The sequence below is a fragment of the Apium graveolens genome, chromosome 4, assembly GCF_009905375.1.
Source record: "Apium graveolens cultivar Ventura chromosome 4, ASM990537v1, whole genome shotgun sequence".
NCBI lineage: Eukaryota > Viridiplantae > Streptophyta > Magnoliopsida > Apiales > Apiaceae > Apium > Apium graveolens.
In genome coordinates this window covers 205,074,507-205,146,595 of record NC_133650.1, presented here as the reverse complement: position 1 = coordinate 205,146,595, position 72,089 = coordinate 205,074,507, and the positions used below count along the sequence as shown (strand labels likewise).

The 72,089-nt window shown below is 31.7% G+C and overlaps 1 protein-coding gene, 2 long non-coding RNA genes and 1 other non-coding gene across 4 annotated transcripts; 1 reads left to right on the top strand and 3 right to left on the bottom strand.

The window, feature by feature from the left end:
• Positions 1–10,526: 10,526 nt before the first annotated feature.
• On the bottom strand, positions 10,527–10,930 carry LOC141721327 (uncharacterized). The gene is made up of 3 exons (XR_012574703.1): positions 10,865–10,930; positions 10,680–10,778; positions 10,527–10,581 (listed from the first exon to the last, which is right to left on the bottom strand). It is a non-coding gene; the product is annotated as an uncharacterized LOC141721327 (long non-coding RNA).
• Positions 10,931–13,856: 2,926 nt separating this feature from the next.
• On the bottom strand, positions 13,857–14,692 carry LOC141717761 (uncharacterized). The gene is made up of 4 exons (XR_012573749.1): positions 14,545–14,692; positions 14,350–14,438; positions 14,054–14,146; positions 13,857–13,955 (listed from the first exon to the last, which is right to left on the bottom strand). It is a non-coding gene; the product is annotated as an uncharacterized LOC141717761 (long non-coding RNA).
• A 4,917-nt stretch (positions 14,693–19,609) lies between these two features.
• On the top strand, positions 19,610–21,496 carry LOC141719298 (uncharacterized). The gene has a single exon (XM_074521673.1). It carries the CDS (start codon positions 19,610–19,612, stop codon positions 21,494–21,496), a length of 1,887 nt encoding a protein of 628 aa, XP_074377774.1.
• A 24,628-nt stretch (positions 21,497–46,124) lies between these two features.
• Positions 46,125–46,231, bottom strand: LOC141722661 (small nucleolar RNA R71). Its single transcript, XR_012575668.1, has one exon. It is a non-coding gene; the product is annotated as a small nucleolar RNA R71 (small nucleolar RNA).
• Positions 46,232–72,089: the final 25,858 nt, after the last annotated feature.

The following is a 72,089-nucleotide window of genomic DNA, read 5'->3' as shown; positions in this document are numbered from 1 at the left end:
TTTCTTATGCTTTCTTATAATTTCTAGAAAATTAAAATTGTAATTAATTAACTTGTTTCTTACAAATATTATAATATTAAAAATATAATAAATTATATTAACAACTTGTTATTTTAATAAAAAATTTAAAATCATGAAGTTGGTCAATTTGAGCATAAATTCCACGAAAAAGATTGTGTGGTGAAATATTTAGTTAAGTTAATGATACCTTATTTGTTAAAATAATCGAGGTCTAATGATTAAAAATTGTTAAAATTTGCATATAACATTTTGTTGTAACCATTTTAACATCCATGTGGTTGGATGGTCTAATATTATTCTAAATAGTAGGAACACTCTATGGTAAGAATCTCAACCCCTAAATTCGAATTTGTAAAATAATTCGAATAATCACATCCGTAATAGATTACTCAAAATAAATGAGATATAAATTAAAAACTAAAACCCTAATTGATACCCTAAAATTTAAATTTATAACCCCATGTAATCATATTACCTACTCTAATGTAGAGATTCGAAAACAAGTTAATTATTAGCTCACTAATATTTTGTCAAAAATTATAGTGAATGTAGTCAGTCGACTTGGAACGCGATAATTCTTTCATAATTTTTTAAACTTTTTTTTATAAATATATATTTAAATTTCACAGAAGTATCATAAAATTTTAATAAAAGTTCTTTCATCACATATATTTTTATACCATATAAACTTGTAGTTGGGATGAATGTTATTATTGTGTGTATACATATTTTTTAAAATATTCACTAATATTTAAATAGTTTAAATAAATTATTAAAAATTTTGAATATACTAAATACAATTGAATGTGGCCAAATTAGATACATACAAACGGATTTGTGTAGAAATATAAATTTCAAAATAGAGGGGAATTTTCACCAACTTTTGCCCCAAAAGTTTTAAAAGTTATAGGAAATTTCATGCCATTTCCAAATAATAAATTTGACCAAAATCGATTGAATTTAGGAGAGCCAAAAAATTCAATGCCGAAAATTTCATCCAATTTTTTTAAAGAATCTCTCCTTGCTAACTAAAGGTAGTACATATGAAGATTATAAATGTATGTTGTTTTAAAACAAGCTAAGATACACTTTAATTTGCTTTTTTATGAAAATAGAATAGTCTTCGAGTTCATAATTTTGCATTTCTATATGTGATTAAATCATGTACTTATTCAATTACATATTAACTTAGGTGCGAATATTCTTGTAAATTCCATGTAGACCTAGCCGCATAAATATGACAATCTTCTAAGTTTTGTATTCATAGAAAATGATCAAATTATTTCATTGCAGTTGCAAGTTTTATGTATATATTTTGTGTGAGTAAGTTGTATGGAATTACTTAAAAAAACTCTTTCCCGTAATCTCAACCAATTTATTATTCATTTATATTCTTAGAAAGTGGTATTATAGATTTTGTGATTTAGAGATGACTTTCACAAAAATATGTTGCGATCAAAATTTTCTGGTATGACGGGAAATAATTGTAATCAATTGAGTATTCAAACAAAGGTAGGGTCTTTCTAGTGTGTGTCAATGTAACAAATACATTTACATGATCAGATAATTTTTATGAACGAGAGCCATTATTATTAATGAGATTAGAGCTAATAAAAAATTTAAGTTGCTAATGTGCGTCGGCATGGAGACAAACAAGAAAATCGATTTCGGTATTGTAAGAATCTCAAGATTTTTGAAAGATTATGGAATATGGATACAAAGAATCATACATGTTATCTTACCGTAATAACTAAGACTTTGAAGGGAAATCCACTAACAGTTAAGAAGACCCTCTTTTTTATTAATCAAGTGGTGAATGGAGTAATTTTCTAAAGGATTTCTATGATATATCAACATTAAAGCTAACATGAGAAACTGTAAGTAAGTCCTAGAAAGCTCAAGAAAACCAATAATGAGAATATACTAGTTTTGTGTTCGTTTAATCATAAATATGAATATCTGATTAATATTTTATTAATGTGTAATATTAAAGTAGGTTAGTAAAATAGGAAATAAGTATATAAGTACATCTAAGTAAACATGTAAATATATAGAAAGTACAACTAATTTATACAAAATTTAAATATGTTAATAATTAAATAAGAAATAAGTATACAAATGCGTATAAATAAACATGCAATGCTTAGAAGTACAACAATGACCCGCCATTTAATTGAACCAACACACTACTTTCCTATTCATTATTAAATAATTAAGTATCTGTCATGAGTTGCATAGATGATAAAAAGGGTGTATATAGTAAATATGATGTCGTTATTTTCCTAGAATGAAAACTAATACGAACACATTATATTTTCCCTTATTGCATGAAACTCTAAACCATTTTACAAAAGTTCAATAATTACTATATAAGTATTCTTTAAATAATCATTTACTTTTGGGTAAATAAATTAGAAAAATTATTTAGGTTAGATTTGAAAAAATATTGTCCTAAAACTGTAAATTTATTAGTTGGATTACATTTAATCAACAACTAATTTGAAAGAGATAAGACAACATATAGACTATATATAACATTAATGCGTTATCCTAATTACCTATATTTGCTAACTTATTTAATTTATTTTGTGTGTTCTTTATATGTATATCTTTTGTAATTTATTTTGTGTGTTCTTTATATGTATATCTTTTGTTCCTCTTTATACATATATATGCATTTTTATTTATATATATATATTTATAGGTATGAGTGTGATATATAGAGAGAATGAATGTGGCTGTCTTAATTTGTTTCAATTGTGTTGTTCATATGATTTTTTTATGTGTACGGTGTATTCATGTTTATACATATATATGTATAAGTATGATGGAGAAGAAGAGAATAAACGTGGCTCTCTATAGTAAACTAATAACCGAATGTGTTTTTCATCTATATTTTATAAATTTTTTATGAACTTGGTAAGAGTTAAATCTCACTGTTATATGTTCTTCAAAGACTTTAGTTTTTTGAGCTTCATTAGTTGTTATTGTTCATTTAATATGATTTAATATGAATAAAATATGTAAATTATACAATTAGTAAGTTGTATTGTTATTTTGTGTCATGTACATCAAGTTTCGATTATGTATACCTATGTTTGCGTAAGAGCTAGAGGGGGGTTTATTTGCGTCTTTATTTGATATGGGTTTAATGTTGTTAGTTCTCTATGAGTTGTATTTACGAATACGAATTAAGATTTCTAAGTTTAATCGTATGATATGAAATGATAGTATGTAGAATTTTATCAATGCTTTCGATCTTGTTTTATTAGTTTTTCATTATTTTGACGATTTATCTGACTTGGAAATTATGTTTTTTTTTGTTATATTTAGTATCTTGCATGAATGATATCTAATTACTTGGAAATATTTTCTAATTACTTTGTAGTATGCAGGGAAAATGCTAATCAGAGACATGGGACGTGGTCGTGGACTTAGTCGAAGAACTTGTGCTATTTTACGAACACCTAGTCTACCTTCTCCACGCAATCAGAACACCCGTAAGATTACCAAAAACACTTGTAAGACCAATATAGAGACCCGGGTATGGAAATGACCTAGATCACATTCCGATCGCAAGTTTAGGGAAAAGAACCCAAGAACACCATGCCGCATCAAATTCCAAGTGGGACAGTAATTATTTATATATGTTTATCGTATAAATCTCATTCAACTTCAAAATGTATGTGAAAAATATGAATAAGATTAGCTCATAGATTATGAAGCTTTTGTATTTATGACTGACTACATTAAAATTAATTTTAAAGTATACACAATGATACAACAGTGAAGATATTGAATGCGACTATTCGTTCAAAATGGGCAGTTGGGCATACACGTGTATTGCCATTCTTGCACAAAATTCGAAATGGGCTGAAGAAGTTACCAAGAAGTTTGTTGTATGTTATTTTTATTTTTATAATTATGTACATTACACACACCTAAGTTCTTTCTATTAATTAAGGCATTTGAAGATGCAAAAACCCGGAAAGGCTAAAGAGTGTTTAGAATTATATATCAAAAAGAGTATTAAAAAATTGGTCAATCAGTTCTCCCTCTCTCTCGATGAGAGTCGGCCGCCCCATCTTCCTTTAACCCTAATCATCACACCTCCTTCTTCACCCTTCTACCCATCTTCATCTCTATTTTCATCCTCTCTCTGCATCCATGCAATATTTTTATCATTTGTTTTTAACTTCCTTTCAATAAATATTGGATTCTGTTCAAAAATTCGCTTCTTTTTCGTTTTGTTTAATTGAGTTATTATTTATAGATGGTGTCCGGCAGATAGATAGTTGGGGTGCTTTTGATACGGTAGTGAAAAACGCATGTGCTCACCTCTCACAAAATATTTTTGTTCATAACACGAGGGCCCTCTCAGTTTTTGCAATTGAGTCCTCTGAACATTGTACGATCCATGGAATTAATGTGAGGGCAATTGTGAAACTACTGTTTTCGGTGGAGATGCAGGCTGGATCGCTCGAGAAACCATTATCTTTATTTTTAATTTTCAGAATATTTGTATTCAGTCAGTTAAGCAATCCGGAAACAAAGAGGCTAATTATTTAGTTCGTCTATTTGTTTTTCAACCTGGTTGCATGATGAATTGGGGGTTTGTACCGATTGAATTTTTTTCATGTTATTAATGAAATCTGCTATAAATTTGGAAAAAAATAAATAAATAAATTGGTCAATCAAGAAAAGGGGTGGTTCGAAGAAAGTGTAGAGTTTTCCAAGAATGCTATAGACATAGGCATTTTCATCATTATTTCACAATGACATAGAAGAATTATAAGCTAATTAATGATTATATGATTTTTATACTCTCGTGTGAAAGGATTTTCGCATGGCCTACAACCTTAATTACCTATTATATTATAATTGAAAATGTGATCAAGAGATTCTCAAATTCATTTATATTTTTTTATCCCTATATAATATTAATAATTTTATTTTTCTAATCTTTTTTTACATAATTAGATGTTATTGGTGCACTACTTATCATTTTTTTTCTCATTTTCTTTTCATTAAAAGCATTTCTTTGTGATTACATATTGTTTTTGTTTACATTTGAATTTAATTGTGGATTAGAAATTTATTTTATATATTAAATTTTGGGTTCTTTGGAGTTTATTTTTGTTTTGGATGATTGTTGGCCAACTAAATTTATTTTAAATTTATCTCCACACGTGCTAGGCTTTTAAACACATACAAAACAATACTTATAAGTAAAGTAAAATTAGTTTGAAATTATTATACAATTGATATATTACATATTATATAGACTTTGCTTGATAGGAATGTTGGATAGATATTATTTAAAACTTTTGTCTATATAAAGTAATTGTTACTTATTTCAATTTTAAAAATTTAATTTATAGTTAATAATCAATAAAAAGATGTTATGGCTATATAATTTATATAAAAGTAAATGAAATAAACTCTTCTTTGTTGTAGTTTTGAGTAATGTATACAAGAGATAACTTATATTATCAATTTAAGATATCTGCATATAGATCCTCACAAATTTAACAATATTTGATTAATAATAATTAACATGATACTAATTTATCTATTATTTCCAAACCGGTTACTACGATTACATTGCTTGAATTTAAAAGATAATAGATAATAAAAAAATTAGTACAACAAGGACAGTGACAAAGAGGATGACTACGACCTCCTTGGACAATCAGATGACACCCTCATTCGAATCAGATGACCTAATACCAGACATGGTTTATGGGAAGAAGGGGCAAAACAGACGGATGTATTGTGCTGCTATAGTGGGGTCAACTGTGATGGCTGCCGCACTTTTTCGAGTTTTGGGGCAAGATTATGCACAACTCCCTTTAGCCGCAACTGTGATAGGGTGACCTTTCCTATCACCTCATGTGCAAAACATTACACTATTTTAATAAAAATAAATAAAAATCAATATAAAAGAATCAAAAAGGGAATTAGTATGTATACCTCCCCAGATCTTTGAAGTATAATGAACAATCCCTCATAAAGCTACACATATGAAAAAATTTAAGGATTAAAAGTGCCAACCTATAATACAAAGCAAATCAAAATCTTATTTATTAGAAATTAGTTGTACCTTTAGCACAAAGACCCTGATGTCTTCCCCTGATCGGCTCTCCTCACCATCTTTGCAGCTCAATTGGTTGGTCATATACTAAATTTTGAAGTTCTGGAATATGGTAAGATTGGGGCGGCCGTCAAGGAATTAGGGATTATGGAGTATGTGCAACACCCTTAAGTTTATATAGGGGCTGGTATATAAAACATTAGAAATTTGTAGGAAATTTCTTAGAAATTTCTTTACTAATATTCTTCAATCAAGTAATTTTTCTATTTGTCTATTATTTTTTTTTAGTTCATATTCTTTGTAAGGTTTAAAAACAAAAAATTACTTTTTTGTTTGTTTTTTATAGTTGTATGATAAATATCAAAATAAAATATTTATTAAATTTATTATTTTATTTAGTAATGCAAAAACACAATTACAAATGATAAATTATTGAATTTTGTAATCCGTGCATATTTCCCACTCTCTCAGTCTCAATTCTATACATTTTCAAAGTGACTCACAATTGTAAAATTTTGTTATATAGAAATTAACTACTCACTAGTTATATATATATATACAAATAATCAAATAGAAACTAAAATTAAAATAAAAACTAGAAACTAATATCAGTCCTTAGATCAATCTAATCCAAGGGCCCCCTAGATGTAGTTTTTCCCTCCGTTTTTTATTTAATTTTTCCCGTTAATCGGTGAACTTTTTTTAAAATCCGACTTCACTGTATTTTTCTCCATATGTGCCATGTTTTGACGTGATTTAACAAAAAAATTATTTTAGTTTTTAGTTTTCATTATAAGGAGGTTTGTATTAGAGTAGCCCCGTATATATATATATATATATATATATATATATATATAATATTGATGAGTACCATCACTTTACTCAATTTTCTTACTTTTTTTCTTCAAAATTACACAATTTCTTAATACCAAGCCATTTGTATATATTTCAAAGGGACCGAGAGAGTAATATTTAAAAGTTCTACATGAATCATTCAAATTTGAACTTTTTAAACTAATTTACTTATTTTTTATGAAATATGTATTTCTAAATTAATTAAGTTAAACAATTTATAGGAGTAAAGAATTGGTACTAAATACAACAATTATTTTTCAACCACATTATATAATTTATAAAAAAACATCTTAGTGCAAATATATTATATTATATAATTTCAAATAATATATTAGTGTTTTTCCAAAAAATAAAATGGTGTAATACAAAAATGATCAAAATAGACTATTTATGACCATTTTCAACAATATTTCTTATGAAGTTGGTCGGTTATATTGTGATCGGATATAATTGATGAAAATATTTCTTTGTTTGTCTATAAACATGAAAAAGACCAACAAACCAAAGTTGACACGGACCACCGTGACATCGTAGTCAACCGTGACATGTGGCACATACATGCCAAGTAGGAAAAACCGGGACCAAGCAAAGGTGAATTGTAGATTTAAAAGTAACCAAAAACTTGGTCGGTTATCAAACTTTATTAAACATTCACGTTGCTGCCATGTAAATGGGTGGGACCAATACTCAAGAAAATAAAAAAGTTATTTATTACCTTTTTGATCCGTAATGACCATTATCATAGATCGAAAAGTCATTTCCGACTCAGACTCATCCAATGTGACATATTTGGTCGTAAGTTAATATAGGTGAAATTAATAGAAACACGTATTTAGAAAGTACACAAGTGAGATATAGACATCATAAGTTATATTCTAATTAATGATTATATGATTTCTAATTTCTCCTCTAAAATGATTTTTCCATGGCCTCCAACCTTAATTACCTATTATATTATAATCACAAAATATGCTCAAAAGATTATAAAATCCATTTATATTGTTTTTGGCCCTTTTTTATTAAAAGCATTTATTTATGACCTATTGTTTCTCTTTTTCTTTTAATTACAAGTATTATTAGTGACTACATATTGTTATATCACTAATATATATATCTATTGACATCCATAAGGTTGGATCGTTGAAAAATATTTTTAAAATAATCGAAACACTAATTCAAGATTCAACACTAGTTAGCTGTACAAGTCAAACTGATGCTTGACTGTTAAAATGTCAAACCAAATAAAATTATTTTGATATCAAATTTTGGGTACATCACTAATATATATATCTATTGACATCCATACGGTTGGATTATTGAAAAATATTTTTAAAATAATCGTAACACTAATTCAGGATTCAACACTAGTTAGCTGTACTAGTCGAACTGATGCTTGACTGTTAAAATGGCAAACCAAATAAAATTATTTTGATATAAAATTTTGGTTATATCACTAATATATTTATCTATTGACATATATACGGTTGGATTATTGAAAAATATTTTTAAAATAATCGTAACACTAATTCAGGATTCAACACTAGTTAGTTGTACTAGTCAAACTAATGCTTGACTGCTAAAATGTCAAACCAAATAAAATTATTTTGATATGAAATTTTGGGTACATCACTAATATATATATCTATTGACATCCATACGGTTGGATTATTGAAAAATATTTTTAAAATAATCGTAACACTAATTCAGGATTCAACACTAGTTAGTTGTACTAGTCGAACTGATGCTTGACTGTTAAAATGGCAAACCAAATAAAATTATTTTGATATAAAATTTTGGTTATATCACTAATATATTTATATATTGACATCCATATGGTTGGATTATTCAAAAATATTTTTAAAATAATCGTAACACTAATTGAGGATTCAACACTAGTTAGTTGTACTAGTCGAACTGATACTTGACTGTTAAAATGTCAAACCAAATAAAATTATTTTGATATGCAATTTTGGTTATATCACTAATATATTTATCTATTGACATCCATACCGTTGGATCGTTGAAAAATATTTTTAAAATAATCGAAACCTTAATTCAAGATTCAACACTAGTTAGCTGTACTAGTCAAACTGATGTTTGACTGTTAAAAGGTCAAACCAAATAAAATTATTTTGATATGAAATTTTGGTTATATCACTAATATATATATATATATATATTGACATCCATATGGTTGGATCGTTGAAAAATATTTTTAAAATAAATGTAACACAAATTCAAAAGTAAACACTAATTAGATGTATTAGTCAAAATCATGTTTGACTGTTAAAATGTCAAACCAAATAAAATTATTTTGATATGAAATTTTGGTTATATCACTAATATATATATCTATTGACATCCATACGGTTGGATTGTTGAGAAATATTTTTAAAATAATCGAAACACAAATTCAGAAGTAAACAGTAGTTAGTTGTACTAGTCAAACTCGAGTTTGACTGTTAAAATGACAAGCCAAATTAAAGCCAAATATATTTATTTATATTTAAAATAATTATCAATACACTACAACATTTTTGCAATCATACAACTGTTTTTTTTCGTTGTCTGAAAGGTAGTTTTTCCGTTGTCTATCCAACACTCGTGTGATCGAAGGTTGGACAACGGTTGTTAATACAGTTGTAATAAGGGAGATTCAACAACAGTGTTTAACACTGGTTACAATCTGGATGACACAACGGTTGTTTTAGAAAAACAATTGTTGGAACATTTTTAACATGACAGTTTTCTTAGTAATAAACAACGGTTTATTTACGTCAAGAGAAAGTTCTAAATTTTCTTTCCAATTTTAAATATCTTTTCCAAACAACAGTTATTTTATCCATCTATTATTTATATAATAGAACAACAACAGTTATTTTCAGAGGTAGTAATATAAGTATCTTTTAGACAACAGTTTTAGGGTGGTGTTATAATGCAAAAGAGATAACGAATTACTTTTCGGGAACCATTAAAAAAATATTTGTAACACAACAGTTTACTAGGTAATAGACAACAGTTTAAAAAACCATTATCTTATTAGGTATATGCATTTTGCATATCAATTTCATATTTAATTAAAACCAGCTCCATAAAAAACCACAAAAATTAGTCCCCTGCCAAAATAAAAATACCATAATCCATACCATAATCCAAAACAAAATCATACCATAATCTAGGCCCCCGCCAAAACAAAACCAATTCACTACCATACCATAATCCATACCATACCATAATTCATCCGTTCAACAATCCAAAACAACCAGATCTACCTACCAAACTACCAGCAATCCACCGAACACAAAATACATTATCGCAAGTCTACTTATCACCAACTACATATATAAAACATCCACTTTACGATAAGTTCAAATGAGTCTACTTGTCAACATACGATAAGTTCAAACGAGTCTACTTGTCAAAATACGATAAGTTCAAACGAGTCTACTTGTCACCAACTACATACATAAAACATCCAGTTTACGATAAGTTCAAAAGAAAAGAAAGGCGAGGACCTAGCTTGCACAATGTTTCATAAAATATTTTGCAAACTTAACCCTGATCTCGTTGATGTCATCCTCAGTGTAAACCAGGTTTGATCTACGCAGCCACTGAAATATGATCCAAAATTTTGTATAAGTAACATGTTCTGCCCTTATAAGAGTAAATACAAAGTGGATGAAAAGGCCCATAGATAGTCAATTATCACCTTATTAGCAAAGTCCAGCTCCTTATCATGAATGATTTCCATCATGTATCGCATCACAAACAGGCCACAATCCTTGTTCCCGGTTTGCACTGGAACTCCCTAAAATATCAAACAAAAAATCATTTAAAATATCCAGTCTCCTTTAATAACATAATTAATATATGATCACAAAAATAAATAAATACCGCCATGTTCTCCCACAATACTTTCTTCTTCGGAACCTTTTTCAAATCCTCCTTGTACATTTTAATGGCACTGCAACCAAAACGAGATATATCAAAACACAAAATAACCACTACAAAATATGGTCGGACAAGATTTATAAGTTAAGACTTAATAATCAAATTTTATAACGTGAACTCTTACTTGTCGACAACATCCACCCATTCTCCATTTGCAATTCGGCGTTTAAGAGGGTCCATATAGTAGACTACCTCTGCGTCTGGATTGACAACTGTCAGGGTCCAGTGGTTGCTACAAAAAATAAACAGAGGTGCTTGTTAAATAGTAAAGCCTAAATTTGATGCTTTTTTGTCACTCAAACAACTTAAATATCATAAAAAAAATTACATTTCTATTAAATTAAAATCAACCTAAAAATTATTTAAACTCACTATTTGTGAAAAATAATCTAAAATGTGATACTAGTAGAGTGTAATTTACTGTAATAAACATGATCAGGTATAACATCAAAAATTGAAGGCTCATACTGATAAAATTTAAATTCCAGTAAATAAATCAACTTTAAAACTGAACCTATAAAATTATCATCAAATTTGAACTTGAAATATTATGAGGTTGAACTATACAATTTCCCCTGTCTGAGAAACAAACCTAACATCTAATAACAAAATCAATTAAATACTGTAAGCCATTTGATTACTTTTATATTAACTTCAAAACTGTCAAGGCATTTGATTACGTTTATACTGAACCAATGCAATTAATATAAATTTCAACAAATATTATCGAGTTTAACTATACAATTGAACCCATTCCTTACAAAATTAAAGCTAAATTCTTGAAAAAATTAATAAAAAACTGGCAAGGCTTAACAGCTTAATAGCTTGGGATAGTAAAAATACTTACACATCATTGTACGGCAGGAGAAAATGTTGCCCTTTCCTAGAATCTTTAAATCTTGTACACAATTCACGCGACCTCTGCACTGCACTGCCACATCCAATGGCACCGATTGTGCCTGGATCTACAAAGCTAATCATGTTGACCATCTTATGCTTCTTCACATATTCATTCAAGAAGCTACAAATTAAATTAAGCAGTCCTTAGTAAAGATTGTCATATTTATTCCAAGGCTATATACTCCGAAAAAAAACTTTGAATGAAAAGCTTACTGAATAAAAAGGCAAATGACAGAGCCGGCCATTTCACCGCCAGAGCACACTGCATGTATATCAGATAAGAACATGATTTGCTTCTTTGTAAAGCCAAATGCTTCTTTGCTTAGCTCAAAAGAAATTGTTCGGCCACCACTCAAGGCTTCCTTTGCCCATGTCCACAAACGTTTCATTGCAGAAGGATAATTCGGACCAATTTGAACAACAAGCCTCTGGTTCAAATTCTTCAATTACTTTATACGTCTTCTTCATTTTCTTAGCACGGGCTTTCTTGGTTTTCTAAAACAATTGCAAATAAAAATAATTAAAAAAACAGACTAAACAAACACATAGTACATATATTAACCATACTAAAAAAGCATTCTGACCTTGGCGGCCAAAACATGAGAAGTACTGCTATTGTTTCCTGCAATTATCATGTTTCTCGGCCATGCAATAAAAGTTCCCATGGCTTCTTGAACAGTCAAAATTTCATCCCCGATAGGGAAGGGAATCTTAGCATCTCCTTGAATGACTTTAGTGATAGACACCCTTGCGTTCTTTTCTCCAAGACTTACTCCATGGATAGTCTTCTCATGTCCTTCGGAAACGCGTACTTCATCAATTGTTGCACAAGCAACAATGTTGCTCAACGATCCAACAGCCAATCGGCATACAGAACCACCTGAAGAATCCACTTTCATTTCCTCAACAGCCCTTCCATTATCATCCTCACCTGCCACCTTTTTATTATCCTCAAGCTCCACCGCTAAATCCACAAACAAATTATCTATCAATGTCACATTTTTATGATCACCTACAGCCACATCCACATCTACATCAACCCCACCCTTAGAGTGACAGCTTGCCTGCTGGGAATTTGGTTTCGGACTACCATCATATTGTACACCATTTTTCGATGAATGTGCATTGTATTTTTCAAATTCAGCAGCCCAAAATGCATCTCTCTCTTTAATAATTTTTGGAGTCTCCTCTGCCATGTACTTTTGAATTGCCTCACGTACCCTTTCTTCCACTGTCCTCGCTTTTTTTTTCCCTCGGAAGATCAAAATAAACCGACTGCTTCACATGAATTCCCTGACCACGTACTCTGCCTCCGTGCTCAGGCTTACCGAGCGCCATTGTTAACACATCATTAGTACCTTCAACTTTAAGCTTTCCTTCCTTAACCTCCTCCTTCATCTTTTTCTACAAAAAATTCAGTAACATTTTTCACCATAAGCACATACATCCTTTAAGCACATTCATCCTTTAATTAAAATATTACACAACTAACACCAATTTGTTTTTACTAGTTATAAGTACATTCATCCTTTAATATATTTAATTTAATAGATTCAATTGCAAGCACAAGAGACGACTTAGTTTACTTGGTGGTACATGGGACCTAGTAAGTACATTCATTGACAAACTAATCCAAGGATAAAAAAATATTAAAATAAAATATTAACCAACACAGAATACAAAATCTAGACATTTAATATTATGAACCAATTTTCAATATAAACATGTGTATTTGACTCTCTTAGTGAACATGGGATTATTAAAATATATAATTAACTACTAATATTAAATATGATACAATCAACATGCTACTAGCACTAAAGGCATACAAACAAATCCTAAGTTAAACTAGAGACCACTAATTCGAATTATACATTGTAATAGAAAAAGATAAACTATAGAAAGGCTTCATGTGTATATAATTTATTAAAATTTAACTTTTGAAACTTCAGTTCCTTATTAAAAAATACACAAATATGTGCATCAAATAGAATGGACAATTATATTAATAACTTACAATTTCCTTAGCTTTTTCTGCAACTTCATCATTTAAAAAATTACCATCTTCGTCCATCCTTGCTAGGATCCAAGTGTCCGACCGATCTACTTCCTCTGCATCTGGATGAGATTCAGTCTACATTTACATGTAAAGGATCACCTTAGTAATAACATAAACATGCTTGTAAAATTAATATGAAGAAAAAAATGTGCTTGTTATTTCATTTCACTAACCCATTCATTCTCGAGATTAGCATAACCTTTTCGAGACATTCGATGTGGATATTTACTCAGCTTCCTTCTTTCTTGTTGTTCTTTATGAATTTTCTTCATAAAAAGCAGCAATAAGGTTAGAAGATCATAACTAAGTAAATATTAAAATGAATAAAGCTAAGTAGAAATATACCAGAAACTCAGGCGACGTGCGGTCAGCAACAAATATGTCCCAGTGTGATTTTTCTATAAAAGTAAAATCTGCAGGAGGATGTGCAAAAAATTGAGGTTGATCCAGATAAGGAAGAATGTAGTACTTGGTCAGCCGACATTTAAATTCCCTCCATTTTGCCCCGGCCGATCTGAATACCAACTTTTTTGCAGACTCAGGTACAACATAAGCCATCTACGGACATATACCAACAAATTTAAAGTTAAAAGGTGCTAGTTAATGAAGAACAAATAATAAAAATAAAAGTTAAAATGATGGAAGTTATTTATATTCATTTTACCTGCACACACTCCCAAATTTTTGTCTTTGTCTCTTTAGGAACACATTTCCAAGAATCATGCCAGATCGGGGTTTTGGTTCTTGCCAAAACTCCAATATATGATTGCATCTCTTTACCTTCTTCACCATATGGCTCTCCTTTTGCATTAAAAGACACAGTAAGTTTGATCCCTCGGATCTTGCGTTTCACAATTCGGTGCATCGTTACACAGCCTCGCTTCAATAGTTTTAGTCCTTGAGTATTGTCCGGTTTGGTAACAACTTTTTCTCGTTTTCTTTTCTTTGATATTTTCTTTTGTAAGTTTTCAGAAATGGCCTTCTTCACAGTTTTTGGGGGAGAACTCAATGGAGTGGAGGTCTCGCTATTCGTGGACTTTGTCTTTCTTAAAGCCCTTAGCACACTCATTGTCCTTGGATGGGGTGAAGATCGTGTCTTTTTGAACCCATTCCGGTGAGACGCTTTCTTTTTCAAATTTCCCTTATCTGCCTTGGTCTTCTTCTTAGGAGTACCCATAACCTATGAAGTACACAAACAAGGAATAAGTACAACATTAACATGACAGTAAACTCAATAAAACTCAAAGACATTACAGGTAAAAGAACCTAAAAACAACAAAAGAATAACCATCTGAGATATCTTAACTTTCCCACTTAAAAGCGTATTATAAATTTTACTTAAAATGACACACTTTGAGTGCCTAAACTAACCAGAGATGTACACAAACAAACATTCAACCACCAATAAAATCTAGCTTATAATCGTACAACTTACGGCATGTGAATAAAGATAAATTATCCATTTATTATAGGACAGTAGCACAGGGCACATTCAACTAACTAATCGACTGCAGAGTTATAACAAACAAACCAGTAATTTCATCTCAAAAATCAATAGAAACATGAAACAAAAAACAAGAAATTAGCACAGTTACAAGATTTCAAACAGAAATTAGCACCCTGTTAATATCCATTTGGAACAAAAAACAAGAGAATAGCAAGAACCGGGGGTTTCATCATTAGATAATTACAGTTTAAAACCAGGGGTTTCATCATCAACACTCAACACTCCACAATTGCATGCAAAATTTACATAATAAAACAAACCAAAGACACTCCACAATACCATCAAACATTGCATGCAACATTCCGCAAAGCAAAGACACTCCACAATACCATCAAACAGAGCATGCAACATTTAAATCTCATAAAATATTGAGTTAAAAATAAAAAACCCCAACATAAATTGAAGAGGGTTTTATAGTTTTAAAATAAATCAAAAAACCCCAAATAAATTGAATAGCATTTTAGAAACTTATTAAAAACATGTAAAAATCAAAAACCCCCAAATATAGATGAGGGCTTTATGGTCTCTAATTGAATTAGAAACATACCAGTATAATCGAATGGAAGAAGAGGAAGAAGATTGTGTGAAGAAGAGGAAGAAGATTGGGTGAAGAAGAGGAAGAAGATTGTGTGAAGAAAATCACTGTGAAGAAGAGTAACTGATGATGGGGAAGAAGGGGGTTGGGGAGTTATGACGAGGAGTAACTGATGGGGAAGAAGGAGGTTGGGGAGTAAAGTTTTTGGGGGGATATTTCGGGGGGATACTAAAAAATAAAGGGGGGAGATTAAATTTAAAAGAGAGGGAAAATGAAAAATATTCACTTCAAACCAACGGCCTAGATACAGATCTGGTTTAATCCAATGATCAACAAAATCTGTTATTATTTAATTTTTTTAAAACCTAAAAATCAAAAATTAAAATATATATAAATTATCCATATATTTGGAGATATAGTAACTGTTGTAAGATCAACTATCACATAACGGTTCTTACAGGATACCGTTATCGTATGCTATATTATTTAAATAGTAGTTGTGTAACGGTTTCTTACACACACCGTTGTCTCATATATTTTCCAACAAGAGTTTTTTGTCCTAAACCGTTGTCTATAATCTAAAACAAAAATAAGAATAATCTATTGTAAAACTCTTAATTTTTAAATATTCGATGTTTGCGAGTGCACATATGTTGATAAAACATTTGACGTAATCCATAAAAGTTAAATTTTTGGTACCTTAAAAGTTCGATAATCTGATTCGAAGACTTCGATTATATCACTATAAACAAATAATAATAATAATTAAGAATATTACTATAAACAAACGTAGATTACGCTGACAGAGACGTTTGTGAATAAAAATTTATTAAACAACTATTAATTAAGGATATTAAGTTTCTCTTTGTAAAATTTTAAAATAATTAAAGATGGAGTTGTAACTAGGGTGGAGCACGGTTTGGTTTGGGACATTTTTTGGCCAAAACTGAAACTAAGACCGTATGTCCTTAATTTTAATATTTAATAAATATAAGTTGAATTTACGACTTATAAGTTGATAAGTAAGTTATGTTTCAAGATGTCAATCTAATCAAAATTCATTAATTTTAATTAGATGTTGAATTGTTGCATTATGATTTTAGTGAAAATAAATATAAAGCTATTTTATTGAAAGCTGAAAAAGACTTTCATTCATAAGAAAAAAGAATTACTATCGTTGGGATCTGATTCTGCAGTAGAATCAGATCCCAACGATAGTAATTCTTTTTTCTTATGAATGAAAGTCTTTTTCAACTTTCAATAAAATAGTTTTACATTTATTTTCACTAAAATTATAATTCAACAATTCAACATCTAATTAAAATTAATGAATTTTGATTAGATTGACATCTTGAAACATAACTTTATAAAATAAAGTTGATGAAGAAGAAAAAATCAAAATATATTCAGAACAAAGTACGTCGTTACTAACATTCAACTTATCAGCTTATAAGTCGTAAATTCAACTTATAAGTAGGGTCGACTGATAAGGTGACTTATAAGGGGTTACGGTTACGATATAAGGATCACTAGGGGAGGAGAATTTATGATTATGCCTCCTGAGTTAGAGTCTGTCCCTAAATGCGGTTTAGCTTGGTTCACGTGGTTTGCAGGCTATTGCGTGAACCCGTAGGGTTTACCCAGTGCGCACCTGAAGGGTAGCGGCTGCGGGTTACCTACAATAAAAAAAATTATTCGGGGTTAAGATAGGGTTTAAAGTATAATGTTTAGAATAATTGATGAATATGCTTAATAAGAAAGATTCAATTAATATAAAAACACATCGGAACATCTTTTTCTAGAAAAGGTATCAATATTGTATATGATAATCATATTCATATTCGAAGCACATCCATATGTTTGGATCATTGAAAGGGTGATTTAAACATCCGTATAATTGGATCGTCGAAAATATTTACAAATTTAGAAAATATCGATAAACATGGGATATCAACTCCAAAAAGTCGAACTTATCGCTAGTGAGTTATATGTAACAGTTTACAAACAACTATTTAATCTAGTGTTGGGCAATAGTTTTTCAAAAACACTATTATGTAAAACAATATATAGTTCGGAACTCCCAATTGTCGATACGATCAAGTTGTAAAAACAAATAACAAACTAAAGATAATTAGATGATTTATTTACCGATCGTTTAACACTAATAATATAAAAAATATTGAAATTGAAAATGATAATAAAGACATTCTAAACGATTCAAACTACACTAATATCTATTAAAGAACATCTTCACAATTTTTCGTGTAATATAAATTCGATATTCTTATTACCGACATACTATTTCGTTAAAATAATTTGTGATTATTTAGTTTTTAATAAATTATATAATTTATTCCTCTATATTAATTTATTCAAATACATAAAATCCAAATTATTGTGGTCCTAGAGAATAAATGAATTAATATTATTCAAAATATTTTAATTTATGAGCCATGTATTTTTTATATAATAATTTAGTTGAGACTTAAACATATTATTAATTACTTTTTATTTCAGACATATATTTGTTCGGACATATGTATCTGTCAGAACAAGAACGCATTTATTTACTTGGTAGTTAGGCCGTTCATCCATGTCCATGTGCTCTCAAATCCATAATACTCTCAAATCTATGCTCAAATTCGTGCTAATACTCTCAAATCTATGCTCAAAATCGTGCTCATACCCTCAAGTCCTCAAATCTAGATATCAAATCCATGTCACATCAAGATTCCAAGACATCAAGATCTCGGGTTTTAAATTTATTTTCACACTTGAACAGGTAAGTACAGTCTTTTATGAAGTCGGGTTTATATGTACTCTCTTTTGAATTCATTTTGATGAATTCATTCTTTTGTGATTCTGAACTAGGGTTCATATTGATTTGGGGGAAATATAAAGACTTCACAATTCATTTTTAAGAAGCTATAAAGACAGGTAAGTACTTTAATTTATGCATTTGGGTTATATAAGTCCTCTGTTTTGAATTCATTTTGATGCCTTTTTTACTTCAATTAGGGTTCAGTTATAAAGATTTTGGGGAAATTTAAAGATTTCATAATTTAGTCTGAATTTGAGGTTCTATTCAGACTTTTAAAAGATGGATAGGTCATGGTTAAAAGCGGATAGAAGAACGAAAGAGTTCAAAAAAGGAGTGGAAGATTTGTTAATATTTGCATTTGAGAATGGTTATAATGCAGAAAAAATCAGTTGTCCATGTGTAAACTGCGCACATAGTAAATCATGGAGAGCGCAGATAGTTAAAAACCATCTTTTTCAAAATGGTATTGATCAAACTTATACACGTTGGATATGGCACGGGGAGAATAATTCTGTAGAAAGTTCTAATGAAACCGACACTTCGGAATCTATCAATCAAGGCACCTCAAGAATGGGTGAACGTGACGAGGACGACGACGATGATATGTCTTCTGATGAAAGTTCTGACAAAACCGACACTTCTGATTTCATTAACCATGTTAAAGGTGAACATCAACCTCTTTATCCTGGATGTGGGAGGTACACTAAGATGAAAGCTCTGGTCTAGTTATACAACTTGAAAGTGAAGCATGGTATGTCTGATTCATGCTTCAGTGATATTCTGTTATTACTTGGCTCTTTACTTCCAGAAGGCAACAACATCCCTTCTTCCTTCAATGAAGCAAAAAAACCTTATGTGCATTAGGAATGGGGTATGAAAAGATACACGCATGTCCGAATAATTGTCTCTTATACCGTGGCGATTTAGATGAAGAACAAACTACTTGTCGCGTATGTAAGGCCTCTAGATGGAAATTGAACAAAAAAGGAGATGAACTTGAAGGGGTCCCTGCTAAAGTTCTATGGTATTTCCCGCTGATACCAAGATTACAAAATTTATTCAATACACCTCACATTGCAAAGGACATGACGTGGCATGACACCGAGCGACAAAAGGATGGTAAAATGAGGCATCCGGCTGATTCAATAACATGGAAGGATGTCGACCAAAAATGGCCTGATTTTGCATCAGAGACTAGGAACCTTCGATTAGCTTTATCTTCCGATGGTTTCAATCCTTTTCATGGAAACCATACTGATTACTCAAGCTGGCCTGTTTTGCTATCAATTTATAACCTTCCTCCATGGCTTTGTATGAAGAGAAGGTATATTATGCTCTGCTTGTTAATATCTGGACCGACTGAGCCTGGAAATGATATCGACGTGTTCCTTCAACCACTAATAGAAGATCTGCAAGAGTTGTGGCATGGGAAACAAATGTACGACACTTATAAGAAAGAGTCTTTTATGCTTAGGGGCATTTTATTATGGACAATAAGTGATTATCCTGCCTTAGGGAACTTGTCAGGAAATGTTATTAAAGGGTATAATGCGTGTACTATTTGTATTGATGAAACGAAAGCTACTAGGTTGGTTAATTACCGTAAGACGGTGATTATGAGGCATCGAAGATGGTTGCCCCGTAATCATCCTTATAGAAGGCAGAAATCAGCTTTTGATAACACTGTGGAGAAGGGGGTCGCCCCTGTTCCATTAACCGGAGAAGAGGTTTTTCAAAGAGTACAGCATTTAAGGGCCCATGTATTTGGAAAGAAACAACGGCAACCACGATGGAAGAAAGGTGAACCTAGACCTGTTTGGAAAAAGGTTTCAATATTCTTCCAACTTGAGTATTGGGAATTTTTGCCAGTTAGGCATGTTCTCGATGTGATGCACATCGAGAAAAATATATGCGAAGCCCTTGTTGGAACTTTACTAAATATTTCGGGGAAGACAAAAGATAGGGAATCTGTTCGTCTTGATATGGCTGAAATGGGAATAAGAACGGAGCTGAGACCTAAGACTCCTGGAAAGAAAGAAAAGGTACCGTTGGCATCATGGAACTTAACGCATGCAGAAAAAAAAACAGTTTACTCATCATTTCTTAAAATGAAGTTGGCAGATGGATTTTGTTCAAATATTAAGAATCTTGTAAACATGGAAAATCTTCGGCTTGTTGGAATGAAATCTCATGATTGTCACACGATATTGCATCATTTGCTTCCAATCTCAATTCGATCAGTATTACAAAAACAAGTCAGGTGCACAATTATTAGGTTTTGCCTTTTCTTCAAGGCAATTTGCAGTAAAGTGATCAATGTAGACAAGTTGGAAAAAATGCAGAGTGAGTTAGTGGAAACATTGTGCCAGCTTGAAAAGCACTTTCCCCCTTCGTTCTTTGATGTGATGATCCATCTCTCAGTTCATCTCGTGAGAGAGGTTAAACTTTGTGGGCCAATATTCCTTCGTTGGATGTATCCCTTCGAGAGATATCTAAAAGCGTTTAAAGGATATGTACGGAACCCGGCTCATCCCGAAGGGTGTATTGCTGAGGCATACGTTGCCGAAGAGGCGGTGGAGTGTTTGGTGAATTTTGAAAAATCTACCGTAGGAGTGTCTCAAAATGCAAAGTATGAGCAGAATGCAAGACCTCTATCTGGTGCGACATTGATAAAGCCGGGCGATGAGGACTTGCATCTAGCACATTTGTGTTTTCTCCAAAATACAACTAACATTAGACCATATTTTGAGTAAGTTAGTGATATTTAAGTGTGTGTTATTTCATTATTTTATGCACTTTGATTAATATACTAAAGAAAGTGATTTTTCTCGCAGCGAGCATATGGCATCTTTGATGACAAGATACCAACAACATGAAAATGATGAAGTCTGGCTTAAAAACAAGCAAAATGCAAAATTTCATAAATGGTTCAGGAAAAAGGTATAATTGTTATTTGAATAAAAACATCATAAATAGGCCTAGTTTATATTTTTTCCTGGTAAATGTATTTGTTATTTGTTTATTTAAGCAAACATCATAATTAATATTTATCAATTTGTTTTAAATAGATTCAATCAGAATTGTTGGATGACCATAACAACATACCTGAGGAGATAAGGTGGATTGCTGAAGGGCCCAACAAGAATGTCCCTACATTTAGCGGATATAGAATCAATGGTGTTACGTTTAGCACCAAGGAGCGTGATGACACTCGACAAGTTCAGTGTAGTGGTGTCTGTGTCATTGCAGATACAATGCTTGTACAGGGTAAGGAGAAGAATATTGAACATACTTCACAGACCTACTATGGAGTTATAACAAGTATATGGGAGTTGGACTATAACAAATTTAGAGTCCCAATATTTCGTTGTAATTGGGTAGATATGAACCAGGGGGTTAAGGTAGATGACTTGGGATATACAATTGTTAATTTGAACAAATTAGGTTTTGTAAATGATCCGTTCGTGCTAGGGAAACATGTTAAGCAGGTTTGTTACATTGATGATCCTCTTGAAAAACATTGGTATGTCGTGTTGAAATTACCGGAAAAGAACTGTTATGAACAATGTGACGATGAAAATGATGGATCAGTAGAAATAGAACTTGAGAATGAGCTGCACTTGCCAATGTTTCCCAATGTTGACCAACTTGATGAGGAAAAAGCTAGTTATATGCGGGACGAAGATGAATGGATTCAACTCCCATGATGGTAAAAATTACCTTCTTTTAAGTTAAATTGTCTAGAAAATTACCCCAGCATGAGTTACCTCTCTGCCTTCTATAATTTATTTATTCGTAAATCTTTTTTTATTTCTCGAATTATTATTTGCCAAAATTTGATAATTTTAATTAATCAGTGTCAATTACGATTACTGTTTTAATATATATGAAGTTAGCAGTTTTTTTAATTTTTATAAATGATATATCATACTGGAATTTGTCATTTTCTAATTTATCGCTCCCTTTTTTCTTGATTGTTTGGACTGTCTGGCATTTATATGTTGGATTCAGTGTCATCTAATTATTGGACAGTAGTGTTGATGGGCCATAAACCCTGTTAATCTTAAATTTGTAACCATGTTCAGTTTTTTTATTTTTCTTTCAGTGACCAATGTGATTATTGATCCGGATTTCATTGTTTCCCGTTTTTGCCCATTTTCGTGGAAAAGCCTGTTTGATTGCATTATTGGTTTTATAGACATGCCTAATTAAAACTGTTGGTCGCTTGTCAAGGTTTTGGTTGGAATTCTGATCGAATAAGGTGTTCATATATGATACCCTGCTTCTTCTCTGCCAACAACTTGTTACTGGGGGTGGAGGGTTACCAGCACCTTCTTCCACTGTCTTCAGCTGGAGGAATTTGGTCCAAGTCAACTGGTGACGATTAAAAAACGGGAACTTACTGCCAATGAAACGACCTTGCTCTAGCTGCAGAAAAAGTCAAGAACACGGGTATTAGAAAGACACAGCGAGGAAGAAAATACTCAGTAATCATCTAACATCAACTCATCAAGTTTCTTCAAGAAATACTCTTGATATTTTACTTATTTATGAACTTTTATCAATTTGCTTACCTGGAATACATTTCTTTCACCCACAATTGCTCCATTGACAAACTTTGTGTTGTCTCTTGTTATATTAGCCTGTAAGAATGCCATTCGGTCAATGCCAGTGCCACTGAGGGTTGTCGGAGGTCCATCAGCACTTACGCCTCCACTTGGCAACACCCTTTGCTTAGCTGGACATATATTACTACTTTCATCTCGTGTTGTTATCTCTTCCATCACAATTCCATAAGTGAACTTGCTTTGACGAGTGAAATTCTGCAATAAGTAACTATTTGTTGGTTGTGATAAGTAAGCTTACATAACATCTTAATAAGTAATTTGGTTTGTGAATTATCCAATTGAAATTAGTTGTTGACTTGAGGAAATATTCTGATTTGCCAACTTGATTGAGGGTTTTTTGCTAGTCTATATTGGTTGGATGATATTTTGTTAGGTAGTCATTGGTTGGCTACTTTTGGATTAATTTTCTGGGGATTTAATATATATACAACTCATTTTTTTCATTTTAACATTACTCAGAGACAACAGTTTATAGATAATCTATTAAACCATCTTCTACCTAGAGTTTAGACAACATGCATGAAGAACCAAACCATTGTGTGTTTAAGTTTCTAACAAGTTTTTTACATCTCAAACCGTTGTCTATTAGTTGATAGATGAAAAAAGTAAACTGCTGAGTTTTTAAAATTTTGTGGGAGATTAAATTAAAATAGGAGGGAGAATGAAAAATAAATAATTCAAAACAACCTCTAAAAGTATCTTTTAAAGTGTGGTGTTTAGACAACGCGTTATAAATCCGTCGTGTAAATCTTATAAATATAATGCTTTAAAACACCATTATCTGTGGCCTTTCCTTTTAACAATGGTATAAACGCACAGTTGTTTGATTTTTAATGAGACAAGGGTAAGAATAAGCACTTGTCCAAATTACACAATATAAGCAGCAAAACCATCGTCTTAATCTGATAAATGGTTGTTATTTAACAACAGTTCTAGCGTGTTGTCTTAGTATTCTAAGACAACCTTTTAGTTTGCACACTGTTGTCTGATTCCATGGGAGGGCATAACAAAGACAATAGTTTTTGAACTAATAGATAACTATTGTCTGTCCTTAAGCTCACACAACTGTTTTTTTTTCAAAATCATTTCACCGTTGTTGTATTTTTTAGGACAACGGTATCTTTTTTAACCGTTGTCTTTCAACCGTTGTCTGATTGCATTTTTCTTGTAGTGATATTTAATCTACTTAAATTTTAATAAAAAATTTATTGAAACATAAGTGAAAATTAAAGGGGCAAATGGACCTTTATTTCTGATTTTTCCAAAATAAAACACCACGCCTTTTGAGAAACACGACAGTGTAATAATCTAATTGCTTCAGATCTGAATTTATTTTCATTTTCTCTTTCTTGCTTCTCTCTCCCCTTCACTCTTCCCCTCTCTTTCTCCCTCCCTCCTCTCGTGGTTATGCAAAATCTATACATACATAAATGTTTACTTTATTTCTAGCCTCCTTTGGTTGTTTCGTATGCTTCTTTCACTGGGGCTTTAGTTATGGTTTCGTTTAGGGTTTAAATTCGACTTCAATTTGGGGTTTTAGTCCGTCTTCAAAACTAGGGCTTTGGGGCTTATTTTTGGATTCAAGGAAGGCGTCTCTCTCTTTCTCTCTCTCTCTCTCTCTTCCTGGTATGCATATCTCTCTCCCCTCTCTCTATGCTCATATATCTCTCTCTCCCTCTCTCCTTCCCCCTCTCTTTCCCTCTCTTTGTATATATATTTGCGTGGATTTTGTAAATTATACTGTAATTAGCTACTGATTTTCTTGTAGTGATTTATCTGGTAGATTTGTATTTATTTGTTTTTGTTTGTGTTGCTTAGAGAATACAAAATAATTTGAATTGTGAAGAACAGTCTTGTGGGAAAATATCAATAAATAACAAATCAGCTAATATAGTTCAATATTACCATTTCTTTGTTTAAGAAGGATTTTTTTTTCCAAATTGGCACTTGCATATCATAACTTTGGTTATATCACTAATATATATATATCTATTGACATCCATAAGGTTGGATCGTTGAAAAATATTTTTAAAATAATCGAAACACAAATTCAAGATTAAACACTAGTTAGTTGTACTAGTCAAAATGATTCTTGACTGTTAAAAAAGGCAAACCAAATAAATTTATTTGGATATGAAAATTTGGCTATATGACTAATATATATATCTATTGGCATCCATACGGTTGGATTGATGAAAATTATTTATAAATTAATAGAAACACAAATTCAGGATTAAACAATAGTTAGTTGTAAAAGTCAAACTCATGCTTGAGTGTTAAAATGACAAACCAAATAAAATTATTTTGATATGTAACTTTGGTTTTATCACTAATATATATATATCAGAAGTAAACAGTAGTTAGTTGTACTAGTCAAACTCGAGTTTGACTGTTAAAATGACAAGCCAAATTAAAGCCAAATATATTTATTTATATTTAAAATAATTATCAATATTTAATCTACTTAAATTTTAATAAAAAATTTATTGAAACATAAGTGAAAATTAAAGGGGCAAATGGACCTTTATTTCTGATTTTTCCAAAATAAAACACCCCGCCTTTTGAGAAACAGGACAGTGTAATAATCTAATTGCTTCAGATCTGAATTTATTTTCATTTTCTCTTTCTTGCTTCTCTCTCTCCCCTTCACTCTTCCCCTCTCTTTTTCCCTCCCTCCTCTCCTGGTTATGCAAAATCTATACATACATAAATGTTTACTTTATTTCTAGCCTCCTTTGGTTGATTCGTATGCTTCTTTCACTCGGGCTTTAGTTATGGTTTCGTTTAGGGTTTAAATTCGACTTCAATTTGGGGTTTTAGTCCGTCTTCAAAACTAGGGCTTTGGGGCTTATTTTTGGATTCAAGGAAGGCGTATCTCTCTTTCTCTCTCTCTCTCTCTTCCTGGTATGCATATCTCTCTCCCCTCTCTCTATGCTCATATATCTCTCTCTCCCTCTCTCCTTCCCCCTCTCTTTCCCTCTCTTTGTATATATATTTGCGTGGATTTTGTAAATTGTACTGTAATTAGCTACTGATTTTCTTGTAGTGATTTATCTGGTAGATTTGTATTTATTTGTTTTTGTTTGTGTTGCTTAGAGAATACAAAATAATTTGAATTGTGAAGAACAGTCTTGTGGGAAAATATCAATAAATAACAAATCAGCTAATATAGTTCAATATTACCATTTCTTTGTTTAAGAAGGATTTTTTTTTTCCAGATTGGCACTTGCATATCATAACTTTGGTTATATCACTAATATATATATATCTATTGACATCCATAAGGTTGGATCGTTGAAAAATATTTTTAAAATAATCGAAACACAAATTCAAGATTAAACACTAGTTAGTTGTACTAGTCAAAATGATTCTTGACTGTTAAAAAAGGCAAACCAAATAAATTTATTTGGATATGAAAATTTGGCTATATGACTAATATATATATCTATTGGCATCCATACGGTTGGATTGATGAAAATTATTTATAAATTAATAGAAACACAAATTCAGGATTAAACAATAGTTAGTTGTAAAAGTCAAACTCATGCTTGAGTGTTAAAATGACAAACCAAATAAAATTATTTTGATATGTAACTTTGGTTATATCACTAATATATATATATCTATTGAAATCCATAAGGTTGGATCATTAAAAAATATTTTTAAAATAATTGAAACACCAATTCATGATTAAACACTAGTTAGTTGTACAAGTCAAACTCATGCTTGACTATTAAAATGACACACCAAATAAAATTATTTTGATATTTAACTCTGGTCATATCACTTATATATATATATCTATTGACATCCATACCGTTGGATCGATGAAAAATATTTTTAAAATACTCGAAAGACCAATTCAGGATTAAACACCACTTAGCTGTACTAGTCAAACCGAATTGTCATTAGTCTGTTAACTGACCAAATCCAACTAACTATATTCAGATTTGTGTTATTTTAATATGTTTAAACTCGAATTAATTGTAAAATTTTATGTGTCAATAGTAAAAAAATTATGTTAGCTTGAGACCTGTTATATCAACCAAATCAAGCTAATTATACTTACTATTTTGTTGAATTTTATTTTAGTATGGGGTGATTGTTATATTATTTTAGACCGAATGAATAATATGCATTATTTTGTTTTAGTGTGAGGATATTTTATCGAACCCACAAATTTCCTTTCAAATTTTTATTTTGTTAATATCGGGTCCAATAATATAATATCTTTAGTGGGATTAATAATATTTATGATTTTATTTTAGCCCGATTCTTCAAATCTAACTAATCATATGTAATTTTTTAATTTTTATTTAAAATAGGATCAATAGTATACTTTTGTTTAGCCCGTTCGAGTAAATTTTATATATTATTTTTATTTTAATGAAAACCGTTAAACATATTATAATTCTGTTATGAATATTAATCTATTTAACAAAGTGTTTTATTTTAAATATTACTATAATTACGATGATCAGACTAACAACCAAATTTATATTATTTCATTTTTAATATAATAATATAAATATATATATAGATTTTTCAAAAAAACTAATGACTCAAAACTAAATAAAAATTCTTATCATTCATTTTATTTACTTTCAAGTTCTCACAGGCCAACAACTTTCTCAGTCAGTAAACCAAAAAACAAAACCCTACAATTCAATCTTCTATATACCAAATAAAATTATTTTAATATGAAACTGTGATTATATCACTAATATATATAACTCACATCCATACGATTGACTTCCCTTTAAATTTGAGATTTTTTTTTTTAAAATAAGAGTTTTTTCTTTTAACTACTCACACTAATATTGGGGTTAGTAAAAAATTAAACTAATTTTAGTTCATAGTATAATAAGACATTCACAGATTTAATAAATTCTGAAATTATTAAAAATGAAGTTAATTATCATTATTTATTAATATCTTACGGTTAAAAATAAAAAATAATATTTTAATCATTGAAATTAATAATTTAGTAATAGTGAGTACGTTGCCCAAGGTAAAATAATGGGCGGTCTTTTTCCCTACTAACCAAAACTTTGCTACCATACTTTCTCCTAAAAGTAAAACTTGCAGACCCTCTCTCTCACTTCTCTCTACACTAAAACATCTCTCTCACATGCTCTCCTTCACACTCCCTAAAAATACTCACTATAATTCTTGACTCTAATTCCTTATGACTTTTACTCATTTTCGATTTTTGTTAATTTTGTTAGTAATTAAGGCTTACAATTGGGGATGAGATTTTTTACCAGCAAAAAGAACACAATACAAGGGTTAATCATTATCCATGGCGGATCTACATTCCAAGGTAAGGGGGTCATAGCCTCGTTAACTCTTCTTCACCCGTCATTCCATGAACCTGTTGAGAGCCTCAAAAGAGCAAAGAATATCTCCTGTGACTCGGTGGCTCCGGTTTTGAAGGATCTCGTTGTCAAACAAGGTTTAACCCTTTGATTCACGAGATAGGGCAGTTGCGGATTCATCTCCAAAAGAGGTATGGAATAAATCTATTTCTTTCTTTTATTTTAATTCTTTATACATATTTGTACATCTGTTGGTGCCATTGTTTCTAGTTTGATTTAGATACCTATTAATTGTAAAATTGAAACTCAGTTTTTAATGTTTTTTATATGCTGGGGAGGTAAATGTAATATTTTATAGCTGGACTTGCCCTATTGCTTCCGTAACCAATCGTTTGTTTTCAATAAAACTTCAAGTGTTGTGTTTTGTTTCTTTAAAGTTGGGGTTTTTTGAATAAGTTTTTGTCCCATATTTGTAATGGTCTGAAATCCTTTCTTAAAATTTTGTTTAGTTTCTAATACAGGACAACATAATTGTGGGTGGATAAATGTGTTTTTAATGGTCTGAAAGCCTAGAGTAGTACTTTCTCAACAAATGTAAAGGTGTTGCTTTCGGTCTTTCTTTGTCAATGCTTAATGTTGGTCGAAAAGATTAATGATCTGTACCAAGAGGAGTGTTGTTCGTGCAGGCCATAATGTATGGTTTGGTTTAGTTTGTACCTTTAAGAGGTAAATATGTTATCGTTGATGATAACATATAACCTCCATCACACACCAAACATCCGTTGATGAATACTAACAGTTGTACCTGCAATGTGGCTTGAGCTCTCCCTAGACCTATGAAAGGCAACACGAATACTGTTCTAACCTGAGTTCGAACACTACTGGATGTTACTGGACCTATTTTACCTAATGATAGGATTGTGTGGTCCCTTTAACTACCTCCTAAAATCTCCTGAGATTTATGCAGAAATATTGTACATTATTTAGTCTAATAATACTCTCTGTGTCAATAGTTGACACAATGAACTAAATTGAACAAAGGAGATCCATACACTTTAGGATATATAAATTTTTTTGGAGATAAATATACAGTCATATAATTGTTAGTCTGAAACACATCACATCATGTTAATATTTGCGGAAAAGATAACTTTAATGTTCTAATGTAATAATTCAAGTGCAAACTCATGGGCCTAATGTGCAACAGATCCTTCAACAATTCACCACATAATAGCTCATTTAATACTAGTTTAGTGTTCGAATTAAATGAATGAGAATAGTATTTGTTGGAGGTCTGGAACTCAACACCTCTGTTACTATCAAAATCATATCAAGTTGTTATCGGCTCTGCTCAAATCACGTGGAATTGATCATATAATGATTAAACCATCGATATTCATTCAAGAAAAAACAATTGTTGTTTAAAAAATATATCAACTATATCATCCGGTCACATGTGCCTAGATGTGAGTTGAATGCTGTAAATATGATTATTGAGAATGCAATTGTAGCATTTTACGAAACCTTTCGAGAAAAAAGTTAATCGATCTGTAAATATGATCTCTTTAGCAGGAAAAGAAGGTGACAGGTATATGAAAGGTATGCAATGTGGACAGATATGTGCAAATCCATGGATGAGGGCTAAGAAGTGTATTAATTAATATTTTAAGGGATAAGAGGTATATATATCTTGTAAGGGTATTATTGGAATAAAAAATAGGAAAAAGGGTTAATATGTATATTTTTGATACCCGAGTGGCAAAAAGGAACGCTTTTAAAGTTTAAGGGTTTCTGGGTACAACGGCCTATACTTAAATGGCTAAAAGGTCATTAAGCCTTTTATATTTCTGTTCTATTTTGTAATAAAGTATAACTAGGTTTACAAACTTGTTTCGAATCTCGGAAGGTCTACTTAAGATAGTTTCTTCAAATAAACCTATCCACACTAATTTAATAAACCTCATCTTTCTCTCGGTTTAGACATTAAATACCGAGAGCCTTTCACGGTACAAGGTACTACTATAATTTCTTAAACCTGGACTTTGATTTATAATTTCAAGAAGTGGTATACTTGAACATTATTATCGATCCTGCTGATTATCCGTTTATATTCATTTCAGGTATAACAAGGCAGTAAGCATATACAGACAACGGTTTACTATGGCTACCTCGGAAGAAATTAGTGAATTGTTCCCAATTATTATTTTTACAATACTTGCAATACCGTTAGTGCCATATACAATATTGAAATTATGTTGTGCTACCTCAAAAAAAGCTAAGCCCATCCACTGTGACTGTTCAGTTTGCTCTCGATCAGGAAAGTATCGCAAATTAATATTTAAACGGGTACATTCCTCCTGCTCTTCTTACAATCGATGATTACCTCTATGAGTTATTGATATCCTGTTAATAGTAGAATTGACAAGGCGTCATGGAATGTCAATGACTTCCGAAGCAACGAGGAAGACGAAGTTGGAGATGCTGATCGTTACTCCCTCCATTAACTACAGTAGGTTTATTTTAATTAGTTATATCTAATGTGTTAATCAGGAAACCTGATTTGTAAGATAACCAAGTTTTGCTTGTAAACTGAATTTGGTTTGTGGGTGTTTGTAAACTGAATTTTAGTTTGCTTTATATTTTTGATTGTGAATAAGTACGAATTTACGGTATAACTAATGTAAATTATGTATTGTGACTTAATTGCAAGGTTTTGAGTTTGTTTTGAGTTTGTGATTGCATAAGATTTTGGCAGGTTTAGAATTTAAATTGGAAGTCGAAAATGGCTGGATACTGAAAAATTAGTTTTTGGTTATTCTGGAAAAACAAACTTACGACGGTTGTTCTTCAAATATTCCGTCATAATTATTCTGGTAAAAGGAACTTACGACAGTTTTTCTTCATATATTCCGTCGTAATGTATCCATTTTCATATTTAAAAATATTTTTTTTTGAATTTTCATTTTCCCAGCATGTAGGCCCCATCTTCTAAAATACGACATTTTTTTCTGTCGGAAATTTCTAACTTACGACGCATTCTTCCGTCGTAAGTACGTAACTTACGACGTTATTGTTCATCGTATTTTAGTATTTTACGACGATAAATTCCGTCGTAAGTTGATTTATTATTTTATTGAGTATGTGGGCCCCTACTTCCTAACTTGCGACGCAATTTTATCTTGTGACGAAAAAACGAACTTAATACTCGACCAAAAATGACGATTTTTTTCCGTCGTAAATGGCTCAATTACGACGATTTCAGTTCAAAAAAACCTTCGTAAACACTACAACAAAATAGCCCAATTACGACGGCCAACTTACGACGGAAAAAAAATGCGCGCCCAATTTACGACGGAAAAAAGTAAAGCGTCGTAATTATTTACGACGAAGTCCAAAACCGTCGTAAGTTTAGTATTTTATTAATAAAATTATGCACGACACGATTAAACAAAAATAAAAATTATTTGAAATTACGACGATTTAAATATTTCGTCGTAAGTTAATTATTTTTATTAAAATTTTAAATTGAAATTGAATAAAAAAATATTTTATCTAAATTTACGATGAAATATTTGCGACGGAAAAAATCGGATCGTCAAATTTACGACGGAAATTAAACTTCGTCGTAAGTTATCAAAGAGGAAATTTTAAATTTTTCCCAAAAATTTTGGTGGGAAAATAAAAATCATTTGAAGTTGCGACGATGTGAACATTTCGTCGTAAGTTAAATAATTTTGTGACAGATTCCGTCATAAATTAGCACATGATTTTTGATAATTTCAATTTTTAAAAAATATTATTTCATGATCCAACCATATTAATACCAACATTTATTTGTTTGGGTGACATTTCAAGAATTTCAGAAAAAAATAAATATTTTGATAAATATTGTCATCCATACGGTTGGATATATGATAAATATTTTTAAAATAATCGAAACAAAAATTCAGAACTAAACACTAGTTAATTGTACTAATCGAACTAATACTTGACTATTAAAATGACAAACCAAATAAATTTATTTTGATATGAAATTTTGGTTATATCACTAATATATATCTATTTACATCCATACGGTTGGATCGTTGAAAAATATTAGTAAAATAATCGAAACACCAATTTAGGATTAAACACTAGTTAGTTGTCCTAGTTAAACTGACGTTTGACTGTTAAAATGGAAAACCAAATAAAATTATTTTGATATAAAATTTTGGTTATATCACTAATATATATATCTATTGACATCCATATGGTTGGATCATTGAAAAATATTTTTAAAATAATAAAAACACTAATTCAAGATTCAACACTAGTTAGTTGTATTAGTCAAACTCATGCTTGACTCTTAAATTGTCAAACCAAATAAAATTATTTTGATATGAAATTTTGGTTATATCATTAATATATATATCTATTGACATCCATACGGTTGGATCGTTGAAAAATATTTTTAAAATAATCGAAACACTAATTCAAGATTCAACACTAGTTAGCTGTACTAGTCAAACTGATTCTTGACTCTTAAAATGTCAAACCAAATAAAATTATTTTGATATGAAATTTTGGGTACATCACTAATATATATATATATATATATATATCTATTGACATCCATACGGTTGGATTATTGAAAAATATTTTTAAAATAATCATAACACTAATTCAGGATTCAACACTAGTTAGTTGTACTAGTCGAACTGATGCTTGACTGTTAAAATGGCAAACCAAATAAAATTATTTTGATATAAAATTTTAGTTATATCACTAATATATTTATCTATTGACATCCATACGGTTGGATTATTGAAAAATATTTTTAAAATAATTGTAATACTAATTCAGGATTCAACACTAGTTAGTTGTACTAGTCAAACTGATGCTTGACTGTTAAAATGTCAAACCAAATAAAATTATTTTGACATGAAATTTTGGGTACATCACTAATATATATATCTATTGACATCCATACGGTTGGATTATTGAAAAATATTTTTAAAATAATCGTAACACTAATTCAGGATTCAACACTAGTTAGCTGTACTAGTCGAACTGATGCTTGACTGTTAAAATGGCAAACCAAATAAAATTATTTTGATATAAAATAAGTTAATGTAGGTGACATTAATATAAACACGTATTTAGAAAGTACACAAGTGAGATATAGACATTTTGGACATCGTTTCTCAATGATATAGAAGAAAACTTAATACAAAATTAATAACATCATAAGTTATATTCAAATTAATGATTATATGATTTCTAAGTTCTCCTCTAAAATGATTTTTCCATGGCCTCCAACCTTAATTACCTATTATATTATAATCACAAAATATGCTCAAAAGATTATATAGTTCATTTATATTCTTTTTGGCCCTTTTTTATTAAAAGCATTTACTTATAACCTATTGTTTCTCTTTTTGTTTTAATTACAAGTATTATTAGTGACTACATATTGTTTTTTATTACATTTGAACATAGTTGTGGATTAGTTTTTTTTTTTTGAAGTTCGCTTCTTCCAGTTTTTCCATCATCCAAGTCATGTTCTGCATTCTTGTTAAACTGCGCTTCTAATTTACTCTCACGATTATTTACCTTTGTACCTAATTCTTGCACATGTTGTTTAGTAGAAACCTTAGTTGACATGGAAACCAACTAAGTACCTTTCCACTAGCCAGTTTGGTGTGTGGCTCTTTCCATCAAAATCGACTGCATTTGTCCATCTCTGTTTGTAGCTTTTTCGACGTTGCAGCCATCTCCTCGTTGTTGGAAGCATTGTCTTCTGTGTTTTTCGAGTTTCGTGGTGGTTCACTGGTGGACATGATGTAGGTGTGTAGAAATCCTTAGCAATTTTCCACAGACGGCGCCAATTGTTTTTACCAAATTTATGTGTGTTAATGCTAAAAATATATTTATAAGTTTTTAATGAAAGAACTAGGATTATAACGTAATGAAAATAGCAAGTAAAAAACACGGATTTGGTGACGCGGAAAATCCTGTAAAGGATAAAAACCGGGGTAAAGATACACTTCTTGACAATCTCATCTAATCTCATCAAGCTTTTTTCTTTTCTTGTCAGGAATATGTGCATATGCAATGCAACCGAAAATTCTTAGATTTCCAACCAAGCGCTTTGCCAATCTCCGACCTTGTTGGAAGATAAAGATACTTTGGTGCCATTTTTTGTGATACATTGCTCCGCTTGCTTTTTTGTGGGATACTTATACATGTTTGATATTTAATTACAGGTTTTGCTTCTGTTCTTTGTGTCTATTCATTGCAAAACTTCTCTCTTTGTATTTATCATGTGAGAGACAGACAGCTAGACCTTCTCCTTTTCGATTTAAATTCCAATTATTCTCTTGCACTTGTCCTTTTGTAATGTACCTTATAAAGTTCTCATTTTTGGTTTAAAAATCTAATAACCTAAGAGATTCTCATGCTTTTGGATTACTCATCTGATGAGCCTAGAGAACTGCTCCTGAATTCGCATCTGATGAACCTTTGGAACTTCTCCTCTTCAATTCATCATGTGGGCCCGTGGAGCCATGTGCCCCAGTCGTCTGGATATGCTAATCAGGAGCTTATTCTCATTCATCCTCAAGACACCTGCAATAGTGATCCTCGCTCCTCCGACATTATTAAACTTGAGCTCTGAATTATGCTGCTGGTTAAATTGGCTTGGGAGGTTAAAGGAATTTCCATAACGTTGTTCACAGAGGTCAAATGGTTCACCGCTACTGGCAACATCTGAAAATTCAGAATAGTTGCAACACTAATGGAATTGTTTTGATAATATTAATAATTAAACACCCATAATGCACAGCAGGTCCAGGGTCCATCACCCATGCTGGAAAGCAAACATTTGCAGTAATGATACAGTTGGAACTTAAACCGCATACTTCTGAACTGCAGTTGAGAGTGTGGAGGCACACGGATGTGAGTATAAAGTTGAAGTTGACCCCAAACAAGTAGAGAAATAATCAAGGAACAATACTTTTATTAAAACAAAAAATAAAAAAAATAATCAAGTAGAGAAATAACTGTCATACCTGGAACAGTTATAACCTAATCAAGGAACAATACTTTAACAAAAATAAAAAATATTTTAAAAACCCATGTTTAATTAAATCCTCGTGAATGATATAATTAATAAACCTGACAATCAAGCAACAATACTTTTATTAAAACAAAAAATATTAAAAAAACATATAAACTTTGCACATATTATTCCTTCATAAATGAAAAGGATATAAGATAAAAACAATTTGAAGTGGTCGAAACAATACCTCAACCCTTAATTTTCTCCAGATGAGACTTACCTTTGGTGTTGGTGTCTCTTAACATATTAACCACCACAACCATGAACATTTGGCAAACCAAGTCATTCCAAGAACATACAAGAACTAATATGCCAATATATGGAATTTGTGAAATAAAGGATGTAATGAGATTAAATATTTCTTTATTACACAAGAGAATTTATTTGAATTTTAATTGGAAAGGCAAAACGTCATAGGATCCACGCCCAAAGCACTTCCATCAACTGAAAAAGGTGAAAGAGAGGTAGATAACTGAGAGGGTTAGAGAAACCATATGGTTTGTTGCGCCACTAAGTACAAAATGAAAGAAACAAAGTTCAGAGACATCAAAATGAAGTATAATATCATTTAGCCAAGAACTATTTGAAAATTGGAAAATCGGTGACGGCAATTTTTCAAGAATTTCAAAGTTTATGATGTCGAATTTATTAGATCCCATCTTTCCCTTGATTAAGTCATTTAACATGTGGATCAACTTATATATTACGTCATTTTAACAAACCCCTCATATTTAGATGAGCTATCAATATAAGAAAAATAGGTAAATACGACCGGCCAAAAGTCCTCGCATTTACCTAAATCTGTCAGGACACGGTGGTATCTTTTAGTTTCTGGATCGGTCATAATACGGGAGGAATATTTAGTAAGTCGGTCATTTTTAAAGTAAATTGGACCAGCTAATTTTGACCATTTAAAAAAAACCGCTTAAATTCAACTGGCCAAATTTGACCAAGGTAGTCGAATTTGACTTTTCACCAAAAAATTGAAAATCCCGCCCAAACTATTAAATATTTTAAATAAATTTAAAATGTCTGCCTAAAATTAAATTCACCGTATATTGTCAAAGATGCGAATCTAAATTCCACCACCTTCGGTTGAATTAACAAACACCAGTTTTAAGAGACAAATCTCTCGCTGGAAATTGGAAAATTTCCAGATTCCGGTGAGTTTACCCAGGTCCAGTCATATTTCAGCAGCTTTAATTTCTCCAAAAAAGCTCAGTTTTCAGTCCAATTTTCCAACTTAATACACTCAAAATTGACCCAACAATCTCATATTCATATCCAAACTTACAAATAACTAGCATTTAACCGATTCCGGCCAAAATCAATTGAACGTCTGTAAAGAAAAAAACAACATTAACAAAAAATTCACCAAACTAAAAAAACCTTAATATAAACATTTTCCCCACCACATACCAAACATGTAAATGGAGCAACACAGTCAATCATAAATCATGAAAAAATTATCTACACGCTCATGTTCAATGATCTATCGATTCATAACTTCAAAATACATCAATAAACAACCTAAAGTAAAAAGTCTAATTCGAATTAAAATCGAGAAAATGGAAATTTTTGAAAAATTATCTACCTAGCTCTCTACCGAATTATTACCTTCAGGAGGGAGAGTAAGATGGTGGGAGGGACACAAATAGAAATAGAGGGGGAGAGAGAAAAAGAGAAGGGGTGGGTTACGTGAGTGAAAGGAGGGCTTCGGGTTAAAAATTTTATTTAATCATTTTTTTTTACTTATAATTTGGTTTTATTAAATGTAAATTCAACCGTTGGATGAGTGTTTTAGGGGTTAAATTTGGTGTGTTAGATCTAATGCAAGGGGACTATTGAAGTGGCACTAAATTCAACCGTAACCGGTCGAATTTAGGAGTGTCAATTAATATTTTTCTTATGCTTTCTTATAATTTCTAGGAAATTAAAATTGTAATTAATTAACTTTTTTCTTACAAATATTATAATATTAAAAATATAATAAATTATATTAACAAATTATAATTTTAATAAAAAAATTAAAATCATGAAGTTGGTCAATTTGAGCATAAATTCCATGAAAAAGATTGTGTGGTGAAATATTTAGTTAAGTTAATGATACCTTATTTGTTAAAATAATCGAGGTCTAATGATTAAAAATTGTTAAAATTTGCATATAACATTTTCTTGTAACCATTTTAACATCCATGTGGTTGGATGGTCTAATATATAAATAAAAATATTTAATTACCAAACTTTTCGGTTAAAGTTTTACTAGTTGAGTCTCAGGTCATTAAGTTATAATGAGTCAAGTGTAGTCAAATTTTGTTGAACTCAAATTTGGAACTATTTTTTATTTTGTTTTATTAAAACTTCTATACCCAATATGTATTTATAAAATTTTGAAATATTTATTTAATTATTTAACTATTCGTGTATTTTCGTTTCATGTCATGTACCCAAAAGTAAACCCAAAACCTAGACTGAATTTGAGGTTTATTTTCGTGTTCGTATACAAAAAGGTGACTTCTCTAACTTACTTAAAATAAAGATCTGAGATCAATACTCTTTGCTTAGAGAAGTGAGGGCTTATAACAATGTTATTCTAACTTATATTGGTTAATAAATTTGCAACATAAATCTTTGCCTGCTAAGAGAGCTCATAGTTACAAATAAGTAGATACATCTTACAAGAAAGCGAGAGTGCATGTTGTTATATGGATTTCAATTATGAAAAGTTCTGACCTTGATTTATTTGCCAATTTCACCACAACTCGCCTTAGTATGCTCCACCAGAGACCTCGTCTCTAGCAAAGGCAGAGGTGAGCATATAGTCCTGGAAAAAAAATATTTACTTCCCATAAAGTTGCACTATTAAGATTTAAGAGGAACCTTATCTAAGATCTTACTGCCTAACTGCTTATTGATTATTAATAAATTTGCCTTGATAGTTTCATGGCACTCCTAGCCAATGGTTAGCTCAAAAGTATGAAGTAACTGAAGAAGTTCATAATAAGCAGGGCATATATAGCTTATACAGATAATTAATCAGATAATTCCAATAAACATTATAAAGAATGCTTAGATGAGACTTCATGTGATTCTTTAAAACTGTATGATCACATGGTAAATTTCTAACCTATAATGAATGTTAATGCATATCTGATTGTTATCATTAATGTACAGACCAGCTCTCATGAAAATTTGCAAGATATACCTGAACCACTTTGCAGCATCAACAATTCCACTAATGTACACATCGGATGGAAATATCTGGAAATGAAGAGTAGAAAACATTAGACAAAGGACAAAGTATAAGCACTTGTAGCTTAATGACATGCTTGATCTAAAGTTAGAGGATTGAGCAGATCACTGAAAACTGATCACGTCACAAATGGCTAGTACATGAACGAAAAAAATTAGTGTCAGAGAAATAAATGGAACAGTAGGTCTTTTATGCCTCTTTCAATATAGTAATTAGTGACTAATTAATCTATTAAACTATTTGCGTGAAACATATACAAATATATTTTTTTTTCTTTGGTTCCTTTTGTTGTGTCATGTGTGTTTACTGCATACATATAATCACATACACAATTTACAATTCAGGCTGGATCGCTCGAGAAACCATTATCTTCATTTTTAATTTTCAGAATATTTTTATTCAGTTAGTTAAGCAATCCGGAAACAAACAGGCTAATTATTTAGTTCGTCTATTTATTTTTCAGCCTGGTTGCATAATCAATTAGGGGTTTTGTACCGATTGAGTTTTTTTCATGTTATTAATGAAATTTGCTATAAATTTGGCAAAAAAATAAATAAAAATTGGTCAATCAAGAAAAAGCGTTGTTCGAAGAAAATGTAGAGTTTTCCAAGAATGCTATAGACATAGGCATTTTTATTAGTATTTCACAATGACATAGAAGAATTATAAGCTAATTAATGATTATATGATTTTTATACTCTCCTGTGAAAGGATTTTCACATGGCCTACAACCTTAATTACCTATTATATTATAATTGAAAACGTGATCAAGAGATTCTCAAATTCATTTATATTTTTTATCCCTATATAATGATAATAATTTTATTTTTCTAATCTTTTTTTACATAATTAGATGTGATTGGTGCACTACTTATCATTTTTTCTCCTTTTCTTTTCATTAAATGCATTTCTTTGTGATTACATATTGTTTTTGTTTACATTTGAATTTAATTGTGGATTAGCAATTTATTTTATAGATTAAATTTTGGGTTCGTTGGAGTTTATTTTTGTTTTGGATAATTGTTGGCCAACTAAATTTATTTTAAATTTATCTCCACACGTGCTAGGCTTTTAAACGACATACAAAACAATACTTATAAGTAAAGTAAAATTAGTTTGAAATTATTATACATTTGATATATTACATATTATATAGACTTTGCTTGATAGGAATGTTGGATAGATATTATTTAAAACTTTTGTCTATGTAAAGTAATTGTTACTTATTTCAATTTTCAGAATTTAATTTATAGTTAATAATCAATAAAAAGATGTTATGGCTATCTAATTTATATAAAAGTGAATGAAATAAACTCTTCTTTGTTGTTATTTTGAGTAATGTATACAAGAGATAACTAATATTATCAATTTAAGATATCTGCATATAAATCCTCACAAATTTAACAATATTTGATTAATAATAATGAACATGATACTAATTTATCTATTATTTGGAAACCGGGTTACTACGATTACATTGCTTGAATTTAAAAGATAATAGATAATTAAAAAAATTAGTACAACAAGGACAGTGACAAAGAGGATGACTACGGACCTCCTTGGACAATCAGATGACACCCTCATTGGAATCAGATGACCTAATACGAGTTTTGCTACAGTGGGGGACTTTTTCTAGTTTTGGGGCAAGATTATGCAGAACTCCCTTTAGTCGCAACTGCTAAGGCCACCAATGCAAGAAATTAGAGGACATGGAATAATCAGATAGAGTGACCTTTCCTATCACCCCGTGTGCAAAACATTACACTATTTTAATAAAAATAAATAAAAGTCAATATAAAAGAATCAAAAAGAGAATTAGTATGTATACCTACCTAGATCTTTGATGTATAATGAACAATCCCTGATAAAGCTACACATATGAAAAAATTTAAGGATTAAAAGTGGCAACCTATAATAAAAAGTTAAATCAAAATCTTATTTATTAGAAATTAGTTGTACTTTTAGCACAAAGACCCTGATGTCTTCCCCACATACGCTCTCCTCACCATCTTTGCAGCTCAATTGGTTGGTCATATACTCAATTTTGAAGTTGTGGAATATGGTAACATTGGGGCCGTCAAGGAATTAGGGATTATGGAGTATGTGCAACACCCTTAATTTATATAGGCCCTGGTATATAAAACATTAGAATTTTCTAAGAAATTTCTTAGAAATTTCTTTACCTAATATCCTTCAATCAAGTAATTTTTCTATTTGTCTATTATTTTTTTTGTTCATATTCTTTGTAAGGTTTAAAAATAAAGAAATAACTTTTTTGTTTGTTTTTTATAGTTGTATGATAAATATCAAAATAAAATATTTATTAAATTTATTAATTTATTTAGTTATCCAAAAACACAATTACAAATGAAAAATTTTTGAATTTTGTAATCAGTTCATATTTCCCACTCTCTCCGTCTCAATTCTATACCGTTTCAAAGTTACTCAAAATTGTAAAATTTTATTATATAGAAATTAACTACTCCCTTATATCCACTATCTTTTCCACTACACTAGTTATATATATATATACAGACAAATAATCAAATAGAAACTAAAATTAAAATAAAAACTAGAAACTAAAATAAGCAGGTCATATATAGCTTATACGGATAATTAATCAGATAATTCCAATAAACATTATAAAGAATGCTCAGATGAGACTTCATGTGATTCTTTAAAACTGTATGATCACATGGTAATTCTGGTGAGACCTCAATGTACCAGACCAGCTCTGATGAAAATTTTCAAGATATACCTGAACGACTTTGCAGCATCAACAATTTCACTAATGTACATATCAGATCGAAATATCTGGAAGTGAAGAGCAGAAAACATTAGACAAAGGACAAAGTATAAGCACTTGTAGCTTAATGACATGCTAGATCTAAAGTTAGAGGATTGAGCAGATCACTGAAAACTGATCACGATCACGTCACAAATGGCTAGTACATGAAGGAAAAAAATTAGTGTCACAGAAATAAATGGAACAGTAGGTTTTTTATGCCTATTTCAATATATTAATTAGTGACTAATTAATCTATTAAAATATTCGCCTGAAACATGTACCAATATATTTTTTTTACTTTGGTTCCTTTTGCTGTGTCATGTGTGTTTACTGCATACATATAATCACATACACAATTCATAATTCACCAAGAAAAATCATTTCCCATTACCTAATTACTTTTTTGAGGATTATATAAGCCTCCTTATAGACTCCTAATTACTTTTGGCTGATAGCCAGGGCCACGATGTGTTAGATAGTTCAAGCATTCTTGTTTACATATACAAGTACATTTCAGAAAAATGTAGATAACACATTAAGGAATTTATAAAGAATTTTAAGTGTAACAAAAAACATTTCCGACAAGGACATAATGTGGAAAAGTGAATTAGCAGGGACGTAAAAAGGTACTTGGTTTCTTTTATCTTTACTCCTCAAAGTATCGAACCATGATACATGGACAGAGGTTATGTATAAAATTCTATGCAGCTGTTACAAAGATCATACCTCAACATTTTTAATCTCCATGGTACCATCCACTAGCAATTCATGTGTCTCTTCATATGGATGGATAATGTCTTCTATTTTTAATTGAGAGAACAAGTTTTCTAGGCAAGGAGCATATGTCGTTAAAGATAACTTCATATTGTTATTTTCATACTAATATTTTAAAACGAATTAAACATAAATCGTAGGTCGGTATTATATGCTCAACGGGAAAACTTGGGGACAATGGACTTAGTAAAACGTGCTTACTAAATTCTACTACAAACATGAGCTTACTTGGTATCAACAGAATTGGGTATGATGGGCTTACACCTAATGCAAACAATCGTGTAAAACCAATACAAAGTGACACGGTATAAATTTACAATCCGAAATCATAATAATTCGTTATTCCTTAGATAGGTTATATCTATATCCAAATTAGGATTATTATTATCGAACTAAAATATTATTTTTATGCACAATAAAATCATAATAAAGTTATATATAATATTATAACATCCATATTAAAATAAGTATGTGCATCGCACATGTTATCTATACTACTATATTAAAACCAAACTCAAGATAAATCGTTCATGAGAATTATGGCCTCGACAGAAAAATGAGCTTATTAAAATCTAATACAAAGATGAGCTTACATGGTATAAACATGATAGCTTATTAAGATCTATTACAAACAATCATCTTAAAACTAATACAAAGTGATATATTATAAGTTTAGAATCTGTAATCATAATAATTTGATAATTCTTTAAATAATATATATCTATATCCAATTTAGATTTATTAATTTTTAATTATTATTATGCACAATATATTCATATTAGATTCAGAACATTACAACTATAATATTAAAATAAGCTCGTGCATCGCATGGGTTGTTCGATATTCTATACTACTATAAAGCCGAACTTAAGATAAAGCGTTGGTCATTACAATGGGATTAACTACTCAGAATCAATGGATTTGATAAAAATGGGTTACTAAAATCTAATAAAACATATTTTTTTAAAAATCCAATTCAAAGTGATAGCTTAAATTCTAATATGGAAATATAATATTTTTTTAGTGCTTTATATAGTATATATTTTTATCCAATTTAGATATATTAATATCCAATTAAAATAATATTATTATTCGCACTAAAATCATATTAGAATCATTGCATTATTTATATCACAATAATATAAACTCGTGCATCACATAAGTTGTTAGTTAGTACTATATTAAAGTCGCATTCAAGATAAATCATTGGTCGGTATTTTGGGCTAAACAACATTCGTGAAGTGAGCTTATTAAAATCCAATACAAACATATTTATTAAAAACCTGATCTATTTATCTATATATATTATATACTCCCACCTTTAATCTAAACTACTTTATTTCTGGTTAATAGGCTAAAACATAATTGAACTCACTTCTTTGTAGTTGGGTAATTTGATAAGTGGCATTTTATACCACTTAGAACGTCTTAAAATGGCTTAAATTGGTGTCTTGAAATCAAGTATTTTGTGTATTTGATGCGTTTTTCTAGTGTTTATGCATTTCAGGGTATTAGTTGCATTTCGGAGGAGGAATCATCAAGAATAAGCCTTGGCATGTGTTCACCATTGCGAGAGGAAAAGAACGGGCAGATTACGGCGAAGAAACGGAGCAAACCTGGAATTTTTCCAGTAGGGTCCTGCGCGCCCGCGCAGCAATGCTGAGCGGCCGCGCAGCAGCCTTGCGCGCCCGCGCAGAAATGCTGAGCGGCCGCGCAGGGTCGGGGAAAAAGCTGAATTATTTTAGACTTCTACTTCTGTTTGGCTTCCAACTTTTATGTAATCTGAGTTTTATGGGACTATTATATAAGTAGATTTGAGACGTTTTCATAGAGAATATGAAAGAGATTATGTTTTAGATTGTGTTTTGCGCAAGAAGCGAAGGAGATAAGGAAGAAGACCGATTTAGCACACCGCAACGAAGAGGAAGCATATGTTCTTGTGATTCTTGTTTCGTTGTAACGTTGGATGCTAGTTTTCTTGCTTTGACTTATTTACTCTTGTGACGTACTCTGTTTTAATATAATTAGTTTAGTTATTATTTTCTTGTGTCGTTTATCATGATTTCATATGAACCCATGATGGCGATAAGTTCTATTATGGGCTAATCGTGATCATGGGGTTGCAACGGATTTATTATGAAATTCTTTAGTTAATTGTTTAATACTTTAGTGTGTGATGATTGCATGATATCTAGTATTGGTTGTGCGTATTCGTCTTATGTGCGTCGCGAACATATAAGATAGGGTGTTAATCTCTTGTGAAGCGACGGTGGATCTTGAGATTTAGAACTTGCCATGCTAGCATAGGTTCATGTACGTTGTGCATGATTAGTGGGTAACTCTAACAGTTTTATTTGCCTTATGTAATCAAAAGGAATAACTTGTGCTTAAATCGTTGTGTTGTCAATTTCTGTAGACATATAGGAACTCAACATAATTGATGACTATTCAACTTCTATCTTAATTGTGGATGCTTGGTAGAATGGTATTAGTACAATGAAAGTTGGCTTTTATCAGTTTCGTGTTATTCGATTAATATCATCACTGTCACATGCTAAAGGTAATAACAATGGCTATAGAAGGAAGTAATAATGAAGTTGTGATCTCATGAGTGTTTTATTATTGATAAATTGAAGTGTTAGTTAAGTGGTTAATTAAGTAGTTAATTATAGTTAATATTTAATCAACAATTTTAAGTGTTATCTTAACATTGAGAAGTAATCATACATTGGTGAGTGAGTTTAATTAGACAATAACTTAGTCTGAGTCTCTGAGGGAACGAACTAGAAAGTATTCTATATTACTTGTGAACGCGTATACTTGCGTGAATATTAGTGCGTGATTTTGCCCTAACAAGTTTTTGGCGCCGCTGCCGGGGACTCGGCGTATTTGTTTAGTTTATGTACTTACCATCATTGGTCATTAGGACTCAGTGATTAGGACGTAGTAGTTAATTACTCTTTTCGGTTGTGTTTCAGGTACTTTAGCAAGCGTTTATGCAAACTCGTTCTCGTGCTCGCAAGAGGACCTTAGATACAGCTGAGGAGAAAGACGAAGTTCTTGATACTCCGGAGAAGTTAGATTTTGAGGATTCGGATTCAGGAACTGAGCAGAAAGAACCAGTAAACATGGGAGATCGTATTGTTCAAGCTGATCCAGCTCTTATGGATTTTTCTCGGCCTAAAATTGATGACATTCAGTCAAGCATCCTTCATCCGGCTATTCAAGCTAACACCTTTGAAATCAAGCCGGGCACTATTCAGATGGTGCAGAATTCTGTTTCTTTTGGAGGAGCGGCAACTGAAGACCCCAACATGCACATAAGGAATTTTGTCGAGATCTGCAGCACTTTTAAGTATAATGGCGTGACTGATGAGGCTATCAAGTTGAGGTTTTTCCCATTCTCACTGAGGGATAAGGCTAAAGACTGGTTACATTCTGAACCAGCTGGGTCCATCACTACGTGGCAAGATCTTGCGCAAAAGTTTCTGGTGAAGTTTTATCCAATGGCAAAGACTGCTGCTATGAGGAGTGCTCTTACTCAGTTTGCGCAGCAACCTACAAAATCTATGTGCGAGGCTTGGGAACGCTACAAGGAAATGTTGAGAAAATGTCCACATCATGGAATGCCGGATTGGATGGTAATCACTGGTTTTTATAATGGTTTGGGGGCCCAATCTCGGCCCATGCTCGATGCAACAGCTGGAGGCGCCTTATGGGTTAAAAGCTATACTGAGGCGTATAATCTTATCGAGACGATGGCTGCAAATGAGCATCAAAACCCAACTCAGAGGATGACGTCAGGCAAGGTAGCAGGTATTCTGGAAGTTGATGCAGCCACCGCTATTGCAGCCCAGCTCCAAGTGCTATCAATGAAGGTTGATTCTTTGGCTACGTATGGAGTTAATCAAATAGCTATGGTTTGTGAGCTTTGTGCAGGTTCTCATGCTACGGATCAGTGTTTTCTTGTCAACGAATCTGTTCAGTATGTGAATAATTATCAGCGACAACAGCAGCCTGTGCCAGCAACCTATCATCCTAACAACAGAAATCATCCAAATTTCAGCTGGGGGAATAATCAGAATGCTATTCAGCCACCATATCAGCAAGGAGTGAGTAAACAGTTTAACCCACCTGGATTCCAGCAACCACAGCAGTATGCTACAAGGCAATCATATCCTCAACAGGGAAGTGCAGCTGCACCTACTAGTGCTGATTTTGAAGAACTTAAGCTGTTGTGCAAGAGTCAGGCGGTTTCTATCAAGACCTTGGAAAATCAAATCGGTCAATTAGCCAATGCAGTGCTCAATCGTCAACCTGGCACTCTTCCCAGTGACACGGAAGTACCAGGCAGGAAGGAAGCTAAAGAGCAAGTCAAGGCTATTACCTTAAGGTCTGGAAAAGTAGCTGATGCTGAAAAGGCAAAAGAAGTCGAAGCTGAAGTTAGAGATGAAAAATCTAAGCAAAAGGAGAAAGTGGCGGAACCAAGGAAGACTACTGTTGAACACACTCTGCCTGAGGCTAATACAGGGGAGAAACAGCTCTATCCTTCACCACCTTTTCCGAAGAGATTGCAGCAACAAAAGCTGGATAGACAGTTCGGGAAGTTTCTGGAGGTGTTCAAGATACTTCACATCAATATACCTTTCGCTGAGGCTCTGGAACAAATGCCTAGTTATGCGAAGTTTATGAAGACTATTCTTTCAAGGAAGGTGAAACTGGATGACCTTGAAACCGTTGCTCTCACGGAAGAATGCAGCGCTGTTCTGCAGCAAAAGTTACCACCAAAACTGAAAGATCCAGGAAGCTTCACCATTCCTTGCACCATTGGCAATCTAACTTTTGACAAGTGCCTTTGTGATTTGGGAGCAAGCATTAATCTGATGCCCTTGTCGATCTTTAAAAAGCTGGATCTGCCTGATCCAAAACCCACATACATGTCGCTACAATTGGCGGACCGTTCCATTACTTACCCAAGGGGCATAGTTGAGGATGTGCTCATCAAGGTGGATAAGCTCTTCTTTCCTGCAGATTTTGTTATTCTGGATTTTGAGGAAGATAAGAAGATTCCCATAATCTTGGGGAGGCCTTTCTTGGCTACTGGCCGTACCTTGATAGATGTACAAAAAGGGGAACTTACTATGCGGGTCCAAGATCAGGATGTGACGTTCAACGTATTCAAGGCAATGAAATTCCCTACAGAAGATGATGAGTGTTTAAAAGTGGATGTGATTGATTCCGCAGTTACTTCAGAACTCGATCACATGCTAATGTCTGATGCATTGGAAAAGGCCTTAGTGGGGGATTTTGACAGCGATGATGAAGATAGCAACGAGCAATTACAATATCTGAACGCTTCTCCATTGAAGCGAAAGCTCGACATACCATTTGAATCTCTTGGTACTTCTGACCTTAAGAATGCTGAAGGGAAGCTCAAACCATCAATAGAGGAAGCACCTACCTTGGAGCTCAAACCATTACCTGAACACTTGAGGTATGCTTTTTTAGGTGATTCATCTACGTTACCTATTATTATTTCAGCTGACCTTTCAGGTAGTGAGGAAGACAAGCTCTTAAGGATTTTGAGAGAATTCAAATCGGCTATAGGATGGACCATAGCAGACATCAAGGGGATAAGTCCTTCATATTGTATGCATAAAATTCTGTTAGAGGAAGGTAGTAAGCCAACTGTGGAACAGCAGCGAAGACTGAACCCGATGATGAAGGAGGTGGTGAAGAAAGAAATTCTGAAATGGCTAGATGCAGGCATCATTTATCCTATTTCTGACAGCTCGTGGGTGAGCCCCGTGCAATGTGTACCTAAGAAAGGAGGTATCACTGTGGTCGCAAATGAAAAGAATGAGCTCATCCCTACTCGAACAGTTACAGGATGGAGAGTAGGCATGGATTATAGAAAATTGAACAAAGCCACAAGGAAGGATCACTTCCCTCTCCCATTCATTGATCAAATGCTTGACAGATTGGCGGGACATGAGTATTTTTGTCTTCTGGATGGTTATTCCGGGTATAATCAGATTTGTATTGCACCTAGAGGATCAGGAAAAGACTACCTTCACTTGTCCATTTGGCACATTTGCTTTTCGTAGAGTTTCGTTTGGGTTATGTGGCGCCCCGGCCACCTTTCAGAGATGTATGATGGCTATATTCTCTGACATGATTGGAAATAACGTCGAAGTGTTCATGGATGACTTCTCCGTCTTTGGACACTCATATGATGAATGTTTGAATAATCTGCGCGCCATACTCAAAAGATGCGTGGAAACTAATTTGGTGCTTAATTGGGAGAAATGTGATTTTATGGTGCGTGAAGGCATTATCCTTGGGCATAAGGTGTCTAGCAAAGGTCTGGAGGTGGACAAGGCCAAGGTGGGAGTCATTGAAAATCTTCCCCCACCTAATTCGGTGAAAGGAATCCGTAGTTTTCTCGGTCATGCGGGTTTTTATCGGCGATTCATCAAGGACTTTTCAAAGATATCTAAGCCGTTGTGCAATTTACTTGAGAAAGATGTGCCTTTCAAATTTGATGATGAATATTTGGCAGCATTCGAGACTCTCAAGGAGAGTTTGATCACGGCACCAGTTATTACAGCACCAGATTGGACAGAACCGTTTGAGATGATGTGTGATGCGAGTGACTATGCGGTAGGTGCAGTTCTGGGACAGCACAAGAAAAATCTCTTCCATGTGGTCTACTATGCGAGTAAGACTTTAAATGGGGCCGAATTGAACTACACCACTACTGAGAAGGAGCTTTTGGCTATAGTCTTTGGCTTTGAGAAATTTCGATCTTATCTGCTTGGTACGAAAGTAACAGTATTCACTGATCATGCAGCTATTCGCTATCTGGTTTCTAAGAAGGATTCGAAGCCGAGACTCATTCGTTGGGTGCTTTTACTTCAGGAATTTGAGTTAGAGATCAAAGATAGAAAAGGTACCGAGAATCAAGTAGCTGACCATCTCTCTAGGTTGGAGAATCCCGATTCTACTTCACAAGATAGGACGTTAATCAATGAATCTTTTCCGGATGAGCAGTTGTTTGCAATTCAGGAGGAAGAACCATGGTTTGCAGATATTGTAAAATATCTTGTCAGCAATATAATGCCGCTTAATTTGACATCCGCTCAAAAGAAGAAGTTTCTGCATGAGGTGAAGTGGTATATGTGGGATGAACCATATTTGTTTAGACAGGGAGCTGATCAGATCATCAGGAGATGTATCCTGTTCTGTGAGACGGAGGGGATATTACGAGACTGCCATTCCACGGTTTATGGTGGACACTATGGAGGTGAGAAGACGACAGCTCGTATTCTGCAAGCAGGTTTTTTCTGGCCTACTTTGTTCAAGGATGCTCATCAGTTTGTTTTAAGGTGTGATCGTTGCCAAAGAGTGGGAAATTTGTCAAGGAAGGATGAGATGCCATTAAATGTGATGCTTGAAGTCGAGGTCTTTGATGTATGGGGAATAGATTTCATGGGGCCTTTTATCTCATCTTGTAATAATCAGTACATCTTACTGGCAGTCGATTATGTCTCAAAATGGGTCGAAGTTAAAGCTTTACCGACAAATGATACAAAGGTAGTACTAAATTTTCTTCATAAGCAAATTTTCACAAGGTTTGGAATGCCTCGGGTAATCATAAGTGATGAAGGATCGCATTTTTGCAACCGTAAGTTCACTTCTATGATGCAGCGTTATAATGTGAATCATCGAGTAGCTACTGCCTATCATCCGCAAACAAATGGTCAAGCGGAAGTGTCTAACAGAGAGATAAAGCGCATTCTAGAGAAGGTTGTTTGTCCGTCAAGGAAGGATTGGTCTTTAAAGCTCGATGAAGCTGTTTGGGCTTACAGAACAGCATATAAAACTCCACTTGGGATGTCACCGTTTCAGTTGGTGTACGGTAAGGGATGTCATCTACCGGCAGAGCTTGAGCATAAGGCCTACTGGGCATTGAAGAAATTGAACCTGGATTTAGATGCAGCTGGTAAGAAAAGAATGCTTCAGCTTAATGAACTTGATGAATTTCGACTTCAAGCGTACGAGAATAACAAAATGTATAAGGAAAAGGTGAAGAGGTGGCACGATAGGAAGCTACATCCTAAGTTATTTGTGCCAGGGCAACAAGTTCTGTTATTCAACTCTCGGCTCCGACTTTTTCCTGGGAAGTTGAAATCAAGGTGGTCTGGACCTTTTATTGTCAAAACTGTGTTTCCACATGGAGCGGTGGAAATTTTTGAGAATGATTCGGACCAAGCATTCAAGGTTAACGGTCAGCGGTTGAAGCACTACTATGGGGACATGGCAAACCGAGAGGTGGTTAGTGCCATTTTGTTGACTACTTGAGAAAGGTACGGAACGTCAAGCTAATGACGAAAAAGAAAGCGCTGCGTGGGAGGCAACCCATGAATTGTTGTTACAGGATCCCTTAGAAGTTAATAACCTATCCAAAAACACAAAAAAATCAGAAAAAAGGGGCTGAAATTTTTTTTTTTCCAGAGACCCTCTGCGCGCCCGCGCAGCTATGCTAAGCGGTCGCGCAGCTTACTGCGCGCCCGCGCAGAAATGCTGAGCGGCCGCGCAGGGGTCGAGTTCCAGAAAATTTTTTACAGTTCAGAAAAAAAAAAAAAAACAAAAACACAAAAACCCATCACAGCCCATAAACCCACGAATTCTTTTCCCATTACCCCATAGATTTTATCCCTCAACCCCACTCCTAATCTAATTTAACCTACTCCACACACTATATATACATACACCTATCCTACATATCTCCCACAAACTTCCTACACTTAAACCCTCTCATAAACATCAAAAATCAGTTCTTACACACTTTTATTCACAAAATCAATGGCACCCAAGAGAGCACGCACTATTGACAGCAGCAGCACAGTTCCTACTGCTGATTCATCAAGGGGTACTGCTGCAAGGCCTCGGTTAACTGATAGAGCTGCGGAGGAGGAGTACACTAGGCTGTTGGGGAAGCCGATTCTGAAGGAGAGGGGGTTTTTACCATGGGGGAGGGATGGTGAGTTGTTGCCCATGATTGCAGAGAAGGGGTGGATAGCTTTTTGTGAGTCACCCGAAGCAGTACCGATGAGTGTTGTTCGCGAGTTCTACGCGAACGCGAAGGCTGAAAAGAATGGGTTTTCTGTAGTTCGTGGGCTGACGGTTGATTATCATCCTGCGGCGATTCGCCGTGTGATTGGACAGCGAGAGAGGAAGCCCGAGGAGGAGAACTGGAATGAAAAGACTGCTGAGGATTTTGACTTGGATTTGATTTGTGCGACTCTCTGTCGACCGGGCACAGTTTGGAACCGCAGTCCAGCCAATAATGAGTATCGTCACTTTCCGGCGATCGCCATGAACAGGTATGCCCGTGCATGGAATGCATTTATATGTGCTAATATTTTGCCTTCTTCACATGCACACGAGGTCACAGTTGAGAGAGCACAGTTGTTGTGGGGAATTCTGAATGAGGAATACTATGTGGACCTTGGTGAGTTTATCTACCAAGGAATTCTAAGTTTTTGAGGGGAGCAAAGCATATGAACATCCCTTATGCATCCACGGTTACGAAGCTATGCCGAGCAGTAGGAGTGAACTGGCCGGCTCATGAGCAGTTGCAGTTGTCAGCAGCTCCGATAGATTCTGGCACTCTGAATGGGATGTAGGAGTGGACCGGTGGTGAGCCTGAGGAGCATGGGCTGGGTTATCGTCTTCCAGGAGGGCGTCCAGCACGAGGTGCTACTATGGCTAGGCCAGGGCGTGGTGAGGCTGGTTCTTCGAGAGCTCAGGAGGGTGCTGGGATGGGTGATGCCCAGTATAGGAGGCTTTCACGGTGGATGGATGCCATGTATGAGACGCAGAGCAGGTTTGCTCAGGAGCTCACCCTTGCGTTAGGGACTGCTTTTCGAGGCCTTGGAGCTGATATCCAGTGGCCAGTTTTTGGTGAGGACTCTGCATACCCGCCGCCTGATACTCCACCCACTGAGGGTGATGATGATGATGACTCCGAGTAGGTATACCCTGTGTTCCTTTCTACTACCTTCACTGGGGACAGTGAAGATTTTAAGTTTGGGGGTGGTAGTTAAGGAATATTTTGTGTGTGTCATATAGCTGCATATTCATGATAGTTAGTTCATATAGTTGCATAATTTTTGCCATATAGTTTTTTTTATATAGCTTTATTTGTTTGTCATATCATATAGCTCATGCATATACCATGATCCCTTTTGCAATGATTTATCGACTGAATTGTGATATTGATGCGAGTGTAGTGATAGCATTAAAGTGTTATTAAGTTGTGTAGGTTGATATGCATGCTAGAAGCACTTGTATTTTCACTAAGTCTTAGAGAATGCTTAAGGGCTAGATTGTTGTTATGATCTGATTATTTTCGAGGATAATCTATTTATTATGCTTAGAATTTGATAATAGGTTCTTAGTGGTAAAGGCATGAAAAAGAAAAAAAAATGGAGTAAAAATGGAATTTGTTGCTAGTTGTGGCTAGGCGTCAAATGGCTAGTAGCCTTCTCGCATGTTATGCGAGTAGTCTAGGGTTGAGCAAGATGGAGCGAAACGCACTTGCTCAGAGAAAAAAAAAAATTTTGCATAATTGATCAAGAGTGGGTTCTTTGGTATTCGAGTTATTATGTTCTTAGGGGACTTTGTGCCTAGTGACCTAAGGCTTTTAGAGTCTGGGATCCGCTAACCTAACGCTCGTTACATGGATACTATTGTATAAGTCTTTTGTGGACCTCACTCATTGCACAGTCAAATAAGCATTTGAGTTGTAAATAAAAAGCACGATTCCGTAGTAAGCTCCAAAGTTCTTGTAGTGTTGTATATCACTTTGTGCCTAGAATTTTTATTCTTTGTATAATCGTAGGATTGCCTTGAGGATAGTCTAGTCATAGTAATTGGTCTAGTTCCGAAGCATATCTGTTAAGCATTTGCACACACCACGTTTCTGGCTGTATGTCCGTTTGCATGAGTTTATTGATCTTTAGTGTCTAACTGCATTCGTTGAGACGTGATAATTTGGTTGGTTAATTGTAGTAAGGGGGATCGTTGCATTTTCATATAGATTACATTCATGCATATTTTTAGTTATTTTGAGTCTGTGACGCTTGAGGACAAGCATCGATTTAAGTTTGGGGGTGTGATAAGTGGCATTTTATACCACTTAGAACGTCTTAAAATGGCTTAAATTGGTGTCTTGAAATCAAGTATTTTGTGTATTTGATGCATTTTTCTAGTGTTTATGCATTTCAGGGTATTAGTTGCATTTCAGAGGAGGAATCATCAAGAATAAGCCTTGGCATGTGTTCACCATTGCGAGAGGAAAAGAACGGGCAGATTACGGCGAAGAAACGGAGCAAACCTGGAATTTTTCCAGTAGGGTCCTGCGCGCCCGCGCAGCAATGCTGAGGGGCCGCGCAGCAGCCTTGCGCGCCCGCGCAGAAATGCTGAGCGGCCGCGCAGGGTCGGGGAAAAAGCTGAATTATTTTAGACTTCTACTTCTGTTTGGCTTCCAACTTCTATGTAATCTGAGTTTTATGGGACTATTATATAAGTAGATTTGAGACGTTTTCATAGAGAATATGAAAGAGATTATGTTTTAGATTGTGTTTTGCGCAAGAAGCGAAGGAGATAAGGAAGAAGACCGATTTAGCACACCGCAACGAAGAGGAAGCATATATTCTTGTGATTCTTGTTTCGTTGTAACGTTGGATGCTAGTTTTCTTGCTTTGACTTATTTACTCTTGTGACGTACTCTGTTTTAATATAATTAGTTTAGTTATTATTTTCTTGTGTCGTTTATCATGATTTCATATGAACCCATGATGGCGATAAGTTCTATTATGGGCTAATCGTGATCATGGGGTTGCAACGGATTTATTATGAAATTCTTTAGTTAATTGTTTAATACTTTAGTGTGTGATGATTGCATGATATCTAGTATTGGTTGTGCGTATTCGTCTTATGTGCGTCGCGAACATATAAGATAGGTTGTTAATCTCTTGTGAAGCGACGGTGGATCTTGAGATTTAGAACTTGCCATGCTAGCATAGGTTCATGTACGTTGTGCATGATTAGTGGGTAACTCTAACAGTTTTATTTGCCTTATGTAATCAAAAGGAATAACTTGTGCTTAAATTGTTGTGTTGTCAATTTCTGTAGACATATAGGAACTCAACATAATTGATGACTATTCAACTTCTATCTTAATTGTGGATGCTTGGTAGAATGGTATTAGTACAATGAAAGTTGGCTTTTATCAGTTTCGTGTTATTCGATTAATATCATCACTGTCACATGCTAAAGGTAATAACAATGGCTATAGAAGGAAGTAATAATGAAGTTGTGATCTCATGAGTGTTTTATTATTGATAAATTGAAGTGTTAGTTAAGTGGTTAATTAAGTAGTTAATTATAGTTAATATTTAATCAACAATTTTAAGTGTTATCTTAACATTGAGAAGTAATCATACATTGGTGAGTGAGTTTAATTAGACAATAACTTAGTCTGAGTCTCTGAGGGAACGAACTAGAAAGTATTCTATATTACTTGCGAACGCGTATACTTGCGTGAATATTAGTGCATGATTTCGCCCTAACATAATTGAACTCAAAAAGTTTGCAGTCGACTAACTTGCATTTACATGATCATTGTCAACATATTTAAATGGACTAACCGAGTGCTGATATGGCTCTATGACATGTTAAAAAATAACCAGATGGCTTGCTAATTTGTCATAATTCGAGTAACAATATACATTGATGGGGATCGATAAACGGGGGAATGTTATACATATACATTATATATATATATATATAACTAAGTATTAAAGAGGCTGAGTAAGATTATGGGATTAAGAACTGAGATGATAGGTGAGATGATAGGTATGAGTACATCAACACATGTACAAAAGCACCTTAACAATAAAGTCTTACATTATACCTAAATAATTGAAATCAATTAATCATAATACCCATAAATTGAAAAGGCATTGAATTCAAAATGCGTATATGAACACTAGAAATTAACTCATCGATTCATTATTTTTTTTGTTTCTTTTTGGTCTGATCCCTTCTCCATCTTTCAATTCCTTCCTTCAATTTTTTTTTCTTTGATCATACTTCTTGAGCAATTTGATCGGCTTTCCTTTTCATCTTCATGTGTAAATAGTATTAATATATAACTGTTTCTAAACTTTGTTATTTGATGTGCGTGGTTCAAAAGGTTCAGTCTTATTTATGTTTTAATTGTGTCTAATTGTACCAGTGGACTTACGGGTCATAAAGCCTACACGCATAGCTAAAAAAACTTAACGTCCCTTTGTTACAAATCAACAAAAATTAAAGCAAAAGGTTTTTTTCTTTAATTAATCAAGTGCAAGTTAATATTAGTAAAGAAAGTTAATATTTATTTTATTACGTGTTCCTCGACACTGAGGGCATCCCTCAAACGAAACCAAACTAAAGATAATTATTGAAACCGTAATAATGGACTTAGCACGCTTATTTTTTTATGTATTGATTATAATTAGATACTTAAATTTCAATCCTTTTTTTTCTAATTCGGACAAAAATATTATAGTAAACATATATATGACCTTATTTCGTATCTCACAGAAAATAAAGTTACTAATAATTTGATAATTGAATTCTTCTTTAATGTTATACAAGCGTGTAACCCGTGCGATGCACGGATTAATTTTAATATTTTTTTTCCTATTATTAGTATAATCTTATTTTTATAAAAAATAAATAAATTATTTAATAATCCGTGCGCTGTCCGGATTAATTTTGACATTTTTCAAGGAAAATATGGTATAATTGATTGATTTGATCTTGGTTAACACTATTCTAAAATTTTGTTAGCACTTTTCAAAATAATATAGACACATATAATTTATTAAAATAATTAATTTATATATCAAATTTAACTACAAACTCTATTAATCGCCCAAATTCTTATTAACCTTTTTTTTATTAAAAGTAAAACACTTAATAAAATATATAAAATAGAATAATAGATTATTAAATAATTTATTAAATTAATTGAAATTGAACAATATGTTATTAATTAATAATATATATTTTGTACGATAAATTATCCTATAACCCGTGCGGTGCCCGGTAATTTTAATATTTCTTGTCATACTTTTGTAAATTACTTATTTTCATAAAAAGAAAATAAATTATAAAATATTTAATGTAAATATGAAATTAATGATATAATTATTTTTTTATGTAAGTAGTATAGTAGAGTTTGTAAAGAAGTTAGAGTTTAAGTAGTATAATATAGATATAACTACTACAAATGATAGACTTTGTAGTTATGTTGGATACATAAATTAAATATTTTAATAATTATATGTGTTTAATTTTTTTTGGAAGGTGGTAGAAAATATTTTAGGAAGGTGTTAAGCACCGACCAAACCAATCAATTATAATAGTATAGTATAGATGGTTTCTCCCTATAACATTTAAATAACTATATAATTTACATGATTAACAAATCATTATCATGTTTTACCTACATGTTTGTACTCAAAATATCAAACTATTATAACCATAATATTTTATATTGTATTTTATTTTTAAAAATTATACAATATTCAATAGAATATATTTATGAGCCTAATCATACTAGCTTTATTTCTTTTAACGCCAGAACCTCAAAATACTTTTAAAATGTTTGTTTGAGAAGCCACATAAATATAGAAGAAGATTATGAGATGGTTTTTCTAAGTATAATACATTAATTATTGTTTTTATCTATGATTGTCCATCTTCTATTCCCATAGAAAATTAAATAATTTTGATTATACTTGTATAATTTCAAAATCCAATATAATATTCTCCCAAACATATGACTTACTTTTAAAAATCTATATATTATGAAATATATTTATTCAAATTATAATATTACTATTTTGGCATTTATTTTTTAAAAAATGAAGATGGTAAGAAGAATCTAGAACGTCCATTTCAATTCTAGCACTCGTACTTCTTAAAAACATCCGTAGAAGTTTAAATTCACATATGTTAGCTCTATTATGTTAGATGTATGTCTTAATAACCCCACTAAAATTTTTCTACACACATATGTGTATTATTTGTACATGTACCCCCCACAATCTTGTGTTATCCCTTATAAACTCTAAGCTTAGGTAATGATAAACTTGAGATAATTCTTTTAACTCTCATGTGATTATTCTCTTTGTAGGACATTAAATAATGTTTTTATGGGTGTTGTATGAAATATATATTTAAATATATGTCTATGTGACCAACTTAAACTATATATGGATTCATTTTATGATATTAAGGATTTCAATTTTGTAATTGTAAATAAAATTTGACACTTTGTAGTGTTTCAAGATTTAAGGTCTCGGGGATCAGCAGAATTAATTTACACTGAGAAATGCATTTAGAATATATTATAATTGCTTTGATTTTTTGTTTTTCTTTTAAAAATTAGTATCTTAATTATTTTAAAGCATAAACATGTTAACATGTTTAGTTTCTGAAATTTGAGTAGTTTTACTCTATTGTTTGGCCTACAGCAAGAACAATATCAAGGGCAACACCAAGGCCAATACCCAACATTCATTCTGCAAGGACAGTCACAAAGCCAAGACCCAACCTGGGTCCTAACAAGAAGAAGATCAGCAATAAGTTCAAGGGCACACAGGTAAGAACATATTATTCATCTACTTTTTTAGATTCCTAAATTAGGGAGAATTTTTTATCTTTTGAAAGTGACTCAAGCACTACTAAAATTTTAGTAGATCATTAAACAAAACAAAGGAATAACCATATAAAGGTTGTTTGTACCAGCTGACTTATTGCATTATAGATGTCACGGAGACTCCGTATATTTTTGGTGCCCACCTACACTATTGCTTCTACGTTCTGATGTCAATTGTGTCAACATATAGGAATTTGTTAAGAACTTTTGCCGAGGATTGGATCATCATTTCCACTATTATCTTTGTTGATTTATCTTCATCATCATCATCATCAATCATTACACAAAGAGTTATCTTCATCATCATCAATCATTACACAATAGACGTGCTACAATTCTTTCTTTTACGCTCCATCACCGAAAGTCTACTTCATCATGCATACAACCACGTGAAAAGATTAAATTTTTTTAGTGGTTTATAGAGTCGATAGACCTTGCTTCTTTTGTCATATGCGGTAAAGATACATTTCTTGACAATCTCATCTAATCTCATCTAGCTTTTTCTTTTCTTGTCAGGAATATGTGCATATGCAATGCAACCGAAAATTCTTAGATTTCCAACCAAGCGCTTGCCAATCGCCGACCTTGTTGGAAGATAAAGATACTTTGGTGCCATTTTTTGTGATACATTGCTCGGCTTGCTTTTTTGTGGGATACTTATACATGTTTGATATTTAATTACAGGTTTTGCTTCTGTTCTTTGTGTCTATTCATTGCAAAACTTCTCTCTTGTAGTTATCATGTGAGAGACAGACAGCTAGACCTTCTCCTTTTCGATTTAAATTCCAATTATCCTCTTGCACTTGTCCTTTTGTAATGTACCTTATAAAGTTCTCATTTTTGGTTTAAAAATCTAATAACCTAAGAGATTCTCATGCTTTTGGATTACTCATCTGATGAGCCTAGAGAACTGCTCCTCAATTCACATCTGATGAACCTTTGGAACTTCTCCTCTTCAATTCATCATGTGGGCCCGTGGAGCCATGTGCCCCAGTCGTCTGGATATGCTAATCAGGAGCTTATTCTCATTCATCCTCAAGACACCTGCAATAGTGATCCTCGCTCCTCCGACATTATTAAACTTGTGCTCTGAATTATGCTGCTGGTTAAATAGGCTTGGGAGGTTAAAGGAATTTCCATAATGTTGTTCACAGAGGTCAAATGGTTCACGGCTACTGGCAACATCTGAAAATTCAGAATAGTTGCAACACTAATGGAATTGTTTTGATAATATTAATAATTTACACCCATAATGCACAGCAGGTCCAGGGTCCATCACCCATGCGGGAAAGCAAACATTTGCAGTAATGATACAGTTGGAACTTAAACCGTGTACTTCTGAACTGCAGTTGAGTCTGGAGGCACACGGATGTGAGTATAAAGTTGAAGTTGACCCCAAACAAGTAGAGAAATAATGTATCATATCATAGAGCATCATGTTGCAAATGTGTGTACATAAGAAAAAATCTGTTACACTAGTGAAGATGCACAGTCTTCCTTCTTCAAAGTCTTGGGAGAGATGATGTTTAATCCGTTGTACTAGTACACTCATTCCCTAAAATTTAAGTTACAAAAATTAGGAGAATGAATAACTAATCTATTGCAGTTTCTCTTATGTCCTCTTAAAGCCTTACCAAGTATGACTGGAATAGTTATAACCTAATCAAGGAACAATACTTTAACAAAAATAAAAAATATTTTAAAAACCCATGTTTAATTAAATCCTCGTGAATGATATAATTAATAAACGTGACAATCAAGCAACAATACTTTTATTAAAACAAAAAATATTAAAAAAACATATAAACTTTGCACATATTATTCCTTCATAAATGAAAAGGATATAAGATGAAAACAATTTGAAGTGGTCGAAACAATACCTCAACCCTTAATTTTCTCCGCATGAGACTTACCTTTGGTGTTGGTGTCTCTTAACATATTAACCACCACAACCGTGAACATTTGGCAAACCAAGTCATTGCAAGAACATACAAGAACTAATATGCCAATATATGGAATTTGTGAAATAAAGGATGTAATGAGATTAAATATTTCTTTATTACACAAGAGAATTTATTTGAATTTTAATTGGAAAGGCAAAACGTGATAGGATCCACGCCCAAAGCACTTCCATCAACTGAAAAAGGTGAAAGAGAGGTAGATAACTGAGAGGGTTAGAGAAACCATATGGTTTGTTGCACCACTAAGTACAAAATGAAAGAAACAAAGTTGAGAGACATCAAAATGAAGTATAATATCATTTAGCCAAGAACTATTTGAAAATTGGAAAATCGGTGAGGGAAATTCTTCAAGAATTTCAAAGTTTATGATGTCGAATTTATTAGATCCCATCTTTCCCTTGATTAAGTCATTTAACATGTGGATCAACTTATATATTACGTCATTTTAAACAAACCCCTCATATTTAGATGAGCTATCACTATAAGAAAAACAGGTAAATACGACCGGACCAAAAGTCCTCGCATTTACCTAAATATGTCAGGACACAGTCGTATCTTTTAGTTTCTGGATCGGTCATGATACGGGAGGAATATTTAGTAAGTCAGTCATTTTTAAAGTAAATTGAACCAGCTAGTTTTGACCATTTAAAAAAAAACCGCTTAAATTCAACTGGCCAAATTTGACCAAGGTAGTCGAATTTGACTTTTCACCAAAAAATTGAAATTCCCCCCCAAACTATTAAATATTTTGAATAAATTTAAAATGTCTGCCTAAAATTAAATTGACCGTAAATGATCAAAGATGCGAATCTAAATTTCACCACCTTCGGTTGAATTAACAAACACCAGTTTTAAGAGACAAATCTCTCGCTGGAATTGGAAAATTTCCAGATTCCAGTGAGTTTTACCCAGGTCCAGTCATATTCCAGCAACTTTAATTTCTCCAAAAAAGCTTAGTTTTCAGTCCAATTTTTCAATTTAATACACTCAAAATTGACCCAACAATCTCATATTCATATCCAAACTTACAAATAACTAGCATTTAACCGATTCCGGTCAAAATCAATTGAACGTCTGTAAAGAAAAAAACAACATTAACAAAAAATTCACCAAACTAAAAAAACCTTAATATAAACAATTTCCCCACCACATACCCAGCATGTAAATCGAGCAACACAGTCAATCATAAATCATGAAAAAATTATCTACACGCTCATGTTCAATGATCTATCGATTCGTAACTTCAAAACACATCAATAAACAACCTAAAGTAAAAAGTCTAATTCGAATTAAAATCAAAAAAATGGAAATTTTTGAAAAATTATCTACCTAGCTCTCTACCGAATTATTACCTTCAGGAGGGAGAGTAAGATGGTGGGACGGACACAAATAGAAATAGAGGGGGAGAGAGAAAAAGAGAAGAGGTGGGTTACGTGAGTGAAAGGAGGGCTTCGGGTTAAAAAATTTATTTTATCGTTTTTTTGTTTTTTTACTTATAATTTGGTTTTATTAAATGTAAATTCAACCATTGGATGAGTGTTTTAGGGGTTAAATTTGGTGTGTTAGATCTAATGCAAGGGGACTACAGAAGTGGCACTAAATTCAACTATAACCGTTCGAATTTAGGAGTGTCGATTAATATTTTTCTTATGCTTTCTTATAATTTCTAGAAAATTAAAATTGTAATTAATTAACTTTTTTCTTACAAATATTATAATATTAAAAATATAATAAATTATATTAACAACTTGTTATTTTAATAAAAAATTTAAAATCATGAAGTTGGTCAATTTGAGCATAAATTCCACGAAAAAGATTGGGTGGTGAAATATTTAGTTAAGTTAATGATACCTAATTTGTTAAAATAATCGAGGTCTAATGATTAAAAATTGTTAAAATTTGCATATAACATTTTCTTGTAACCATTTTAACATCCATGTGGTTGGATGGTCTAATATTATTCTAAATAGTAGGAACACTCTATGGTAAGAATCTCAACCCCTAAATTCGAATTTGTAAAATAATTCGAATAATCACATCCGAAATAGATTACTCAAAATAAATGAGATATAAATTAAAAACTAAAACCCTAATCGATACCCTAAAATTTAAATTTATAACCCCATGTAATCATATTACCTACTCTAATGTAGAGATTCGAAAACAAGTTAATTATTAGCTCACTAATATTTTGTCAAAAATTATAGTGAATGTAGTCAGTCGACTTGGAACACGATAATTCTTTCATAATTTTTTAAACTTTTTTTTATAAATATATATTTAAATTTCACGGAAGTATCATAAAATTTTAATAAAAGTTCTTTCATCACATATATTTTTATACCATATAAACTTGTAGTTGGGATGAATGTTATTATTGTGTGTATACATATTTTTTAAAATATTCACTAATATTTAAATAGTTTAAATAAATTATTAAAAATTTTGAATATACTAAATACAATTGAATGTGGCCAAATTAGATACATACAAACGAATTTGTGTAGAAATATAAATTTCAAAATAGAGGGGAATTTTCACCAACTTTTGCCCCAAAAGTTTTAAAAGTTATAGGAAATTTCATGCCATTTCCAAATAATAAATTTGACCAAAATCGATTGAATTTAGGAGAGCCAAAAAATTCAATGCGGAAAATTTCATCCAATTTTTTTAAAGAATCTCTCCTTGCTAACTAAAGGTAGTACATATGAAGATTATAAATGTATGTTGTTTTAAAACAAGCTAAGATACACTTTAATTTGCTTTTTATGAAAATAGAATAGTCTTCGAGTTCATAATTTTGCATTTCTATATGTGATTAAATCATGTACTTATTCAATTACATATTAACTTAGGTGCGAATATTCTTGTAAATTCCATGTAGACCTAGCCGCATAAATATGACAATCTTCTAAGTTTTGTATTCATAGAAAATGATCAAATTATTTCATTGCAGTTGCAAGTTTTATGTATATATTTTGTGTGAGTAAGTTGTATGGAATTACTTAAAAAAAACTCTTTCCCGTAATCTCAACCAATTTATTATACATTTATATTCTTAGAAAGTGGTATTATAGATTTTGTGATTTAGAGATGACTTTCACAAAAATATGTTGCGATCAAAATTTTCTGGTATGACGGGAAATAATTGTAATCAATTGAGTATTCAAACAAAGGTAGGGTCTTTCTAGTGTGTGTCAATGTAACAAATACATTTACATGATCAATAATTTTTATGAACGAGAGCCATTATTATTAATGAGATTAGAGCTAATAAAAAATTTAAGTTGCTAATGTGCGTCGGCATGGAGACAAACAAGAAAATCGATTTCGGTATTGTAAGAATCTCAAGATTTTTGAAAGATTATGGAATATGGATACAAAGAACCATACATGTTATCTTACCGTAATAACTAAGACTTTGAAGGGAAATCCACTAACAGTTAAGAAGACTCTCTTTTTTATTAATCAAGTGGTGAATGGAGTAATTTTCTAAAGGATTTCTATGATATATCAACATTAAAGCTAACATGAGAAACTGTAAGTAAGTCCTAGAAAGCTCAAGAAAACCAATAATGAGAATATACTAGTTTTGTGTTCGTTTAATCATAAATATGAATATGTGATTAATATTTTATTAATGTGTAATATTAAAGTAGGTTAGTAAAATAGGAAATAAGTATATAAGTACATCTAAGTAAACATGTAAATATATAGAAAGTACAACTATTTTATACAAAATTTAAATATGTTAATAATTAAATAAGAAATACGTATACAAATGCGTATAAATAAACATGCAATGCTTAGAAGTACAACAATGACCCGCCATTTAATTGAACCAACACACTACTTTCCTATTCATTATTAAATAATTAAGTATCTGTCATGAGTTGCATAGATGATTAAAAGGGTGTATATAGTAAATATGATGTCGTTATTTTCCTAGAATGAAAACTAATACGAACCCATTATATTTTCCCTTATTGCATGAAACTCTAAACCATTTTACAAAAGTTCAATAATTACTATATAAGTATTTTTTAAATAATCATTTACTTTTGGGTAAATAAATTAGAAAAATTATTTAGGTTAGATTTGAAAAAATATTGTCCTAAAACTGTAAATTTATTAGTTGGATTACATTTAATCAACAACTAATTTGAAAGAGATAAGACCACATATAGACTATATATAACATTAATGCGTTATCCTAATTACCTATATTTGCTAACTTATTTAATTTATTTTGTGTGTTCTTTATATGTATATCTTTTGTAATTTATTTTGTGTGTTCTTTATATGTATATCTTTTGTTCCTCTTTATACATATATATGCATTTTTATTTATATATATATATATATATATATATTTATAGGTATGAGTGTGATATATAGAGAGAATGAATGTGGCTGTCTTAATTTGTTTCAATTGTGTTGTTCATATGATTTTTTTATGTGTACGGTGTATTCATGTTTATACATATATATGTATAAGTATCATGGAGAAGGAGAGAATAAACGTGGCTCTCTATAGTAAACTAATAACCGAATGTGTTTTTCATCTATATTTTATAAATTTTTTATGAACTTGGTAAGAGTTAAATCTCACTGTTATATGTTCTTCAAAGACTTTAGTTTTTTGAGCTTCATTAGTTGTTATTGTTCATTTTTTATGATTTAATATGAATAAAATATGTAAATTATACAATTAGTAAGTTGTATTGTTATTTTGTGTCATGTACATCAAGTTTCGATTATGTATACCTATGTTTGCGTAAGAGCTAGAGGGGGGTTTATTTGCGTCTTTATTTGATATGGGTTTAATGTTGTTAGTTCTCTATGAGTTGTATTTACGAATACGAATTAAGATTTCTAAGTTTAATCGTATGATATGAATTGAGAGTATGTAGAATTTTATCAATGCTTTTGATCTTGTTTTATTAGTTTTTCATTATTTTGACGATTTATCTGACTTGGAAATTATGTTTTTTTTTGTTATATTTAGTATCTTGCATGAATGATATCTCATTACTTGGAAATATTTTCTAATTACTTTGTAGTATGCAGGGAAAATGCTAATCAGAGACATGGGACGTGGTCGTGGACTTAGTCGAAGAACTTGTGCTATTTTACGAACACCTAGTCTACCTTCTCCACGCAATCAGAACACCCGTAAGATTACCAAAAACACTTGTAAGACCAATATAGAGACCCGGGCATGGAAATGACCTAGATCACATTCCGATCGCAAGTTTAGGGAAAAGAACCCAAGAACACCATGCCGCATCAAATTCCAAGTGGGACCGTAATTATTTATATATGTTTATCGTATAAATCTCATTCAACTTCAAAATGTATGTGAAAAATATGAATAAGATTAGCTCATAGATTATGAAGCTTTTGTGTTTATGACTGACTACATTAAAATTAATTTAAAGGTATACACAATGATACAACAGTGAAGATATTGAATGCGACTATTCGTTTAAAATGGGCAGTTGGGCATACACGTGTATTGCCATTCTTGCACAAAATTCGAAATGGGCTGAAGAAGTTACCAAGAAGTTTGTTATATGTTATTTTTATTTTTATAATTATGTACATTACACACACCTAAGTTCTTTCTATTAATTAAGGCATTTGAAGATGCAAAAACCCGGAAAGGCTAAAGAGTGTTTAGAATTATATGTCAAAAAGAGTATTAAAAAATTGGTCAATCAGTTCTCCCTCTCTCTCGATGAGAGTCGGCCGCCCCATCTTCCTTTAACCCTAATCATCACACCTCCTTCTTCACCCTTCTACCCATCTTCATCTCTATCTTCATCCTCTCTCTGCATCCATACAACATTTTTATCATTTGTTTTTAACTTCCTTTCAATAAATATTGGATTCTGTTCAAAAATTCGCTTCTTTTTCGTTTCATTTAATTGAGTTATTATTTATAGATGGTGTCCGGCAGGTAGATAGTTGGGGTGCTTTTGATACGGTAGTGAAAAGCGCATGTGCTCACCTCTCACAAAATATTTTTGTTCATAACACGAGGGCCCTCTCAGTTTTTGTAATTGAGTCCTCTGAACATTGTACGATCCATGGAATTAATGTGAGGGCAATTGTGAAACTACTGTTTTCGGTGGAGATGCAGGCTGGATCGCTCGAGAAACCATTATCTTTATTTTTAATTTTCAGAATATTTGTATTCAGTCAGTTAAGTAATCCGGAAACAAAGAGGCTAATTATTTAGTTCGTCTATTTGTTTTTCAACCTGGTTGCATGATGAATTGGGGGTTTGTACCGATTGAATTTTTTTCATGTTATTAATGAAATCTGCTATAAATTTGGAAAAAAATAAATAAATAAATTGGTCAATCAAGAAAAGGGGTGGTTCGAAGAAAGTGTAGAGTTTTCCAAGAATGATATAGACATAGGCATTTTTATCATTATTTCACAATGACATAGAAGAATTATAAGCTAATTAATGATTATATGATTTTTATACTCTCGTGTGAAAGGATTTTCGCATGGCCTACAACCTTAATTACCTATTATATTATAATTGAAAATGTGATCAAGAGATTCTCAAATTCATTTATATTTTTTTATCCCTATATAATATTAATAATTTTATTTTTCTAATCTTTTTTTACATAATTAGATGTTATTGGTGCACTACTTATCATTTTTTTTCTCATTTTCTTTTCATTAAAAGCATTTCTTTGTGATTATATATTGTTTTTGTTTACATTTGAATTTAATTGTGGATTAGAAATTTATTTTATATATTAAATTTTGGGTTCTTTGAAGTTTATTTTTGTTTTGGATGATTGTTGGCCAACTAAATTTATTTTAAATTTATCTCCACACATGCTAGGCTTTTAAACACATACAAAACAATACTTATAAGTAAAGTAAACTTAGTTTGAAATTATTATACAAATGATATATTATATATTATATAGACTTTGCTTGATAGGAATGTTGGATAGATATTATTTAAAACTTTTGTCTATATAAAGTAATTGTTACTTATTTCAATTTTAAAAATTTAATTTATAGTTAATAATCAATAAAAAGATGTTATGGCTATATAATTTATATAAAAGTAAATGAAATAAACTCTTCTTTGTTGTAGTTTTGAGTAATGTATACAAGAGATAACTAATATTATCAATTTAAGATATCTGCATATAGATCCTCACAAATTTAACAATATTTGATTAATAATAATTAACATGATACTAATTTATCTATTATTTCCAAACCGGTTACTACGATTACATTGCTTGAATTTAAAAGATAATAGATAATAAAAAAATTAGTACAACAAGGACAGTGACAAAGAGGATGACTACGACCTCCTTGGACAATCAGATGACACCCTCATTCGAATCAGATGACCTAATACGATACATGGTTTATGGGAAGAAGGGGCAAAACAGACGGATGTATTGTGCTGCTACAGTGGGGTCAACTGTGATGGCTTCCGCACTTTTTCGAGTTTTGGGGCAAGATTATGCAGAACTCCCTTTAGCCGCAACTGTGATAGGGTGACCTTTCTTATCACCTCCTCTGCAAAATATTACACTATTTTAATAAAAATAAATAAAAATCAATATAAAAGAATCAAAAAGGGAATTAGTATGTATACCTCCACAGATCTTTGATGTATAATGAACAATCCCTGATAAAGCTACACATATGAAAAAATTTAAGGATTAAAAGTGCCAACCTATAATACAAAGCAAATCAAAATCTTATTTATTAGAAATTAGTTGTACCTTTAGCACAAAGACCCTGATGTCTTCCCCTGATGGGCTCTCCTCACCATCTTTGCAGCTCAATTGGTTGGTCATATACTAAATTTTGAAGTTCTGGAATATGGTAAGATTGGGGCGGCCGTCAAGGAATTAGGGATTATGGAGTATGTGCAACACCCTTAAGTTTATATAGGGGCTGGTATATAAAACATTAGAAATTTGTAGGAAATTTCTTAGAAATTTCTTTACTAATATTCTTCAATCAAGTAATTTTTCTATTTGTCTATTATTTTTTTTAGTTCATATTCTTTGTAAGGTTTAAAAACAAAAAATTACTTTTTTGTTTGTTTTTTATAGTTGTATGATAAATATCAAAATAAAATATTTATTAAATTTATTATTTTATTTAGTAATCCAAAAACACAATTACAAATGATAAATTATTGAATTTTGTAATCCGTGCATATTTCCCACTCTCTCAGTCTCAATTCTATACATTTTCAAAGTGACTCAGAATTGTAAAATTTTGTTATATAGAAATTAACTACTCACTAGTTATATATATATATATATATACAAATAATCAAAATAGAAACTAAAATTAAAATAAAAACTAGAAACTAATATCAGCTCTTAGATGAATCTAATCCAAGGGCCCCCTAGATGTAGTACACACGATATATATGCTCCCTGCTACACATAATTCTAGTTTTTCCCCTCCGTTTTTTATTTAATTTTTCCCGTTAATCGGTGAACTTTTTTTGAAATCCGACTTCACTGTATTTTTCTCCATATGTGCCATGTTTTGACGTGATTTAACAAAAAAATTATTTTAGTTTTTAGTTTTCATTATAAGGAGGTTTGTATTAGAGTAGCCCCCTATATATATATAATATTGATCAGTACCATCACTTTACTCAATTTTCTTACTTTTTTTCTTCAAAATTACATTATTTCTTAATACCAAACCATTTGTATATATTTCAAAGGGACCGAGAGAGTAATATTTAAAAGTTCTACATGAATCATTCAAATTTGAACTTTTAAAACTAATTTACTTATTTTTTATGAAATATGTATTTCTAAATTAATTAAGTTAAACAATTTATAGGAGTAAAGAATTGGTACTAAATACAACAATTTTTTTTCAACCACATTATATAATTTATAAAAAAACATCTTAGTGCAAATATATTATATTATATAATTTCAAATATTATATTAGTGTTTTTCCAAAAAATAAAATGGTGTAATACAAAAATGATCAAAATAGACTATTTATGACCATTTTCAACAATATTTCTTATGAAGTTGGTCGGTTACATTGTGATCGGATATAATTGATGAAAATATTTCTTTGTTTGTCTATAAACATGAAAAAGACCAACAAACCAAAGTTGACACGGACCACCGTGACATCCTAGTCAACCGTGACATGTGGCACATACATGCCAAGTAGGAAAAACCGAGACCAAGCAAAGGTGAATTGTAGATTTAAAAGTAACCAAAAACTTGGTCGGTTATCAAACTTTATTAAACATTCACGTTGTTGCCATGTAAATGGGTGGGACCAATACTCAAGAAAATGAAAAAGTTATTTATTACCTTTTTGATCCGTAATGACCATTATCATAGATCGAAAAGTCATTTCCGACTCAGACTCATCCAATGTGACATATTTGGTCGTAAGTTAATATAGGTGAAATTAATACAAACAGGTATTTAGAAAGTACACAAGTGAGATATAGACATCATAAGTTATATTCTAATTAATGATTATATGATTTCTAAGTTCTCCTCTAAAATGTTTTTTTCATGGCCTCCAACCTTAATTACCTATTATATTATAATCACAAAATATGCTCAAAAGATTATAAAATTCATTTATATTGTTTTGGCCCTTTTTTATTAAAAGCATTTATTTATGACCTATTATTTCTCTTTTTCTTTTAATTACAAGTATTATTAGTGACTACATATTGTTATATCACTAATATATATATATATATCTATTGACATCCATAAGGTTGGATCGTTGAAAAATATTTTTAAAATAATCGAACCACCAATTTAGGATTAAACACTAGTTAGTTGTCCTAGTCAAACTGACGTTTGACTGTTAAAATGGCAAACCAAATAAAATTATTTTTATATAAAATTTTGGTTATATCACTAATATATATATCTATTGACATCCATATGGTTGGATCGTTGAAAAATATTTTTAAAATAATCGAAACACTAATTCAAGATTCAACACTAGTTAGTTGTATTAGTCAAACTCATGCTTGACTGTTAAATTGTCAAACCAAATAAAATTATTTTGATATGAAATTTTGGTTATATCATTAATATATATATCTATTGACATCCATACGGTTGGATTGTTGAAAAATATTTTTAAAATAATTGAAACACTAATTCAAGATTCAACACTAGTTAGCTGTACTAGTCAAACTGATGATTGACTGTTAAAATGTCAAACCAAATAAAATATTTTGATATGAAATTTTGGGTACATCACTAATATATATATATATCTATTGACATCCATACGGTTGGATTATTGAAAAATATTTTTAAAATAATCGTAACACTAATTCAGAATTCAACACTAGTTAGCTATACTAGTCGAACTAATGCTTGACTGTTAAAATGGCAAACCAAATAAAATTATTTTAATATAAAATTTTTGTTATACCACTAATATATTTATCTATTGACATCCATACGGTTGGATTATTGAAAAATATTTTTAAAATAATCGTAACACTAATTCAGGATTCAACACTAGTTAGTTGTACTAGTCAAACTGATGCTTGACTGTTAAAATGTCAAACCAAATAAAATTATTTTGATATGAAATTTTGGGTACATCACTAATATATATATCTATTGACATCCATACGGTTGGATTATTGAAAAATATTTTTAAAATAATCGTAACACTAATTCAGGATTCAACACTAGTTAGCTGTACTAGTCGAACTGATGCTTGACTGTTAAAATGGCAAACCAAATAAAATTATTTTGATATAAAATAAGTTAATGTAGGTGACATTAATACAAACACGTATTTAGAAATTACACAAGTGAGATATAGAAATTTTGGACATCGTTTCTCAATGATATAGAAGAAAACTTAATACAAAATTAATAACATCATAAGTTATATTCTAATTAATGATTATATGATTTCTAAGTTCTCCTCTAAAATGATTTTTCCATGGCCTCCAACCTTAATTACCTATTATATTATAATCACAAAATATGCTCAAAAGATTATATAATTCATTTATATTCTTTTTGGCCCTTTTTTATTAAAAGCATTTACTTATAACCTATTGTTTCTCTTTTTGTTTTAATTACAAGTATTATTAGTGACTACATATTGTTTTTTATTACATTTGAACATAGTTGTGGATTAGTTTTTTTTTTTGAAGTTCGCTTCTTCCAGTTTTTCCATCATCCAAGTCATGTTCTACATTCTTGTTAAACTGCGCTTCTAATTTACTCTCACGATTATTTACCTTTGTACCTAATTCTTGCACATGTTGTTTAGTAGAAACCTTAGTTGACATGGAAACCAACTAAGTACCTTTCCACTAGCCAGTTTGGTGTGTGGCTCTTTCCATCAAAATCGACTGCATTTGTCCATCTCTGATTGTAGCTTTTTCAACGTTGCAGCCATCTCCTCGTTGTTGGAAGCGTTGTCTTCTGTGTTTTTCGAGTTTCGTGGTGGTTCACTGGTGGACATGATGTAGGTTTGTAGAAATCCTTAGCAATTTTCCACAGACGGCGCCAATTGTTTTTACCAAATTTATGTGTGTTAATGCTAAAAATATATTTATAAGTTTTTAATGAAAGAACTAGGATTATAACGTAATGAAAATAGCCAGTAAAAAACACGGATTTGGTGACGCGGAAAATCCTGTAAAGGATAAAAACCGGGGTAAATATACACTTCTTGACAATCTCATCTAG

Coding starts and splice junctions, on each gene's coding strand:
- LOC141719298 (XM_074521673.1), top strand. CDS start 19,610: ATGGGGTATGAAAAGATACACGCATGTCCGAATAATTGTCTCTTATAC.